General features: G+C 45.7%; 4 protein-coding genes and 2 long non-coding RNA genes across 16 annotated transcripts; 1 reads left to right on the top strand and 5 right to left on the bottom strand.

Annotated features, from left to right (window-relative positions):
- Positions 1 to 3,331: 3,331 nt before the first annotated feature.
- LOC146755558 (rho GTPase-activating protein 32-like) lies at positions 3,332 to 13,091 on the bottom strand. Of its 7 annotated transcripts, none has more exons than XM_085525631.1 (8): positions 12,958 to 13,091; positions 10,226 to 10,364; positions 9,513 to 9,716; positions 8,618 to 9,025; positions 6,892 to 7,374; positions 6,211 to 6,409; positions 5,379 to 5,524; positions 3,332 to 5,168 (listed from the first exon to the last, which is right to left on the bottom strand). In XM_085525631.1, exons 5-8 carry the CDS (start codon positions 7,061 to 7,063, stop codon positions 4,795 to 4,797), a joined length of 891 nt encoding a protein of 296 aa, XP_085381757.1. In that variant the 5' UTR covers positions 7,064 to 7,374; positions 8,618 to 9,025; positions 9,513 to 9,716; positions 10,226 to 10,364; positions 12,958 to 13,091; the 3' UTR covers positions 3,332 to 4,794. The 7 variants fall into 7 exon arrangements, with proteins under 7 accessions (XP_085381757.1, XP_085381759.1, XP_085381755.1 ...); XM_085525633.1 differs by having other exon boundaries at positions 9,513 to 9,728; XM_085525629.1 differs by having other exon boundaries at positions 9,513 to 9,996.
- Positions 13,092 to 13,981: 890 nt separating this feature from the next.
- Positions 13,982 to 17,905, bottom strand: LOC146755559 (rho GTPase-activating protein 33-like). 2 transcript variants are annotated; one of them, XM_085525550.1, is made up of 8 exons: positions 17,501 to 17,905; positions 17,060 to 17,128; positions 16,861 to 16,932; positions 16,392 to 16,514; positions 16,165 to 16,242; positions 15,900 to 15,980; positions 15,503 to 15,629; positions 15,258 to 15,305 (listed from the first exon to the last, which is right to left on the bottom strand). In XM_085525550.1, exons 3-7 carry the CDS (start codon positions 16,912 to 16,914, stop codon positions 15,582 to 15,584), a joined length of 384 nt encoding a protein of 127 aa, XP_085381676.1. In that variant the 5' UTR covers positions 16,915 to 16,932; positions 17,060 to 17,128; positions 17,501 to 17,905; the 3' UTR covers positions 15,258 to 15,305; positions 15,503 to 15,581. The 2 variants fall into 2 exon arrangements, with proteins under 2 accessions (XP_085381675.1, XP_085381676.1); XM_085525549.1 differs by lacking the exons at positions 15,900 to 15,980; positions 16,165 to 16,242; positions 16,392 to 16,514; ... (1 more) ...; positions 17,060 to 17,128; positions 17,501 to 17,905 and adding an exon at positions 13,982 to 14,840 and having other exon boundaries at positions 15,160 to 15,305; positions 15,503 to 15,584.
- A 432-nt stretch (positions 17,906 to 18,337) lies between these two features.
- On the bottom strand, positions 18,338 to 21,490 carry LOC146755560 (uncharacterized). The gene is made up of 3 exons (XR_014938060.1): positions 21,220 to 21,490; positions 19,008 to 19,089; positions 18,338 to 18,411 (listed from the first exon to the last, which is right to left on the bottom strand). It is a non-coding gene; the product is annotated as an uncharacterized LOC146755560 (long non-coding RNA).
- A 626-nt stretch (positions 21,491 to 22,116) lies between these two features.
- LOC146755561 (obscurin-like) lies at positions 22,117 to 25,442 on the bottom strand. Of its 2 annotated transcripts, none has more exons than XM_085525554.1 (4): positions 25,180 to 25,442; positions 23,930 to 24,196; positions 23,017 to 23,286; positions 22,117 to 22,382 (listed from the first exon to the last, which is right to left on the bottom strand). In XM_085525554.1, the coding sequence occupies exons 1-4, from the start codon at positions 25,427 to 25,429 to the stop codon at positions 22,288 to 22,290; spliced, it is 882 nt and encodes a 293-aa protein (XP_085381680.1). In that variant the 5' UTR covers positions 25,430 to 25,442; the 3' UTR covers positions 22,117 to 22,287. The 2 variants fall into 2 exon arrangements, with proteins under 2 accessions (XP_085381680.1, XP_085381682.1); XM_085525556.1 differs by having other exon boundaries at positions 25,187 to 25,274.
- Positions 25,443 to 25,928: 486 nt separating this feature from the next.
- LOC146755562 (obscurin-like) lies at positions 25,929 to 32,052 on the bottom strand. The gene is made up of 4 exons (XM_085525536.1): positions 32,037 to 32,052; positions 27,778 to 28,044; positions 26,885 to 27,154; positions 25,929 to 26,188 (listed from the first exon to the last, which is right to left on the bottom strand). The coding sequence occupies exons 1-4, from the start codon at positions 32,050 to 32,052 to the stop codon at positions 26,088 to 26,090; spliced, it is 654 nt and encodes a 217-aa protein (XP_085381662.1). The 3' UTR covers positions 25,929 to 26,087.
- An 11,109-nt stretch (positions 32,053 to 43,161) lies between these two features.
- On the top strand, positions 43,162 to 50,666 carry LOC146755563 (uncharacterized). 3 transcript variants are annotated; one of them, XR_014938035.1, is made up of 5 exons: positions 43,163 to 43,670; positions 45,076 to 45,163; positions 46,827 to 46,898; positions 47,339 to 47,493; positions 50,330 to 50,666. It is a non-coding gene; the product is annotated as an uncharacterized LOC146755563 (long non-coding RNA). The 3 variants fall into 3 exon arrangements; XR_014938036.1 differs by lacking the exon at positions 45,076 to 45,163 and having other exon boundaries at positions 43,162 to 43,670; XR_014938034.1 differs by lacking the exon at positions 43,163 to 43,670 and having other exon boundaries at positions 44,955 to 45,163.
- Positions 50,667 to 69,334: the final 18,668 nt, after the last annotated feature.

Here is a 69,334-nt window from a genome sequence, read left to right on the forward strand (position 1 = left end):
TCAGCCTACAAGAGGTGATGGCATCCTTTTTGAGAATAGTTTTGTACTAATCTGACTGTGAAGCCCCACGGGAGCTGGTCTTACCCTCCACTATTGGTATGACTGAAGCTTTGCTGAGGAAATTTTAATTTCTCACTTTCCTTTTTACTATACGCTCTGGGTGTCTGGATGAGGAGCTATGAGATGTGGTTGTGGCAGCAACGGCGATGGGAGGGCGGTTGGACTGGATGATCTTGTAGGTCCTTTCCAACCTTGTGATTCTATGATTCTATGAGAAGCAAAATCACAGAAGATAAGCAGGCAGCAGGAGGGTCTCTCAGTGCCGTGAAACATCCCAAGTTTCTAAAGCCATCTTTCTCTAGCAGATGAGAATATTCTCCATTTCCTACAGGCCAAACTTAGTTAGGACTGAATAAAGAAGTTGAACCCACTGAGAGACCAGGCAAAGGCAGAAGAGGCAAAACTTACACGGTGTTCACAGTCCAGAACAGGAAGGCCTGTCTGTTTCAGAAAGACTTTGGCTAAATGACACTCTAAATGGATACATATAATAGTCATTAAGAACCTCACGTTAAATGAAATCCAGTGAACCCTGGCAAAACAGAAAATGGAAGCATTAAATGAAGAGAATCACCCTGCCACAATTAGCTTCTGCTTCTTCCCTCTCATTCAAAGTAGTTTCAGGTTTGCTGTTGTAAACTCAGCATTCACGAGCTGCTTCTGCACATCAAGTTCCTCAAATTTCAGAAGCAAGGTGTGCAATTTAAAGTTTGGTTCCATTGCAGTTCATTCAGTGCTGTTCTGTTCCAACACATACAAACCTTACTCTTATTTTCGGGCAAAAACCAAAATTGGAATAAAAACCCAACCACTAAAATTGGCCTAAGAAATGTACAAAGTAACACAGAGTTCAACTGCAAGAGGGAAAAGTGGCCAGGGACTGTTCTGCTGCTTTGTTCCACCCAGACACATCACCATCTGCCAGGACTCAGCTGGTGCTATTTTCCTCTTAAAGTAAGTTACTTTAAGCTCCGAATATATCCAAATAAAGAAGTACCTCAAGGAGGCTGATTTCTAAACCCACTACAGTATCCAGATTTGATGTCAGAAAACTGAGGAACTCCCCCATCACCTGGTGAGTGCTGCTTGCTGTGGCAGATGGACTTACTGACTTTCTGTCTTTGTTATCTCATGGATTTCACTGTACAATGGAATTTTATCTCTCACTGTCTTGTTTGTAAATAGGTGATAATTCTTCCACAGCTTCCAAGTGAGCTGTTAAAATAAATGGAGAGATTTCTTGTAAAATATTTGGATTATCTTCTAATCTACAGGTCATATGCCTTCCCATTCTTGATTGGATAGAACAGCCAGCTCCTTTCGACTCCATATGAATATTCCCCCAAAACACACTTCTTGTGAGAGGTGGTAGAGGTGGGTGAAGCTCAGAAATAAAGGGAGGAACAGATTCTCCTTCAGGAACAGCAATAGTAGAGGCTACACGGTGCCTGGGTTAGTTCACTCAAGAAACTAACAACTATTCCCTCCATGTTGTTCTTCTGTGTTTGCTCTTATAAATGAAGCTTATCGTTCGTGCTTGCTTGTGGATTTGACCAGCTGCACTCTTAGATAGCTGAGAGAATTTCTATCAAAACACTATTTAAAAGCTCCAGCCATTCAAGGAACTTCAGGCTTAAGGTCTGGGATTTAAAAATACATATATATAAATATATATGTTACATATGTTATAGTTATTTGACTACCTTCTATATTTAGTTTACATACCACCGGGTCAGGGAAAGTATAAAGTCCTCCCAGCTCCCAGTCTTAGTCACAAGTTACCTAGAAAAGACAAAGCTTTCATCCTCTGCCTTGAGGATTAGATATAAAGGATCCTGACACCTTGCGAGGTATATTCTTTTTCTGTCAGCGTTTTCTGCTTGTATGTTTCTTTCTTTGTTTGTTTTGTATATGATTTTATTATTATTGTTCTGTTTTTCCTTGCTTACTATGGGAGTTGGAGAAAAGTACAAGGTATAAAACGTCCCATCAACTCTAAAGCTTAATGCCCTTCTTAAATGGTTTAATATGTTCTGAATTGGTCAACAGGGAGAAGTGTTTGGAGGCTGAATGAATGTCTTGCATGTTGTTGTGTGTGCCCTTTATTGCTGTACACTGTAGTCTGTGTAAGGACTTGTTCTCCAAACCATCTGAATGTTTGTTTGCCATGATGCAGCAGCTGTCTCCTTCGTAAAGAAGGAAGCACGAAAAAGACCACATTAAATTCATTCATTCTTAGCAGAAAGGAAACAAAGAAAAGAATTTTTAACCTGCTGTTAGCCATGTTTGGAAATAAAAAATCACTGTTTAGAAATACCTGGAAAGTAAGTACACCATTCTGGAAAGTCAAATAAATGTGGTGCAAAGCAAACTGTCTCTGGCTTTGCCAAATCAGGCCTTCATTAGCCAAAGGATCCCTCCCTTTTTCTCGTAGTGAGAAAGAAATTCCTTTTATGGTTCTACTATTTTCATTAGTTATTTTGGGAAGATTATCTCCAGTCCAGCAACTCAAAGGTTTTGGGATGTACCTCTGGTCCCAGTTCACCTTGCTGAACCTGTCAACAAAACTAACATCACCTGTCACAGAATGATAGAATCATGAGAGCTGGAAAAGACCACTTAGATCATCCAGCCCAATCATCAGTCCATCACCACCATGTCCACTAAGCCTCCTCTCCTCCTTCTTCACTGACCTTGGTGACTGCAGGGCTGTTTGTCTCACATCATTCTTGCTCACAGCTCTCACATATGCTATGCAGTGGTTTTAACCTTCCTTAACAAAGTTATCACAGAAGTGCCAGCAGCATCACTCCTTGACTCAGCTTTGGCCAGCACTTGAACTGGTTCTGTCTGACATGGGGCAACTACTGGCCTCTTCCTACAGAGAACAACACTGCAGCCTCTTTGCTGCCACAGTCCAGACATTAGACACACATGTGTAACCCCTTCCTTTCACTCCCAAAGTGCACGCACACACCGGTACCACAATGTCCTTGTGCAGCTCCAACACTCTGCACACCCCTGTGCACACACATATATGTGCATGCTCGTCCTTGCACACATACCCACAGACCTATACACACCTGAGCAACCCCACTGGTTTCGGCAAAGGACATCTGAACATCAAGACAGTAGTTTCGGTCTCTGAGTTTACACTTAGAGAAGTCTAATCTGGGACAACACAAGTCAGTGAATATTGGGCCAAATCCTTCTGTACTTAATTTTCTTCATCATCATTGTGAAGACGAATAAAACAACAGCACGTTTCTCATTGTTTTTAATGTTCTTTTATTTCTATTGTACAATAAAATTTACATATAAATATGTTCAATATAAATTTATTTTTCCCATGAAACACCTAGACATTTTATAGTTTGAATAAGAACTGCGTCTGCTTTGTGTTTCTTTCCCATTTACAAAACTCAGTGCTTTTAGGTTTATGCAAAATTGTTGAGGATGAGATCACATTGATCTGCTTGGTTCATGCAATCTAACCTGGATACATATGACATAGGAACGTGGTCATCCAAGAAATTCTCAGGAATCAGTGAAGTAAGATTTAGGGTGATTGGGCCCTGGAACAGCCTCCCCAGATTAAGTAGTCACAGCACTGAGCTTGCCAGATTTCAAGAAGTATTTTGGACAGTGATCTCAGACACAGGGTCTGATTTTTGGGTAGTCCTGTGTGGATCCAGGAGTTGTACTTGATGATCTTTTTGGGTTCCTTCCAAACTGGGATATTCTATGGTTCTAAGGTGCTAAAAGTATGTTTAGTCAACAATGCAAACCATCTCTCATACTCTAATAACAGAGCATAAGATGATTCTGTCTGTATTAGGTGGGATGAACTCAGGATATATTCTGAAGTAGGAGCAGTGTTTGGTCATGTGTTATTTCACTCGGAAAATCTGGTAAGACCATACCATAATTCAGGGCATACAGCAGGCCAAATCTTCACTGAGCTGAGAAGGTAGCAGGATCTTTGGCAGGTACAAGTGGAGTTCAGACACAGTATTCATGTGAATAAATCACCACATCTTTCTGTTTTGCAAAAGGTGATGTTGATCTCTTAAAAGAGGCCTACATATGCCACAAAGACTTCTGACCACATTTCTAGTGCTCCTACCAGGAAGTTTCAGAGAAAATATCAACTCGTTGTTCCTGTAACATTTCCTCTGAATCTTGTTGGATTTGATGAACTTTGCTGAATTCAAATCAGGGTTTCCAGGGGAACTCTGCCAGTTTTTCAGCAGTGCACTGTGACGTTCACAGCTCCGAGGCAAATCAGTTACATGGACTAACTGAGGACCAAGGATTCTTTTACTTCAGGGTCTCCAGCTCAGGAAGATGCCCTCTGTGATGACAGCTCTTGAAATGAAGAAAAGGGTCTGGGGCCATGAGCTGGCACTCAGGGTGGTATTTTTAGTGATTGGGTATATCCATAAACAGTTATTTTCTGCTCTTATCCAAGTTTCCTCAAGATGGACTTTCCCAAAATTTAATGAGGTGCCCTTTATCTGTCAACATCTGCTTATTCTATCTTCTTCTCTTTTTAAAAATGCCATATTTTAAAATGAACACTGGAAATTTTCTCTTCTAAGCATTTCTTCTTCCAACACCCCATCCCGTTGACTGAGCATGAGCGTGCCTTTAGTCACTTGGAAAGACAGGACTCATCCTTTGCTGTTGAGGAGAGAGTGGCTCGGAGCTCGTGCTGCTGCCGGGTGCCTGGGACTAGAGGCCTGACTCCAAGTCCCCCTCCAAGAGGCTCGGCTGCTCCTCAGTGACAGTGACTTCGTCCTGCTTGGAGGTGCCGCTGTTGGGGCACTCGGGTTGTGTTTGGTCTGGGCTGCTCTGCAAAGGCACCAGGCCACAGTCCAGGCTGGTGACTGTGTTTTCTGGCAGGCTCAGATCAGCCCCTTCAGCAGAGCTGGGAGAAATGAGTGCCTGAACAATGACCTCCTGCTCTCCGTCGCTGCTGGCACACGGGAGGCTCTCATTTGAATTGCAGCAACTTGTGCTTCCCATGAGGTCTCTGTTGATGGAAGCACTCTCTGAGCAATCAGCACTTGACCTGGCTCTTCTGGGTTCACAAGAGCTCGATTCACCTAGGAAGGAGTGGATACACAGGGGTTAGCATCCAACTTCCTCTGCCCATGGAGGCAAAGGCTTCAGAGGCTCCTTTGGGAAAACAGGGGTCAGCTGAAGATGTCAGGTATGGGCTTGAACGCCAGAAGGACGTACAAGCCCACTGAAAGCATGAATTCTACCCATGTTGCTGACAAGCAGTGCTTTGAAAGCTGGATTTGCACCCTTACCTGCCAGGACCACGCGTTCTGCTTTGGAAGGCTCCCTGGCACTGCTCTGCAATTGGTGTTTGGCCATATGGGATCGTTTGCGCAGGCAGAAACAGGAACACCAACTGCCAGCAGGTGATTCCTTCCTCTTGCCGGGAGAACATGGTCTGCAGAGAAAAGAGAGCAGTCGTGGTGCAGGGTGAGGGAAGAGCTGCACCGAGCCCTTGCCAGCAGTTCCCTACTCCTGGCACTGCCTGCTTACTGCTGAAACACAGCCTAGAAACGCGCTCTGTTTCAAACAGCAGAGGATGCTTCCATTCCTACAGCTCAGCCCTCAAGTCCTGCTGGCTACATTCCTCTCAACCGTGTCAAGCAAGATGCGAAGCATGTGAGCAAAGGCTCAGCAGCAGGAAAGGAGCTGGCAGGCGTAACTGCTTTCTGAGAAAATGGTGCAGCCATAAGGGAAGCTCAAAAGCATCTCTGACTCTTACGTTAACACCTCCTTGGCCTCAGCTCACTGCCATCTTTAATTTCTAGTGCCAGCAAGTCCGACCAACAGCTCTGCTTACAGGAGAAGCGCAATTGGTTTCAGGTGCGTGGCCCTGAAATCTGGAAAACCCCAGTGTTTCCAGGTACAGGCAGAACAGGCCAGGATAGACACCAGCGTGGCTTTCTGCATCTTGTGACTGCCTGCCCAACCAGGAAGGAAAGGCACCTTGTGTGGCTGAACTGAGCCCATAGTGCAACTGTTTTTTAGTTGAGTGCTTGGAGATATAATGGACAAAAAATAAACCAATAGAAATCACCTGAACAATGATGATAGGGGCTGGAAAGGGAATTCCTCTTTCTTTACCTTTCAGATGGAAAATCAATGATTGCGTTGAAGTTCCTCAGTACAGCTGCAGGCCCTTCCTCCACTTGTATCTTGCTGCTCCGTGTTGCAACAGGAGAGCTGCTCTGGCCTCTCCTCTCAGCCTGTGCCTCCTGCACGGTGAGCAGCTTTGTGGATGGAGACACCCACACAGACTTGGGCCCAGGCAGAGAACTGTGCCCTGCAAGGGAAAACCACAGGTGAGATGGAGGAGGAAGCAGCAGCACAGCCATCCCAGTTCTGCATTTCTCTCAGACTTGCTTATCCGAGACACTGGAAGAAGAGGAGCTCAAAATAACCGTGTGCTCAGAGGTATGCTCGTGGCAAAGGACACAGCCACAATTAAGAGCAGCTCACTGTATCAAAAACAGGCAAACAAAAATCCTAGAAAAACTAGGGGTCTGGGATTTCAGAAAGCTTTGCTGCCACATTTCAATCAAGCTTCAACTGCTTGCAAAAAATCTTAACAGCAGTGATGGTTTTCTCCATGTAAGGTTTGTGTTTGGACACACTAAGGATCCAGGAATGGGGCACCATATTCTAATCTAAGCCCAGAAGCCTGCTGTCTCCTCAACAGTAATAGAATTTTCAAAGGTCTTGGAGAAGCCCTGGATTGGATGAAGCTGTCAGATCAAGATCAAGCTAATGGAGGAAGATGCTCACCTACTCCCTCTCCCATGGCAGGTGTGGATTTGGAGCAGAAGATGACATCTGTGTGGCTGATGAGTAATTCCACAACAGCTGACTGTATCTGCAGCTCCACGCAAGCAGCTTTGCTGGCGCAGGAAGATTGGCTCTGCTGGGATCTGAAGAAAAGGCAGATCTTACAAGTCATTTCCCCGAGGTCACTTCCCCAAGTCTGAATTTCTGTAGCCAAAAACTGTCAAGCTGGGCTCTGGAGACTTCCGCAGTGGGCAAACAGCGATGCCACTGATGTGATGCCACTAATTCTCCTGGATGATCAGAGACACAGCAGTCCCAGCTAAACAAGTGAGTAGAAACTGTCATCTAGAAATTGTGCACCTGGGTTGGGGGACAGCAGAACTAAGCATCGTGTTGAAATGGAAGAAGAAGTTTACCTTAAGAGGTTTGGAACCCACACTATCGCTAAGTTCTTAGCATGCATGTTTATCACCGAGCAGATCCCTGCCAGAGAAATCAAGTGTCTTATTAAGTCCCATGGGGACAGTGCACTGGTGGTCAGCACTGAGGCAGACTTGATGCCTTCCAAGAGGCATCTGGGGAACACAGAAACACAGAATGACCCGGGTTGGAAGGGACCTCAAGGATAATGAAGCTCCACTCCCCCTGCCTGGCAGGGCCACCTATCTTCCACATTTACTAGACCAGGCTGTCCAGGGCCACATCTAACCTGGCCTTGGACACCTCTACGGATGGGGGATCCACAACGTCCCTGGGCAGCCTGTTCCAGGACCTCAGCACTCTCCTAGTAAAGAACTTTCCCCTAACATCCAACGTTAATCTTCCCTCTTTCAACATAAAACCATTTCCTCTTGAACTGATATTATCGGCCCTTTCAAAGAGTTAACACCCCTCCTGATTATACACACAGCCCGTGCCATCAAGGCCAAGCGGTGCAAGCACTGGGCAGCTTTACAGCCTGATTGCACAGTGCAGCTCCTCGCAGCAGGCATTCGTCTCCAAGTCCACTTTGCTATTAACCCCATTCTACCAATAGCAGGAGAACAGCAAAGGAAAAGGAATTCTCACAACCATTGTGAATAGCTTAAATAAGCACCTCCTGGCACCACCACAAGTGCCATCAGTGAGAGGCAGGATGTGGCAAAGACGTGACTCATGGGGCTAACAGAAAGAAGACCTCAGAGTTGGGGCACTGCTACAACCACTAACCAGGATGGCCAGGGAACTGGTACGTGTCATTTCCAAGACATTGCCCTGAGCTTATAGAGATCCTGGCATACAGCTGCTCGGTCAGCAGAGGGTTCAGGAGCTCCCTGAAATACATCTTACACAGGGAGCTCACGCTGTGAATGTCTTGGACGCTGAGCTCAGGAACCTGCTCCATATTGAATTCATGGCTGCAGAGAAGGACACAGAATTGGGCAGAGGGCTTTGAGGAAGATGAAAACAAGTCCAAAGCCACACAAAATACAGTCAAGAAAAGGAAGGACTTCTGCAGAGCCTTCCATACGGTCTCACATCACAGTTAGAAGCAGGAGAGCTCTTGTGGCACAAAGCTTGGAGCTGGAGAAATCAAGGCTGCCTCTAAGATAGTGCTTGCTAAAAGACTTGTGCTCTAGACACCTCACACCTTCAGTGTTCTTCTTTGGACATATCCCAGGATTTCGGTGTCCTTCTTGCAGTGAGGGGCCAAGAACTGAACACAGAACTCAAGGTGAGGACTCACCAGTGCCAAGTACAGGGGGATGATCGATTCCCTGCTCCTGCTGACTCCAACCTTCTGCATTCCAGTTCCAATCTAAACCATTCCTGCTGTGGTAGTACTTGAATCCTCATTTGGGGCTGGACCTCAACAGGTCAACACATCAGAAATAACACAATGTGCATCTTGAAGACGTGTCTCAAAGCCCAGAAAATCCAACTCTCTGACCTTGGCACAACTCACCAACCAAGAGCCAGGCCTTGACAACTTGGCTGATCTGAGCACATAGGAGGGGGCCAGACAGTGGACCAGAAGTGTCCATTTCCACTGAAGCTCCTTGTAGAGAACAGCACCAATCAGCAGGCGTGAATCAATTCATTCACAGGCTTCACAATGAGTCTGTTTCTTTATAAAAGAAACCCACATCGATTCCTAATCAAAAAAGGGAGGAGTTAATATGGACCGAAGAAGTTTCTGTTCCTACGCTTCATCCCTCACCCCAACTTCCCTTGCCCCATCCCCAACTCCTGGATGATGCCCACAAGCTTAAAGGCAGGTCTCAAACCCACAGGGCTCCGTTCACAATACTCCATCAGAATGGATGTTACACTTCTTCTATACACTCAAACAGACTGAGCAGTGGTATCTCAGTCACTTAAAACACACAGAAGCATCCAAACCCAGAGCACACACATCCCTTCCTGTGGTACTGCAGCCCACAGCTCACCTTCACACCTCTGTTGATTCCTGGTGTTTTACACACATGCAGCCTCGCTACGGTTCCATGGGTGTCACACAAGACTTGCAGGACCTCTTTCTCCGCAAACCCCACCTGTTGGGTGTTTCCTGTTGGCACTGAACATGAACAAATCTACCGCTGAGCAAGAGGACGTGAGACAAACAGCAGAAAACAACCAACCTGCAGAACTAACTCGTTTGGGTTGGCCCAGATGTTAGCATGCTCCCTTTCCATGGCCCAGACCAAGCTTGATGAGCTGCTCCTCGTTTGCAGAGGGGGAGAACGCTGCAGATGGGATGTGGTGGCTATGCACACATCATGCCTTTCTCTTGCTTTTCCTCTCTCCATCTTCCATTAGCAAACAGCATCTAAAAGCTTTCCTTCCTGAAAAAATCACTGGTTAAAAACGAATTGGTAAGCTTGCTTTTAAAACTGCCTTCTTTATGCAGCTTGATGCTTTAAAGCAGAAGCTCACCTAGCAATGGTGGGTCAAGTACAATTTGCCCTTGGTCAATCCATGCTGACTATTCCTGAAGATTCTTCCTCTTTAAAGCTCTGTGTACATCCAACCTAACTCCAAAATCTTATCAACTGTGCCTTATCACTTTCCATTGCGTTTTAAAATCCTCACTGACTCCTTTACTTGTTCCCTTGCTTGCTATTTCTGTGCAAACCAAACACTGGAGTTAGGGTTCTTGTAAAATGAACCATGGCCTACAGGTAGAAGGCACCAAAATTTATGCTTAACATACTTTGCTCAATCTGTATCTTACTTCGGTCAAGGTTTACTAGATACTGAAGTATGGAGTAAGCACTATATACAATGAGAAGTAAATTTCTGGATTAAGTGCTATATTTTTTCTGTAAGAAACTAGCACTACATCTTTACACACCTGCTTTGTTCTCTGAGTATTTAGATCAAGCGGAGATTCTTCAAACACTGAAGCTACATCAGAAAATTCCATGGATCCAAACACATCTGGCACATGGCTGCAGTCTGGCACATCTTCATTATGTCAGAGCCTTTTCAGACTGAAAAGAAATGTGCCATTGAGATTCTTTTGCAGAATTAAAAGGAAGATTTCATTAGAAGATTTCATCACTAAAATCTAAATATGATTGCTTTGCAAGTTCCAAACTATGGCTAACAGCTAATGCAGGTCCACAAGCCAGCAGCAAAAACTTTTATATTATGTTCTTAATACTGTAATTTTGGATTTGACGTTCATATCAAGAGCAGAAGGGAAATTACTCTTAGAGCTCAAGTCATCTTTCACAGCCTGTGTCAACAAGAGCAGCACCTCATAGCCTTTGGTTTGAAGACCCGGACCACAAGCTAGCTAATGATTTTACACAGAATTCCAGAGTTCAAGTCATTGTTTCTATTAGGGCTGCAATTCTACTGAAAGCCTTCAAGTTCATCACACTGAATTATCACTGGCACCACACATAACTCCACGTTACATATGTGATCACAAGCAACCTGGCAACTTCAGACAATTCCAAAGCACTCCACGTGCACTTTGCTACTAAAGTACAGAAAAAGGAATTAACATCAGAAATAGCTGCAGTCAAAACCATCTAAGAATCCAAGTCTCCAGGAAACAAGGAAAGCAAATCCTCTCCAGGACTGTCTTCTAAAAGGAAACAGATCAGAAAGGTGAGATCTTTCCCCCTTTGATCACCCACTCATGTAACGTCCATGTCATTTCTAAGTATGCTGCCCAGACCAAGACTGAGGATGCTTCAGAAGAAGACCTTCCCTGCTAAGCCAAACAGAACAAGTAAGGTACCAAAATATGTAGAGCCAAACATGGAAAGGTGCTCTAAGAAGGTAAGCATCACAAGAGACCAACAGGAATGCTTACACAATCCAAACAATGCACAATGTCTGTTCCACAAGCTGCCAAGAGGAATGTGTGCAGTACTCACAGCGCACCATGTACACTGCTTACTGCAGTCATACTGCTTCGTAGGACCAGACCAACTTACTGAAACATTTTAATGAACAGACCGAACTGTATGGAACTAGGAGGACAAGTGGTGAGAGACCACAGGCTGAATGCAAGCCAGCAGTGTGCTCTGACAGAAAAGAAGTACAACAAGATCATCAGCTGCATTAAAAAGCAGCACAACCAGACCACGACAAGTCATTCCTGCTTCAACACTCACTGGACCACATCTACAATACTGTATCTGGTTTTTGGCCAGGAAGGATAACAACCTGAAGCAAGTTCTGGGGATGACCTCCAGCCTGTGCAGGGGGCTGAAGCTCCCACTCAGAGAAGAGAAGCTGGGGAGAATGATTTTTGTTCAGAGTGCCTTCCAGTAGCCTTAGATAGAGGGATTTCATAAGATGCCTAGGAAAATGCTCGTGCTGTAATGATTTGCTTTACTGAGAGATACCAGCAGCTTACAAAATGCCAAGCTCTAACCTATTGGTGAGGAAATATTCAAGCCTTCCAGTACCTAACCTGTGCTTCATGTCTTCAGTGACAGAAAATCCATTGGATGGGGCCAGAGGAATGCATCTCACCCCATACCCTCTGTACAGCCACCATTTGTTTAAAGGATCACTCTTCCTTGAGGCACAAAACTAGAGCAGGTTACACAACAGACTGACACCACAAGGGCTTCTCTCGAGATACAAACTGCAGCAAAGAGCATCACAAAAATGGGAAACCAACACTCAGATCAGATCTGTGTCTCTGCTCCGCTCATTAGGAGCATCATGTTTTACTCCCCTTTCAGAGGAAGATACTTCTTCAAGGATAACAAAATCCAGCTCAGCTACAGAACACAGTACCAAATAGCAATAATTATCTAACATTTCCTGTAGGGAAAGAATCCTAAGCACAAGTTATTCTCTGAGTTTCAGCTGGAACTGAATTATTTTCTTCAGTGTCTGATTTAATACTACGTTTTCATTCTAGAGAAACAATGGAGATAGCGCAGTGATGCTTACAGTTGCTGCCAGGCAGCGTTGTACAGAGCCACAGTCAATCTCAGCTGAGAGCCCAAGGAAGTGAGAAGGAACAGAACTAGGACAGCTGACTTAAACTGGCCAAAGGATATTCCATACTATATGACATATTGTGGAAGGAGTTTTGAAGGGGGTAGAACTTCATGTAAATCTCTTCCACTACTAGGAGGCTAACTGGACACTGATTGGTAGGTGGTGAGCAATTGCTTTTGCATTCATCATAACTATTATCCTTTATCTCAGTAAATAATTCTATCAATTCAATCAACCCATGAGTTCTACTTTGTGTTACTTCTCCCGCCTTAAGTTCTCTCCTGCAATCCACTGGAATGGAGTGGAGTACTGTAACTTTCTCTCCCAACAGAAAAATAAAAACACATTCATTATTATTTATGGAAGACTGACTGCAGTTCAGGCTCACTGGTTTGAGGTCTCTGGGCATAACCCTGACTGTGAACAGAAGCAATTGCTGAAACAATATGTCAAAAAAAGACTGGAGCTTCCTCTTCCAAAAGGTGGTCCTTAGAAACAATGCAATCAAACAGCTTCCCTGTAAGATAAGGTTATCTGAAAATGCATTTAGAGAGTATCAGAGAAAGGTAAGTAACAATGACAGCACAGAAAGCAGAAACTATTTCTTACCTCTACGACTATAAATATTTCTTTGGTGTCTCTCTTACGTGATCCAATGGGCAAACACGTTGATGACTTCAGTTCTTCATGGCATCAATTTCTGTTTTAGCATGAGGCAAGTCATCCTTAAGAGACCATAAAAGCAAGCGATGAAATCGCTAACTACTGTGACATACCAGGTACCACATCTGACTGCTGTGGAACAGAACAAGCACATATGGGACAGTACACAATTCAACATCAACTCAGCAATGACTGACATCACTCCCATAGAAATTCTGAAACAGAGCTGTGAAAACTGAAAAACAAAACATTCAGCATTTTCATTGGTATTTTGGTAAAGTTGCTGTAATAATGTAACAAAAATGTAATGTAATGTAATAACGTAATAACTTCCTCCATTTTACAGCCAGAGAATTCTGCCCTCTGAACAACGAGGAAGAAGATTTGTGGTGCTCTGTTAAACTTTTTCCAGCTCTACAGCATCTTTCAAAAGGCAATGGGACCAGTAGGCTGCATTCGTATGTACCATCCCACCTGCCCCCGTGTTCTTGAGAACTCCACAACTCCAACAGAAGATATTCTCATATTTAAATGCCTTTTGGCTTACCCCTACAGTAACTTTCTCCATGATTTTTAGTGCAACTTTTTCACCAGTAAGAAGATGCCGCATAAGATTTACGTTTGCAAAACCACCTACAAATCAAAACACAGATGCTTAAAGTTGAGTGTGAATTCTTCTCTAATATAATATTACAATTTCCAACTGGTTTAAAAAACGAATTCCAAATTTATACAAATGAAACCTGACTTAGAGAACTGACAAGAGCTGTTAATCTATTCTCAGATTAATTCTAGAGTGGTGAGACAGACTGTTAGGCGTGCTGTTTCTGTACAAAGATGACACTTACCCGTTCCAACTGTTTCATGGAATTCCTAGTACTTGAGAATTTCCTCGTAGTCACTGACAGACATCCTGAATGTGCAAGAACTGAAGATCCTCCAAGCACGTGCAATGAGGAAGTGCCAGCAGTGTTCACATCCTACTTAGGACATATTCTTAGAGGCAGAAGGGACACTCGTGGCAGATCCAGCAATGCTCATCTTCTCACCAACGTGCATCCCCCTCTCACCCAGCAACAACAAAACACAGTGCATGAAGCTGGCTTCACTTAGGTTAACAATATGGAACATCCCTCAGGGCTTTGTGCCACAGAGCAGTAGCAGGGCTGGACTACAGCTTGAGGAAGCAGTGGAAGCCTTTCCCTGTATGGTTACAGTGTCCCTGCACGCACCCCACAGCCAGAGCGTTGCAAGCTGAGCTGTCTTGCTGTTTCTTGTACTCATCCCAATCTCTGCGAATGAAAACTCAGAATTCAGTCAAGGCGTTGATTGAGCACGAGCGTGCCTTTATTCAATAGGAAAAAGGAGGGGGTGTGAGGTCTGGAGGAAAGATGGGACTCATTCTCTGTTGTCTGACGAGAGTGTCTCAGAAGTCGTGCTGTTGCCCGGAGCCTGGGACTCTTGGCCTGATTCTACCTCCCCCTCCAACATGTTTGGCTTCTCCTCTGTAATGCTGACCTGAGCCTGCATGGTTGTGCTGCTGTCGGGGCACTCGTGCTGTGCTTGGGCTGGGCTGTCCTCGAAAGGCACTCGGTTCAGGCTGGTGCCTGAGGAGTCTGGCAGGCTCAGGTCAGCAGCTTCAGCAGGTATGGGATGAACGAGAGCTTCAACGATGATGGCATTCTTCTCTTTATAACTGATGTTATACGGAAGGCTTTCATCTGAACTGCAGCATCCTGTGCTTAGTAACAGTTCTTCATTGATGGAATCACAGGAAGCTGCATCGTAACATGCCCGGCGTCTTGGAGATATACAAGGGCTCGGGTCACCTAGGAAGGAGTAGACGCACAGCAGTTAGTGTCAAAGTTTCACAAGATGAATCATGAAACAGGTTCTTGACATTTGGCTATGCAGTGATGGTGAGCAGAAGCAAATAGGCTTCTAGCAACAGTGTCACTGCCTTGAAAGTGATCCTCGTGCAGGTCCAGCTCTTGTGTTGACAAGAGACTCATTTGGGAAAGACAGGAGTCAACTGAAGATGTCAGGCACAGGCTTGAATGCCAGAAGGATGTACAAGCCCACTGAAAGCATGAATTCTACCTGTGTTGCTGACAAGCAGTGTTTTGAAAGCTGGATTTGCATGCTTACCTGCCAGGACGAAGACTTCAGCTTCAGAGGGCTCCCTGGCACTGCTCTGCAGTTGGCGTTTGGCCACAGGGGAAGGTTTGCCCAGGCAGAAGCAGGAACGCCAACTGCAAGCTGCTGACTCTGCCCTCTTACTGGGAGAACTCATTCTGCAGAGAAAACAGAGCATGCTGTCAGTCCTGGTGCAGGGTGAGGGAAGAGCTGCACCGAACCCTTGCCAATAGTTGCCTGTTCCTGTCAATGCCTGGTTTCTGCTGAAACACAGCTTAGAAAAGCCCTCTGTTTCAAACAGCAAAGGATGCTTCCATTCCTACAGCTCAGCCCTCAAGTCCTGTTGGCTAAATACCTCTCAACGATGTCAAGCAGGGACATGGATCCCGAGAATGTTGGAGGCTCTGGCTGCTTCGCTCTCCTGGGGCGGGCCTTCAACGGGCAACGAAGGCAGGAGATGAACTTGCCCCGTTTCTTTGGCTCTGTGCAACAAAACAAAGAAACAAGTTCATTTCAGGCTTGGCTCGGTTGGACGAGGCCAAGTGCAACGCATTCAACAGAACACGTAACAACAGAAAGCATGTTCCCAACAAGGACACACAAGAACGGATTTTCCCCATCCCTGGAGGTGCCCAAGGAGCTTAATGCAGTTCTCTTTCTAAGCTTGCTCAACTCGGGCATTAATGAACCCCCTGAAAGCCACGTTCAGACCCCATTTTACTAACCCGCATTGTCAAATCTAAAATACGCACCTGGCTTTGGCAATGAATGTAGGATGGACTCGGGCAGTTTTCCCCTGATGAGTTCCACGCACTCACCAGGGAAAAACCAACCTGTAATAAGAACAAAAAGACAGGTGGGCATTAGCCCAAGCCCAGAGCCAAAGGGAAGGTCCTCTGACACCGACACAGGGCAACTGTTTGCATCCAGAAGCCATCCTGTGCAGGCAGAGCAGCTCCAACCGGAGATTCCCGACTCTACTGAAGCTGTGCTCTCTAGTCAAAAATGTGTGCCTACCTCAAAGCCACGCTTGCCTCTCCACCAGGGGCTCATCTCCTTTGGTGGCATATCAACAATGCACACAATGTCTCCAACCTGCAAAAGATTGAAACATCAATCCCAGCTTCAGCACAGCTAAAACAAAAGCCTTCTTCTACGACACAAAATATGAGAGTATTCCCGAGGCGTTCACACTCTATACTACTCTCTGTGCACAACAACAAGGAACGCCTGGAACTGCTTACCTCCAGAGAGAGCTCATCCGGCCCCTGGGCGACGTGGCTCCTAATAACATGGGCTGCCGCAATTGCTGGTACGTTTAAAGATGACATAGCACGCACCAGCTGCGGCTTCCGCATGTTATCAGCCTGCAAAACAGAGCACAGGCCGTGGTCAGGAGCTGAGGACAAATCAGGAGGATTTCAAGGTGAGGAGCACATCTGCAAAGAAAGCTGCAGCAAATGCGCTCCGTCCTTATCAGGAGCACTTCAGAAGGAGCTGCACGTCTCATCACAGTTATTTCCCTTCCTGGTGTGCATTGCCAGGCCATGCAAAGATGCATCTCTCTCTACCCAGACTCATCAGCAATGGCACTGGCGCAGACAGCTGGCCAGGCCCTTTTTGGCCCATTCTTTCCTGCAGGAGAGTACATCTGCAGCTCCTTCTAATGGTTCAACACAGGGAACAAACCCAGGCCAGAGCTTCATACTGTACCTCCGTCGCCGCCACCTCAGGCTCACGGCTGATCTCACTGCACGCAGCACCCATCACAGCAAGTGTGAAGAGCTGGAACAGAGCAGAAACACACTTCTGTTTTCTCTATTCACACAGCACAGTATGGACAGACTTCTTCAGAACTACATTCACATACCATGCGGCAAAACCATGCGGGGGGACAAATCATGGCACGTACCTGGCAGTGAGATCACCTCAAGCTATCTGCAGCAGTTGTCGCTTTGCTCGGATGGAATGAGAGCAAAAGCTGCACCGAGGCAGTGGGCGGAGGGTGAGGAGAGGAGAGAGAAAGAGTAGGTCAGTGAGCAGGGCTAAGACAGTCATGGAATAACACACACAGCACAACCGTCCCATCCACTTGCTGCAAGACATGCTGAGTCTCAGGCTACGTGATGCCTGTCCGCCCAGCAACTTTACAATGCTTCCACTACTGAGCAAAGACAATGGAAGAAGCACGGGACAGGTGCCAACTTTACGGATACCCCCTTTGGAACGTGTGTACCAGGGGAAAATTATGTCTGATGGTCAAGAGTAAGCAATACGGTGCTGTGAGCTCCGACAGCCAGCAGTTCTCAACACCTCACTGCCCACCCATCCATCCCACGCCAGCTCAGCTTACCTACAAGCTGCTGCGCACGACGGTGAGAAGAAAAAGGCAATAAAGGCACTAACTAAAGGAACTAACTAAAGGCACTAACTAACGGCACTAACTAAAGGCACTAACTAAAGGCACTAACTAAAGGCACTAACTAACAACACTAACAACACTAACTAACAACACTAACTAACAACACTAACTAACAACACTAACTAACAACACTAACTAACAACACTAACTAACAACACTAACTAACAACACTAACTAACAACACTAACTAACAAAACTAACTAACAACACTAACTAACAACACTAACTAACGGCACTAACGACACTAAACGCACAAGAACAACAAATCAAGCAACCACTCCGACCACTAGCTCACCCACAAAGGAACACAGAACGCACCGCTCCTCCCCTCATTCCAGCCGCTTATGACATCACCAACGGCCAACAGCCTGGTCCACCATGACCCCCCACAAGGCGGGGAGCCAAGACCACGTGGTCACATCTGATTCCAACACGGCACCACAACATTCCAGGACTCAGTGTGGGCTTGGAATTCTATCCTGGTGTGGCAGCGCAATGGGAGGTGTTAGGGCACAGCTGAAGAGCTGACAGACAACGGACGTTTCCAAAGGAGGGTGCCAGATTAACTCTCAGCATTCTCTTGCGGGGCTCTTAGGAATGCTTCAAACCCATTTTCACTGCCTAGCTCATTTCTAGAAAGTCCAGTTGAGAAATGCTCACTTTGTCTGGGGAACGCCTCTATGCATCATGAATGAAAAAAAAAATAAAATGGGCACGCGACCCTATGAAACTTACCTCTCTGCTCTTGCTGTCAGCCAGACACCTCAGATGAGCATGACGTGTCCCTGCTCCTGAATGAAGATTCACCCAAGTCTGTGTTCCTCTCTGCTCCATCTCTGGGTCTAAAAGAAACACAGACAGAGATGATTACAAGATCCTTTGTGCAGATGAAAGCACAGAGTGCACACGAATTCTCTTTAGCAAGAACTACTACTTGAGAATGCATAGAATCCACACATAAATTTACTTTCTCTTTAACCCTTTTTCCTTTGTACATGATTCCACTATTTATACCCTCAATTAATGATTCATACTGCACATGATGTTATGATGTAGAATATTGACAGCAACAGCACAAAACTATGACAGAATCCACAGACAGTTTTTTGAGAGGTAGTATGAAAGATGAACAGAAAGGAAATAGATTCATTAAAATAACCTTGTTAATCCTCTCCCCGTCAAAAAAGGAAGACTTCTGGGCACTGTTACCAGCAGCTCCTAGAACACCTTGCACCACAAACTGCGGCACATACATTTTCTTCCCACAGGTCCCTCACCTCCCTCATTAGTGTCAGATTCACTCAGGTTAAAATACATGGATCAGAACAGCCATTCAGTTCTGCTTAGGCAGGATCCCACCGCCGGGATGTCTCCCAGTCCCATTCCCTGCTTTTCCCAGCACCAGTTGGGGAAAGGAACAGCAACTGACATCACCTACCCAGACTTCTGCAGGGCCTTCCATTTGGTCTCACATCACAGCGAGAAGCAGGAGAGCTCTCGTGGTACAAGAGAGTGGTGGGCTGGAGAAATAAAGGCTGCCTCTAAGATGGTGCTTCAAACAACATGTGGAACTGGACATGAGACATGAAAGACAGGGCTACATGCCCCAAAAGGGGGGAAGTTCCAGTTGCTGCAAGCCATCGAGGTAACCAATAGAGGGGCCCTGACTACAGCCTGGGCGGGGAAAGGGACAATAGAGTATACTGGGCTGTGTGGATTAGGTGGCCTGGCACATCTCAACCACAGAAATATAAAGCCTTGGTGGACACTGGCGCACAATGCACCCTAATGCCCTCAAGTCACCAAGGGACACAACCAATATAGATCCATGGAGTGACTGGGGGTTCCCAAGAATTGACTATGTTGGAGGCTGAAATAGGCCTCAATGGTAAAAACTGGCAAAAACACCCTACTGTGACTGGTCCAGAGGCTCCATGTATTTTGGGTATTGATGACCTTAGGATGAGATATTTTAAGGATCCCAAGGGCTATCGATGGGCCTTTGGGATAGCTGCTGTTAACACAAACTGTGTTAAGCAGCTGTCAGCTTTACCTGGTCTGTCAGATGATCCTTCTGCTGTGGGGTTGCTCCAGGTAAAAGACCAAGTGGTACCAATTGCCACCAAAGTGGTACAAGACAGCAGTTCCGCACCAATAGGGACTCATTGCTCCTCATTCACAAGCTAATTCGCCAATTAGAGAATCAGGGATTGATTAGCAAAACTCACTCGCCTTTTAACAGCCCCATATGGCCAGTGCGTAAAGCCAATGGAGAATGGAGGCTGACGCTGGATTACCGTGGCCTGAATGAATTCACACCTCCATTGAGTGCTGCTGTACCAGACATGATAGAACTCCAGTATGAACTGGAGTCAAAAGAAGCAAGGTGGTTTGCCATCATTGACATTGCTAATGCCTTCTTTTCCATCCCATTGGCTGCAAAATGTAGGTCACAGTTTGCTTTTACCTGGAGAGCTGTTCAGTATACCTGGAACTGTTTACCTCAAGGGTGGAAGCACAGCCCAACCATTTCCATTGGTTGATCCAAGCTGTCTTGGAACAGGGTGATGCTCCCGAACACTTGCAGTATATTGATGATATTGTCGTGTGGGGCCATACAGCAGCAGAGGTTTTCAAGAAAGGAAAACAGATAATCCAAATTCTTTTGCAAGCTGGTTTTCCCATTAAGCGCAGCAAGGTGAAGGGGCCTGCCCAGGAAATCCAGTTTTTAGGTGTAAAACGGCAAGATGGGCATCGACACATCCCAGCAGATGTGACTGACAAAATCACTGCTATGTCTCCGCCCACCAACAAGACAGAGACCCAATCTTTTCTGGGAGTAGTGGGCTTTTGGAGAATGCATGTCCCAAACTACAGCCACATAGTGAGCCCCCTCTATCAGGTAACGTGGAAGAAGAATAATTTCTCATGGGGTCCTAAGCAGCAGCAGGCTTTTGAGCAGATAAAACAAGAGATAGCCCATGCCGTGGCCTTGGGGCCAGTACGGACGGGACAGGATGTGAAAAACATAATCTACACTGCTGCTGGAGAAAAAGGTCCCACTTGGAGTTTGTGGCAAAGAGCTTCAGGAGAGACCCAAGGCCGACCCCTGGGATTTTGGAGTTGAGCATATAAAGGGTCTGAGGAGCGCTATGCTTAAACTGAGAAGGAGATCTTAGCCGTGTATGAGGGGGTTCGGGCTGCTTCTGAAGTAGCTGGGACTGAGGTTCAGCTCCTTCTAGCACCTCGCTTGCCTGTGGCCCCCCTGTCACGAACACAGGTAAATTTTTGTTTAAACCGTGACAACTACCCAGAATGCTGCATCAGGGAATTTTTGCCTAGAACTTTAGAGAACTATTTTTAACTCAGAAAGGTCAGAGATAGAAAGTTCACACTGATTTCTGGGTCACCAGCCTCACCGTACATCAGCATTTTTGGTTTTTAAATGATACATAAAGTTCTCAATGGCACTGCTCTAGTCGGTAGTTCTTTCCATTTCCGTGCAGCTTACTCTGTGCATGGCTTGTGAACCGCTATTCAGGCCAGACAGCTGCAGCCCCAAAGACCTGCCATAAATGTACAAATTCTACCAGGATAATGTCTTGGGAGTGGAGAAACAGGATGCGCAGTCATATGGCTCTCACACATACCTTGTACAACCAGCTTGGCTCTGGACTGGGCATCACCAATGTCACAGGTGTACACGTCACTGTCACTTTTCTCCAGATTTTTTATGCTCAGCTGCAGGTCTCGTCCTTTCTGTGCCATCTCGTATTTCCTGCCAGGCCTGAGCTCAGCAATGCCTTTCTTCCATATGACGGTGTATGAGCATTTCTCGCACTGAAATGAAAAAATTGTAGTTCCACTTTCTTCAGTTTTCAGATCTGAAAGTTCCTTGATAAAGTAATTAGGTTTTTCTGGAAGGAAAAAAAAAAGGATGAGGGTGTGGGACAAAGGGATTTGTTACCCGAACAAGTCTCAAGCATACAGAGGTGTCCTGAATCTCCTTTGCCCTCACTTCTAGAACATCACATAGAGATGCAAAGAATCTAAGAAGTCCACAGAGTCCACCCATTTACATAGGCTTGATCATTCCAGAAGATATCTGGAAAGTTTAATACCATTATACATGCGCTGGTAGGATCTCATCTGATCAACTGCATATAGTTTAGATTACACATATTCAATATAGACTAATTCAGATTGCCATATTTTCTTAGCTCACTAACACCCAAGATCATAGAATCATAGAATGATCACAGAATCATAGAATGGCCTGGGTTGAAAAGGACCTCAAAGATCATCTAGTTTTAAAGCCCCTGCCAAGGGGTCACCAACCACCAGACCAGGCTGCCCAGATCCACATCACACTGGAGAATCATTCAGTTTCCAGATTATTTTAAGGAAAAGACTTTAATCCATCATATTTTCTGAAAACTAAGAACTGATCCCGCTCAAGGAAACAGAAGAGAAAAACATCACCCACAGGCTGCAGATATTTACCTCGACTTCTCTACATGCCATCCCCAGTGTGCTTTTCAACTCACCTTGCACAGTGACCCTGGCTTTTGTTTCAGAGTCCTCTGTCTCACAGGTGTACTCCCTGCTGTCCTTGGCAGTAGAATCATGGATGATCAGAATGGCCCCAGTTCCCTCCTGCTGCAAGTCGTACTTCTGGCTTTTTCTGATTGCTTTGCCATCCTTGTACCAACTGATGTTCACATCTGTTTCGACAGCTCACAGCTTAGGCTGATGTCCTGCCCTGCTGCTGCTGTCGTATCCTCCAGCTGCTTTGTAACCTCAGTAGCTTTTTCTGGAAGAAAACATGCTTTTTAAGTAACACACACACGGTAGGATGCCTCTCTCAAAATACACGCATCTACATGCTGGAGATAAGTTAGAGAGGCATTTGCAACAGAGGCCATCCTACAGCCAGCAGTAATCTGCAAAGTACAGACAATAGAATTCAAGGCACCATTTATTCTCTCTTAAATCTACCCAATTGAGGATGATGAACCATGACTGAAAACTGCCTCTTTCTTCTCTCCACTCATCACATTGGGAGCCTCGGATGATGCTCTCAGATGCACATGTTCTAGATAGGAATTTGTTGTACAGCTAGATGATGTGAAGGCCATCCCTTCAGCTTATACTTAGAGGATATTTGCTCCCACAGTTCCCTCAACAGATCATTCCTGATTTACTGGTAATGGAACAAGCTGGAGTGAGATGCCCATTTCCAACACTACCCCAGTGCTTTGGGTAGTTCTCACATTTGTGTCAAATGGTTCCTCCTTTTACTTATTTTTAAGAGAAATTCTCAGTGCTTCAAGGTTCAAGTAGAAGGTTGCTATTCACTTTAACCATATTATGAGTTAGCTCTCATGACAATCTTATCAGAAGACAGTTGAAGGAATCAGACCCCAGAATCTCTCCCATCTCATTACCTTTCACAGACTGAGAGGCTTTGGAGGTTAGACCACGGGCAGTAAAAATGACTTCCCCAGCGTCAGTAGGAGTCACACTTTTGATAAGGAGAGTATATTTCCAACCCAAGTTAGAAGCTTTAAATCGCCCACCACTTTCCACTCTGCTTCCATTCAGTGTCCACTTGAACTCATCAATGCTTTCATGGGACAGAATGCATTCAAAAGTACAATCTTCTCCCTCCTGGATTTCAGTGTTTTTCAGCCGTTTGCTAATGCCAATATTCAGCTCTGGAAGATAAGAGATAGGTTAGTATGAGGTTTATATGGAGAAAAGGCATTTGTGACTGACGTGAGTAGCAGGACTGGTGTTTTAACTCAGGATTTGCAGAACATGGCTGCGTTCCTCACTGATGTATTCTCTAAGACATTCTCCACTCAGAATTACCAGAAAGCTATAAAAAAAAGAGACGTGAATCTCTTGGCTTTGCTCTGGAAGAACTACAAGGAGAGCAGCTCAGTCCATGGAGCACAATGAAGATTCAATGAGCTACAGAGGGAAAAACCTAACAGAGAGGACAACTCTAGGAAGCTGGGTGAGAAAAAGGGTTTTGCCTATGACAAGAAATTAACTGTTTCTATTAGCTCTTTTGTTACCATCCTACCCCTACTGGTGTTCAAACCATTTCTCCATTTTAGGGATGTTTAGAAAGGAAACATTTCCAGGACATTCTTGACATGTTTGGTGATTTTCATGGCAAAAGGAGATACATTTACATCAAAAGCAATGGGAATTTTCCAGACATCACTGCGCTACATTGCAGTAATACACTTCTATTGTAGAAACTATTAAGGCTCGTGGGGGAATAGGTGTAAGACATAGTGACCACACTGAATGTGCTTTTAGCACTCCTTTACTTTCCACAGTACTTACCCTGAACGCTGACCTTTGACTTGGCAACATCAGTGCCAATATCACAGGTATAGAAACCTGCATCTGACTTCTCGAGGTCATGGAGAAGGAGACATAGGGTCTTCCCAGACTGTACCAGCTCATACCTGTTGCCAGAAGTGAGCACATCACCGTCCTTTTTCCTCACTGGTTTGACCTTCTCTTTAGAGACTTCACATTCCAATTTAATCACACCCCGCTCCTCACCAAAAACATCATCCAAGGACTTCATGAAGACAGCAGGCTTCTCTGCAATTAAACAGCCAAAACAGAACAACGTGATACAGAAGTTGAGACATTTCCAGTTGCTTTCAGCTTTTTAAGGAGAGATCAATAAATCTTTACCAGTACTGACAACACCAATATAGAACCTAAAGCGGTTTCATGTCTCTTGACAGAATGCGCTTTAAGGAATTCTGAACTAATCAGTAGGAGAATACAGGGAACAGGAGGGACAGCCTGCATTGCTGTGGGTGGGACTGATATCATATGAAGTTATTGGGATGCAGCTCTTCTAAAGCTGGAGAGCTGGCATTGCCCTCACATGGAGCAGAGCTCATACAGCAGGCCACAGGATTAAGAGGATAAGCTGCTGAACACTTTTGATTTTCCTCTTTTATTGACTCCTTTTATCTATCTTCTATTTCACACATCAAATGTTTATACTGGGGAAAAAACATCCACCAAATGCAAAGGAAAGGAGAAAGAGGAAAACCTTCAAACTCTGAGCGCATAGAATAAAAGAGCTTAATTGCTGGGGAGAGCAGATTAGAATCACAGTATCCTTAGAATTGGAAGAGACCCTTAAAGGCCATCTAGCCCAGCTCCCCTGCAATAAACAGGGACATTCACAGCTAGATCAGGTTGTTCACAGCCTGGTCATTAGTCATTCCAGAGGCAAAACACACACTGAATGATCTCTCCCTGCAGTCATAAATCCTTGGGGCAACAGCATTGACACTGCATGTTACTGAAGCAGTAAAAGAAATTGCTCTTGTAACTCTCCTTGTGTTAAGTAAAACGATGATAAAAAGCAATGGAATGCTTTGGCAGGACACCAAAACCATCCTCCTTCGTTGATATCTGCTGCAATGGAACCTTCCACTGGAAGAAAGCCCCTGATGACTTGTCACCCCAGAGAGGTGAGCTTTAGAAGCAGGACTGCTGCACAACAGAATGAACTGGAGCTCCTTAGCATCTCTTGCATCCAGGAGGGCTGTGATCAGACCCACCTCTCACCTTCAGGCGCGCGCCTTCTGACACCTTGTCTGACTTCACTGTCACTGTGCCAGCATCCTCAGGCTTAACCTGCTTCATTGTCAGTGTGCAGCAATTGCCAGCGTTCTTGATTTCATTGTAATTGTTGGTGTAAAGGTGGTTGCCATTCAGGAACCATTCCACGTCCTCGTCATCATGGGACAGCTCGCAGGAGAAGACAGCAGAGCTCTCTTCTTCAATTTCCACATCCTGCAGGTGCTTCATTACTTCTACATTGCGGGCTGTGGGGAAACAAGGTGAACTGTTACCACTAGTCTATCAGCGTCAGTTCCATGAGGTATTTTGCTAGTGTATGTTGCTCAGCATCCGCCTCCCCAGCTTTTGATGCTCTTCTTAAGAAGTGAAGTGGAAGAGGCCGTCCCAAATCAAAGTTCAGTTCTTTCAGAATCGTGATCTCCATTTCTCTAACATCAGCACTGCTGTAGGTATTATCAGTAATATAAACAAAGTCTGCTACATCAGGAGAGTACATCTCTTCGTATTTTGAGGCTAGAAGCAGCGCTGTCACTATGTATGTGACACTACTAACGCATACTGGGATGTGGTAGAATGGTTAGACTAGATGATCTTTGTGTAATCTTCTCAGTGAAGATTATACATTTATAAAGTTAGCAGGAGAGAACGGCAGAAATCAACCAAGAGAAGAGAAATCTGAGGTGAAATAGGACATGGAAGAGGCCACCCTCCCTGCTCATACCTTCAGCTGTCAGCGTGGCCTCAGTCTCTGCAATTCCCGCCTTGCACTTGTACACACCAGCATCATCGGGCTTCAGCTTCAGAATCTTGAGCTCTGCTGAATGCTTATCCCTCTTGATCTTGTATTTCTCAGAGGGCTCGATGGGTGTGTGGCCCTTGAAACATTTCACAACCTTTGAGAAGGCCTGAAGTCACAGGACAGGATGACAGAATGATGTTCCAAAGCTGTCTTGTCCTCCAACTTCCTGGTGATTTCTATATGGTAATCTGCAAAACGGGGGTGGAAGAGAAGAAAGGATGAGGACAATTGGAAGAAGAGGAAAGTCTCTTGTGTGTATTCCATCCCAATTAATTTCATCTTCACAATGGTTGTTTGAACCACTCTAAAGATAAAACAAACGATTGCCTATAGGGAATGCCATTGACTACATTTCTATAAAGTAATACTGTATATTATCTACCAAATGCAAGGTCCAGCTCTTGTTCTGTGCTTATTAAACTGCTCCCAGTTAAGGCTTTTATTCAAATAAGAGTGAGTTGAAAATATAACAAGTACTTTAGGATGTGAATGGAGACTCTTACGCTGCAACGGGAAAACAGCTGATAAAAAGCCTGGAAGTTTCTTTCAGATGAAATCAATGACAAACTGCATCAAATTTAGGTGCTACCAAACTTAAACTTGTCTACTTCAGAAATACAATTAATTTCACCTGATTTGACTTCTTTGGAATAGCCAAGGACAAAACCACAGCTCTTTAGATCTGAATAGTAAGCACATCACAACTATTCAAACACATATTTTACTGAGATGCAGCTGTCTCATTTAGTGTCCAACGACTTTGAACTGGAAATGGAGCAGACCCTCCAGACACACACACAATATTTCAACGACCCCAGTGAAGGAAGACTGTATGTTAATTAATTCTTCATCTTCATGATGTAAACCAAGCCAGGATATGTTACCTCTGACGAGCAGATTGGCTGTGGATTTGGATTTGCCAATTGAGAACTGAATGGTGCCTGTCATATCAGTGGTGGTTTTCGGTATGGTCAGCTGGTGGATGGTGCCTTCTTGCTGCATAATAAAGGTTATGCCAGCCTGTAAGACTTCCCCACGTAGATACCACTTGGGAAGTTTCACAGAAGGAATGGATATCTCGCATTCAAATTTGGCTTCTTCAGGCTCAGTCACATCCTCATCACACAGCTCCTTTACTAGATTAATGGATTGCTCTTTAAGAAGGATGGAACAAGAGAAAGCAGAGATTTAGAAGGAATGTAAAAAACCCTTACATTATCACCCTACTTACTCACGTCAGCATTACTGCACATGAACACTACACCTATCAGCTCAAAATGCCTTAAAACATCATTAAAAAAATAGTAGAAACAAAGGAATGTTGTTATGAAGTCAGACAATAAGACTGACAACCTGAAGAGAGCCCAGATCTTCTGATTCCCAGTCCAACATCCAAATCAAACCATGACCTTCCCATCCCGATATCAAACTCCTCGCATTACTAAGTGGAATAGAGGTTCAATGAAACACGGACATTGATAATTACTTTGGTTAAATACAGCAACTTAGCTCTGAACAACAAGTTTTCTCCTAGTAAAGGTCCCTGTAGCTCAAATGTAATGGCTCTACTTAGGATAAATTCATTTTCCAGGATGTTCTTGCCCTTATAATTGTAACAAGAAAAATATCGGTGGACTTTGGGAAAACAAAAAACCCTCTGAATTTAAATATACATTTAATTTGCATTTTGTTTTCAAAGTAAGCGAGAATGGCTTTTGTATAAATCTATCTGCATTCCACTGCCTTTATTTTATTTTATTATTATTACTATTTTTACCTTCAACAAAGAAATGAGCACTGCTTTTATCATCAAAAACATCACAAGTGTATGTATCCTCATCTTCATATTTCGCATCGTTGATGACGAGTTTCTGATACACGCCATCGCTCAAAATTTCATATTTGTCACTGGGATGAATTTCAAGATCCTTTTTGTACCACTTCCCTTTAGCATTGGCACGAGACACCTGGCACTCCAGGAATCCCCGATGCTTTTCAAGTGCAATCTTATCTTGCAGAGGCTTCACAGTTCTCTCAGGCAGCTCTAAAAAGAGGAAAACAAACAAACAAATATATGTGTGTATGTATGTATGTATGTATGTATATACACACATTATATATATACATATGTATATATACACATTATATATATACATATGTATATATATACATATGTATATTATCTATATATGTATTGATCAATATATTTTATATATATATATATGTTATATATATATATAATGATCAGCACAGTTTCTGTGAGAGAGGCTAACTCAGTAGTGATAGTTCTTCTATGAATGATTACTTAGATGGTGACGCTTTGTTAAGCACTTGATCTAACGCACAGCAAATAAAGAGCTAATTAAAAGAAGACCTGTTATCCCTATTTTACCACTTGGATGGCTAAATTTCAGAGGTAAGGAGTAATTTTCTCAGCACTGTACAGCAGTGAAGTGGCAAAGCTGGGGACTGAACTCTTGAGTAGTGTGCTAACTCAAATGTCTCCCTTTTCTTCATCACACTTAACATCATATATATACCCTAACATTGTATATATTAAAAAAAAACAACCCTGTGCTCTTTTCCTGTGCCTAATACAACTCCTCCAATCTCTGTGCTCTGCCAGGAGGGATATGTCTAAATAGGGTGGCAGATACACGCAGGAGATAAATATTTCCACTTCCCTCAGCCAACACTGCTCTGAATTTCTATGGGACACGTCGTTGGATGAAAAGGCATTTGACAAAGAAGGAAAAGAAAAAGTTTAGTCTGCTGTGTCATTCTCTTGGTAGCCAGAATAACTAACCCTCGCCAGTGTTAGTTCAAAGAATAGGCAGATTTTATCTCCTGACGTGAGCAGTAATTCAAAGAAGCTCGTATATGATCCTGTATCCTGCATATTCACTGCAGGCAGGCAAAGACATTATGAGATAAGGGAGATCTACACATCACTCGTTATGAACACCTCATAAAGATAAAACCACACACAAGGGGAGAGTTTATGGACTACTCTTGGACTGCTTTCCAAGAGGCATCAATTAGTAACTCCCTTCGCTCATTTTTCACACTACTCTACAGTGTCCTCCTGAGCCCCCTTACTCCTGTTGCCAACTGCTGATGCAGGGAATCCTGAGGAACCAAGGATTCATAGTTGTTCCATCAGTAGTCCTTGGTCAGCTCTCCCTCCCTGCCCCTTCTGTTTTGATCCCACTAACCAAATTTTAGTTAGTCTGAAAAGAGGATGGAAACCTCCGCAGCAATTAGTTTCTAAATATCTTGCAATGGGCAGCTTGTAGGAGCCCCATCTCAATGCCCACAGCACAGGAGGCAGGACTGCTTAGCCCATGCACTAGTGCATTTACCAGCACAGATGTAAGCCCAGATCTATGCACACCAAATCCAGGCTCTCAGTTTGCACAAGGAGGCATCCATGGAGCTGAAGTATTAGGCAGATATTGTGGTGGGGCAGCAGTTATTGAGACGCCAGACAGAAAGGACACAGATAACGTGGCAACTCAGCTTTACCATTATGACTGCTGATGGAACATCTAATTTCACTGCTCAAAAGAGAACTTCCATATAACTGGAAAGGATGAAATTCACAGGGGAAACCACACACAGACACACACAAAAGCAATACAAAGGAGATGAAGGATGGTTCACATACTGGTGATTCACTCTGAGACGCAAGCAAATGAAAGAGTATCCCCAACCATTTGCCTCCCCAAATGCTAAATACATAAACACTCCTTGCAGTGATAGCTCTGCCAGACGTGAGTCATACACTGTAAAACCTTACAGGGTCTATCAGTTTAACTTCAGAAATTCATTACACCACCAAAAACAGACCATCGTGTCCAGGCTGGTCCATTTCAGCTCTTCAAACCTGTCGGTAAAACTGCCCGAGAGCTGAAATGCTTACCAGCAAAAGCTAAAAACTGTAAATCAAATGTAATAAGCTGGCTTTGTCTACTGTATAGAAATGATGCCTGAAAAAAGAAAAGGAAAAAAAAAAAAAAAGAACCTAAACCAGAACAAATGGAATGGCTGCATAAAACAGCCAGTACTGAAACTGCAATGCAACCTGGTTGCAGACTGAGAGAGAAAATGAGAGTTCACCAAAGTCATGGGACAGGACACATGTTCATGTTCATGCTAACACTGAACCCAAGTGGCCACATGAGGACAGCATCTAGTAGGAAATCAGAAAAAAGCATCCTTTCATACGTCCCTTTGGCAGGTGGCATTTACCAGGGCACAGCAGACCCGTGTGTTCAGTAACCAGTCTGATGCTTCAGAGCCTGGTGATGAGCTACAAACTGGGGTTTAACCAGTGCAACACAAGGAGGGAAAATCTGTCTTGAGCATAAAGAAGAAAGAGAAAGGTATCCAAAAGGACTAACGAAGAAATGCTCAAACTGCCCAGGAAGCATTTTTTCCTGTGGTGCAAAACACAGTTTATTTGCTCATTCAGGTAAACATACCACGAACCTTTAGGGTAGCTGATGTCTTGTCTTCAGCTGCTTGGCACGTGCATGTTCCTCCCTGATCTTCATATTCACACTTGTGAAAAATGAGACTTCTCTTATTTCCCTGGGAAGTAATGCCCACTTTTTTACTTTGATGGAGCTCCTTCCCATCCTACAAGGGAAAATATCAAGTCAGATCTCCATGAGTCCTTCCATCTCTGCACTGAGCAAAGGGAGCCTTCAGATCTATGCTTAATTCACCCACTCCCCTAGAATTAATGGAACTGTGCTTACTGGAACATATGCTGAAGCTTAAGCACAGTGCAGTGTTTTCAACATGTAGGAATGGCTATAGAACATGCAGAAATTCTGGCTGACCTATGACAGCTTAAAGCACTGTGGAGGACTGTTAACAAGCTCGTTTGGACATCACCTTGAATAAATGACATTATCCCCAAGTAAGGGAAGGAACAGCTGAGCACCGGGGAGGTACACAAAGTGCCAGAGCAAATTCTCACACTGTCAGGTGCAAAGAAAACTGAAATTTCACCCTAAAACCAAGTTCACAACAAGGCTACAAAATCCTGGCTGAGAATTTCTGTGTTAGAGTTGAAGCTCAAGACTGTGCTCCAACCAACAATATTTTGTGCAGCAAGACCTCAGGAGTTCACATGAAACCCAAAACAAACTTCCATTTCAACTTGATAAATGAACTCAGGACATAATATCAAAGAGGGCTGATCTGGGCAAGTAAAAGAGCATAAAGAAAAGAGAGCAGTGCAAAAGCTATCAAGCAAAAGCTCAGACTTGCATCCCTTGGAAGTGAAATTAAAGGCTCTCATTCATTTCCAGAGAAGTCAGAAAGGAAAATACCATTACATGCCATACCTTGAACCACTTGACGTCTACCTTGGGCCTGGACAGCTCACACTCAAATGTGACCTTGTCCTTCTGAGTGATGCTAATGTCTGCCAATGGTTTGCTGATTTTCACAGGCAGTTCTGAGAAGGAGAAAGAAGGATGTGGATTTAGTTGGGAATTAGGTCTCTAGGAGCATCTGGCATAAGGAATAATGAAAGGCAGTGCCTACTCTCCATGCTTACTAGAACATGTCATTAACAACAAAAAAACCTATTGTTTTGAGCACATTATCATTACTTGTGCTAGGGACAATCATGTTACAACAATCCTCTTGATATCTGAGGGATACTCTGGTGGCAATGGCCCAGTGCATAACATTCTTTGCAGCTGGAAGGAAAGCTGGTTCTGCTGTTCAAGTCATCTGGGACAGGAGCAGATAATCACACCTTGCACCAACCAATACCTGTCACAGTGAGCCTCCCCGATGAATTAATGCCTTCTGCTTTAAAGGAAATGAGTCCTGCATCTTCAAGGGTCACAGAAGAAAGTGTCAAGGAATGTTTCTTCCCCTGGACACCCATCGTGATATTTGGTGCAGGCTTCAGCCGCACGCCGTCCTTCTGCCAAGTCCCTTCCACATCCTCATGGGACACCTCCACCGAAAAGGTGACAGTTCCCTTCTCAGGGAATTCCAGGGGCTGCAGACCTTTCACCAGCTTCATCTGCCGCACTGAAAGACAATGGGGAGAGGTTGGAGATTTCACACCAGCATCTGAGAAATAGAATCATCAAAGGAATCAGAGAAAGGTTTAGGTTGGAAGGGACCTTTGAGATCACCCAGTTCCAAACCCCCTGCTGTAGGCAGGGATGCTTCCCTCTACACCAGATTGCACAAAGCCCCATCCAGCCTGGCCTTGAATGCTTGAATAGCATCAGGACTTCCAAAACAAGTTACTTCCCTCTTCCTCTCCCAGGTACACTATCTGCCAATTAAGCAACAGCCTTTGCAAAGAAGAAATCTTGTTCATAACCAGGTCCATGGGTGCTCTTAAATCGATCCTTCCAGATGGAAAAAAGATTTCAGGTGGTCTCCTAGATTTTACCCCTTTTTGTGTTGCACACAAGACTGAAAAAAAAATTACTTTTGCAAAGTTCTTCTTGTCATAAGGAAACAAACATTTGGGGAATGGCAGAACGAGGTAAAATTTACCTTCACATCATTTGAAATTTCACTCTCATGTTCTTGGTGTGGTTTCTCCTATAATTATTTGGACTAATTAAGCTTTTCCCTGATGAAAGCCTAGAAGTATATCACAAGAAGGACCAACTTACCCATGACCTTTTATTTGTCTTACTCAAGCATCTCCTCCTGACCAGAACTGACAATAAAATATTCAGCCAGACTACAGGTTTGAGCATCTGAGTTGTTTCTAGGATCTCCTGCAAACTTAAGCTTGGAACACACACTTGTCTTTTGAATAAGTGTATTTTATAGTGCAATAAAACAACAGGTTTTCACATGGCTATTCCTCATTTACCTTGCTCTGAAATCATTCTCAAACCATGAGGGATCAGTCCAGGAAGAAGGAGAGGAGAGGGGAAGTGAAAGGGGAAGTCCACGGTTCTCTAATATCAGGCTTCTTAGCCTAAAGCTCAACAGCAAATAGCAGTCCACTTCCCCACATTGCTAGACTCCGAGCATTTAAAGAACATCAGCTTACCTCATTATGAGCTCTAACACAGCCAAAGAAATTAATATATTCAAATATTCTCTTGAGTGATGAGAAATATGGAGCATAACTTCAGACTTCTGCTGTTAAACTCTCACTTCTATCATAAACCAGGGCAAGAGTTCAATGCTGTTTTAGATGGAGGACACATATTTTAAATAACTCGTCTCATTAAGGCTTGGATTCCCTACTACAATTAGCTAAATTCCAGTTTGGATCATGCTTCACCTTGGATCACTTAGGGCTTCAGCCACTTAATGGAACTAACTCAGTTAAAGGTCAGGGGTAAAATAAAATCTCTCTTGGACTAGCAGAGAGATTTGCAATGGAGTAACTGAAGTAAGGATGGGAGACTGAAGGTGTTGGGGAAGACATCCAGGCTTTAGCTACAGGGCATGCATGCAGAATCACAAAACAAAGGCCAGTCAGAGAAATCAGAGCTTCGTGAGAATTAAGGTGAGGTTGTTTCTACATGCCCACCCTATCTGCCAGTGTAAAACCTGCCAGTGAAAAAAAGGAAAGCTACATATAGGTGGGGAGAATTGTTGGTGAAATTATTTGTGATATTTTTGCTAATAATATGCTCAAAATCCTGGAGCAAGACTTCAAGTTAAGCAACTCAGTCTGTGTAAGTAGACTTACAGAAGGGAACCATAAAGCTTATGGAAGGGAACTGTCAAGCTAATCCACAGCTAAAACAGAGTAGAGACGAATTGCAGGAGCTTGTTTACTTTGCAGAAGTGTGAGCTTTAACCACTGCTGAGCTCCTAGTACAAAAGTCTGAACCAATGCAACAAACCAACCCGTCCATGTTGTATGACAGAATGTACTGACACCACCAGAACACAAAATTCTACGGCTGAAAATACCCGCAAAAATCATCCAGCCCTTCTCCATTGCTCCAGGACATGGCTCAGCTCTTTGTGCCCCAGATATTTCACTAACCTTTCCTGAAACCCACAGTGAAGGCTTCAAAGCCCCTCCAAATGACTTATCCAGTCATCCAACCATTAAAAAGCTTTTTTGTTGTAGAACTTGCATCTTTGTTATTGCAATTGAAGTCCATTATTTCTGCACAGAGAACAGATTGTTTGCTTCCACTTTCTAAGAGCCTTTTATGTACTCAAAGCCTGCTATCAAGCCTTTCAGTACCTGTTGATGACCTACACAGCAGCAATTGGTGGCAGGGGCTTTGTAGACAAAAATCAGATAGACCTTCAATTCTGTCCTTGTCCATTCCGTAGCAAACATGACAAAAGGATGCAGGAAATAGGACAGAAGTACAGGGCTACAGCTGAGACACTGTTAGCTTACTTGAAAGGAAAGCATCCATAGATAGATGCACTGTTGTTTTTATTTTTATTTTTTCATTTAACTCTGACTGCTTATAAAGAGATGCTTTGAAAGACATGTTTTGTAGAGAAGAACAGATGGATAAGCAGGGAATAGGTTGCTAATAGCCTTACAGATGAAGAAAAACAGACTGCACCAGAGTGAGAAATTCCAGAGGAGAATCAGCTAAGAGCTTATGTCAATGACATGGCTGAGGGCTGCTGGGAAGACCGCCCTCTCTTTCACCTTATTTCAAGCATTACAATGGTGTCCAAGCCCAGGGCTGTGTCTCCCTGCCCCCATGGCATGTAGGGCTGGAACCCTACTTAAGGAAGCAAAATTCCATATCGTCACCATAACCAGAGGAAAGGCAATATGAAACCCACAAACCACAGCACCAGTGACAGCCTATCAATGGGGCATTACAGCCCCTTACCTCAGACTCTGAGATTGGCTGTGCTTTCTACGCCCTCAGCACTGGCAGAGATTTCAGCTGCATCTTCCAGTGTCAGATCGGTGATGGTGAGGCTGTGGTTGGTGTCCTTCTGTGAGATCACGAGTTTCTTACTGGCTTCAATCTTGACACCATTCCTGAACCAGGTGACCACAGCATCACTGGGAGAAACAGTGCACTTGAACACAGCCTCTTTGCCTTCTTCAGAAGCCACGTGGTTGAGGCTTGTAACAAATTTCACCACCCTGGGAGCTGATGGAGAAGAAGAAACCACTTAGGAGCACATAAAAGATGTGTCCCTAAGTGTATGAGCTCGTTTATGTTTGAGCACCTTCAAAGAGCCAACAGAGTCAATGATTTTATTGGAAGCATCAGATTTTATGACTCGCAGGAAGTGATCACCATAACTCACACTCACATCCCCTGTCTGTAGAGGAGATCCTCCTTGCATCTACAAAGATGCAAGAAGAAAAGAGGCAAAGAAGGGGTAAAAAAAATCCCATCTTACATTTGGGATGCTTAATTCCAGCCTTGAAGGCTGATTTGCCCACTTAACTGCTGTGCTCTTCAGAAGCAGTTGTTCCACAGTTATTTTGAGAGAAAGAAATTTTGTACTTGGCTCTTAACACAGAGAACAGCATAAGCACACAAATGAACTCAGCTTTGCAGTGTTGTAATGGCTGATGAGGGAAGCCAAGGATCCTTCCACACTGTCAGCCTTCATTTCCAGAGACATACCTTTGGGGGTGATGCTAATGCTGCTCTTGTCATCTCTGGACTCACAGAAGTACTCTCCCTCGTCCTCAGCCTGGATCCCTCTTATTGTCAGGGTTCTTCTGACCCCTTCCTCATCAATCTGGAAACGTTTGCTGGGTTTGATCTCAACTGCATTCCTGCACCACACCACCTTCCCTTTGGCATGGCTCACTTCCTCTTCCTCTAAGCCACATAAACAGCTGCTTAGTGCTCCCAAAGCGAATGCTCACCAGTTGTTTCCAACTTGAAGGTCATCTTCTGGCCAGCAGCCTTGCAGATGTATTCTCCAGCATCTTTCTTCTCCAGCTGCTCCACAACCAGATGCCGTGTTTTGCCCACAGATTCCATTCTGAACTTTCTGGAGGAGGCAAGCAGTCTTCCATCCTTGTACCATTTTACTTCGCATGGATCCTGTGCTACTTCACAGCTGAGGGAGGCACTTGCTGTCAGGGCAGCACTCACCTCTTTCTGCACCTTCTCCTGGTTTATAAACACAGGTTTTGGCTCTGAGGGAAGAAAAGAAGAAGTATTGACTGAGGGACTGAAATGAGACCATCTTGCAGGTTTGTATGTACAGGTTGGAACAGGTTTAGGTTACCACTTGTGCCCAAACTAATAGCCTTCACTAGAGAATATCAGCTCTTCTGTTGAAACTAAGTGTCAAATCTAGGCAAGAAAGAACCTAGGAACTGAAGGAACCAAGAGGGTCCTTGAACACCAGTCCCATGGTTGCAAGTCACTATGCAAACATATTGAACCCAAAAGAACATCTGTCCTGCAGGCAACCAAAACCTGAGTTCCTTTTACTTAAGACCCACTGTGAAACATCAAAACATATAAACATGTGATAGTCAAATCACTGGCTGCCTTTTCATGACCCAGAACAGTACTCCTGGCTTCCTGAACAGACTCCTCATGGCCTCTACCATTGCCACAACTGTGACTGTCAAAGGCACAAAGGAAATATGCTCACCAACGCAGTCCTTTGTTCTTTGTGTGTGATTTCCAGATATCTATTTTACTTTGAGCTCTGGGAATAGTCAGCTCTACCAGGTCTCTTACTGGGAGTAGCAGACTCACCTATCCAGATGCAGCCTCCAACATAAAGGCATAGTAAAAAGGCAGTGTACTACTAGGAGAAGTTCCTGCTTCTCCTGCCATGAAAGGCTGCACGTACAACATGCACTCCAGCCTCACTGCAAATACTTAGCTTAGTCAAATGTTTCGGTGAACAGGAATTACAGTTTGGGATCTCAGGCACAGGAGAGATTTGAATAATATCTTGAATATTGCTTCCATTGTACATATATCAGTAATTATTATTCTACAGACAGACTGAAACAGGTCGTTGTGCCATACTAAAACCAAATACTTTCTACAAACCCAGGCAATCAAGTATAGGGAAAAATCCTCAGCACAGACTACTGCAACTGGATCACTGTATAATAGAAACTAGATTTTACTTGACTGTTCTCTGCTGTATTTCACACAACACCTGTCTTACCTGTGACATGAATCTTGAAGGTGAGTCAAGCAGCAGCCTCGCAGCAGCCTCGCAGCTGTACTCCCCTGCATCTTTCTTCTCCACCTGGCTCAGCACCAGCCGACGCTGTTTGCCCTGACTCCACCTTGAACATCTTGCTCCAGGTGATCAGTTTCCCCTCCTTGTACCACTTCACCTCCATCTTCTCCTGGGCCACCTCACAGCTCAGCGTGGCATTTTCTGTTGGTGCAGCCTTCACCTCCTTCTGCACCTTCTGCTTGTTGATAAAGGCATCCTCTGCTTCTGGAACTGGAAAACATTGGGTAAAATAGACATTAGATATGAACAGCTTGTGACTGGAAGATATTTAAAGTTGCTTCTGTGCCGTATTGGGCCATTTCCTGGAGCAACACTGCTTCACAGTGTTTATCACACATTATAAAGCATCCTCAGCACAGTCCATATGGTCATCCCATCCCTCTGGGTAGTCTTTACTATCAGCTGGGACTCTTTATTTTCAGATTTCTTCGAATGAAGACAATGACAGATCTATATATATAGATATATATATACCACACCTACACCCCCACAATCTGTTACAACTCCATATTCCTCCCCATATTTGCCCCCGACAGCCCCCAGTAGCCCCATATCACCCTAAGGCCCCCACAACCCTCTATCTCTCCATACACCACCCCTTAAAGCCCCATACCTGCCCATATCCTCCAATAGCTCCCCACAACCCCTACACACCCTCAGAGCCCCCTAGAGCCCCTAGTCCTCCTATGGCCCACCACAGCCCCATATCCCCCCTACAGTCCCCCTCAGCTCCCTTTACAGCCCCTGCACAGCTCTATAGAACAGTCTGATAGAACTACCTCTAGTAGAAGCAATCTCCACACAGAGATCCTTTCCCAGTGGCACTCAGCCCTTCAGTGGGGTCTAAGAGAGCTGCAGCCAGACTCAAACACAACTGCTCACACAGCTCAGCTGCCTTCACCTGTGCTCCTGACGCTGACACATTGCAGCCCCACATCCCCCTCTGCCCCCCCACAGCCCCACACCCCCCTGTCCTCCCCGCACTCCCCATCAGCCCATCCCACCTCAGTGCTGCCTCTGTCTCTTCTCTCCTCTCCCCGTCCCAGCGCCGGCCTCCCCCGGCCTCCCATTGGGCAGCGGCAGCTCCGCCGGCTCCGATTGGCTGAGCTGCAGTGTGCGGGAGTGGCCATTGTGGGGGGGGGCAGAGGGGGATGTGGGGACTGCTTCCCAGTTGAGACTACCTCAGCTTTCTGGTCAAGGCATCGACATTGGTGAGTTTTCCTTTGCTAATAACTTTTGACTAAAAAATAACAAAATAAATAAATAAATAAATGCCACAACACAAAGCAGAACACACACACAAAAACCCACAAAAACAAGGAACTTGGATTTAATGGATGCTGAAGATTCAACACCTGTGCATTTGTCATGTGAGTTACTTATTTCTTTTGCCCTTAGTTTGGACACAAATGGCATTATTTTCTTCACAGTAACAGAAATGGGAAAAGGAACTGAACTTCTGAAGTTCAAACTTCTGGGTTGTTTTTTTTTCTTTTTCTTTTTTTTTTTTTTGCCTCTTGGAGACACCTGTATTTGGTGGTGGAATGGAATTCCCCCATCCCATTTTAGTGCAGATTTTGTTGTGCTCGATGTGGAATAAACCCTACCCAGCCTGTTCCGCACCGTTCCCTCTGTTTGCAGTACGTAGCCTTTCAGGAGTGTTTATTTGTCATTTCTTGTTCTATGTGACCCTCTGTTTGGCTGACTTTCTTTTTAATTCCGTGCTTTAATCAAGCATGTTGTGAGCTTGTTAGTGCACCAATTATTCTGGAGGGCCAGACTCAATAAAATGTCAGGCTGAGAAGTTGTTTGGCTGTGTTATGTGGGACAAGACCAAATTCATATAGAATCCAGCCCCAGAGAAAAGCAAATGTAGCCAGCAGGACTTGAGGGCTGAGCTGTAGGAATGGAAGCGTCCTCTGCTGTTTGAAACAGAGGGCTTTTCTAAGCTGTGTTTCAGCAGAAACCAGGTAGTGCTGGGAACAGGCAACTATTGGCAAGGGCTCGGTGCAGCTCTTCCCTCACCCTGCACCACGACTGACAGCATGCTCTGTTTTCTCTCCAGACTGAGTTCTCCCAGTAAGAGGGCAGAGTCAGCAGCTGGCAGTTGGCGTTCCTGCTTCTGCCTGGGCAAACCATCCCCTGTGGCCGAGAACCAACTGCAGAGCAGTGCCAGGGAGCCCTCTGAAGCTGAAGTCTTGGTCCTGGCAGGTAAGGGTGCAAATCCAGCTTTCAAAACACTGCTTGTCAGCAACACAGGTAGAATTCATGCTTTCAGTGGGCTTGTACCTCTTTCTGTATTCCTGCGTTCGAGTCGTGCCTGACATCTTTGGTTGACACTTGTCTTTCCCAAATGAGTCTCGCAAGCTGCTTGAAACCTGCTTGACAGGCAGCACCAAGCCTTTGCCTCCTTGGATAGTGAAAGTTTACACTAACTGCTGTGTATCTACTCTTTCCAGGTGAATCCATCCCTTGCCAGTGCAGGAACACCCCGGCAAGTAGCGATCATGCACGGTGTGCTTCCATCAATGGAGTGCAGTTAGGATGCATGAGTCACTGCAGTTCCAAGGACAGCCTTTCACGTGACAGCAATGATGGAGAGGAGGAGGTCTGACCTATTCAGTTTTGAGCCTCTCCATGCAGGAAAACCTTGCGGTTCTGGAATGTCTTCACCTACGAAGGTAGTGAGGGATTTGGAGCACAGGCCTTACAAGGAGCAGCTGACGGTGTTGGGATTGTTCAGCCTGTAGAAGAGGAGGCTCAGGGGAGACCTTATAACTCTCTATAACTTCCTGAAGGTAGGTTGTAGTGAGCTGGGGGTTGGCCTCTTCTCTCGAGTAATCAGTGATAGAACTAGAGGGAATGGTTTTAAGCTGCGCCAGGGAAGATTCAGGCTGGACATTAGGAAATATTACTTCTCAGAAAGGGTAGTCAGGCACTGGAATGAACTGCCCAGAGAGGTGGTCGAGTCACCGACCATGGGAGTGTTCAAGAAACGTTTGGATGTGATGTATGGAATATGATTTATCCGGGAAGTATTGGCAATGGTTGGACCAGATGATCTTCTAGGTCTTTTCCAACCTTGATAATTCTGTGATTCTGAGCTGAGAAGCTTTTCTTGCTCAAGTCCTGCTTCCAAGTTTAACCACCTATGGGGAAGTAGATGTCACTTTTCTAGTGTCCTTCAATTCCGTGTCCGCATTTTCCTAAAAGTAAAAGAATTTGGAGGTAACCAGCTGCAGTGAAGTGAGCGATTTCAGTGCCTGTTTCTGATGGTGGCAATGAGTTCAGAGGTCATACTTAATTGACGATTCCTGTTTCCATTCTGACAAAGGCTGTAGTTGCAGCTGACTTCCCGAGTCTGCCATACGTGGTGGTGATGCAGCCTTGGGCTTCTTGGGGATTTGCATGACTCCCACCTTTCCTTTCTGTGTCTTGCAGGTCAGCTGGTGCTGGAAGCAGACGGTATCTGAGCAGGAATGAAGGTGAGTGCAGGAGCAGCTGCTGAGGGGAGGAAGGAAGTCCATGCTAATGAGCTCTGAAGCATCTGCAGGTACGGTACCAAAGGAGGCAGCAGTGATGCAGGGGGCTCCCCAGCAGAAAGCTGGCTGATCCAAATGCTTGCTGAGAGTTTGGAAGCCCAAACCCTTATGGTCTCTGTAAGGGTGGCTAATAAAAAGATGTTAACCAAGATGGTGGTAAATAGTCAAAGGTTGTTAGCAAAGGAAAACTCACCAATGTTGATGTTTTGACCAGAAAGCTGAGGCAGTCTCAACTGGGGAGCAATCTCCAAGAGATGCTGCCTCAGTGGTGGTCAGCCTTTAAATGAGGTCTCAGAGGAGGTGGAGTCGAGGTCCACCCCTTCTGGGAGCACAGCTCCATTACTCTCACCTGTGCTCCCGCAGCTGACCCAACACTTGCCTCAGCTGATTAATCAGAGGTTCAAGGTGTGATTTCCCATACAATCTCTAAGCTGAAGGCAGCATCTCCTTGATCTGATGGTGGTGTGCCTGAGTGAGGGAGTGATCCAAGCTGGATGCAGAAGAGTCATCTTGATTTCTCTCCTATTTTACTTCAGATGACACCTATTGGGTGTTGGTTTCTTAAAATTTGGATCTAGGAGGTGGCCTCTCCCTTTGCTTCTGGTGAAAGCTGCAGCAGGAGTAGAAGACAAAGAGGTTTTCTTGGTGACAGGAACACCAATTATTTGATTCAAATGTAGAACTGTGATGAAAATGCTGAAGAACAGATCTGCCTCAAAGACATGCTTGATCATATAAGGAATGAGCATGTGATCCAAGACAGCCAGCGTGGCTTTAGCAGGGGAGGGCCATGCCTAACCAATCTGGTGCTCTTCTATGATGGAGTGACGGCATTTGTGGACAAAAGGAAGGTAACAGATTTCATTGACCTGGACTTGAGCGAGATCTTTTACATGGCCCTCCACCACATCCTTATCTCTAAACTGGAGGGATGTGGATTTGACAGGTGGACCACCTGGTGGATAAGGGATTGGTTGAAAGGCCACAGACAGAGGGTGGTGATTCATGGTTCGATGTCCAGGTGAAGGCTGATAACAAGTGGTGTCATCCAGGAGTCTGTCTTGGGACCAGTGCTTTTTAACATGGTTATCAGTGACACCAATGATGCAATGGAGTGCACCCTCTGCTGTTTGCTGAGTGGTGCGGCTGATGCAGTGGAAGGAAGGGATGCCATTCAGAGGGAGCTCAACCGAGAGGTTGGCCTAGGTGAATCTAATGAGGTTCAAGACAGCAAAGTGCAAGGTTTTGCACTTGGGCTGGAGGAATCCCAGGCATCTGTACAGCCTGGGAGGAGCAGTCCTTAAGAGAAGCCCCGCAGAGAAGGACCTGGGGGTCCTGGTGGATGAAAAACAGAACGTGAGCCATCAGCGTGCTCTTGCAGCTCAGAGAGCAAATGGTCCCCTGGGCTCCATCAGAAGAGGGGATGGCCAGCAGGGACAGGGAGGCGATTGATCTTCATGATCCTTGAGGTCCCTTCCAGCCCGGGCCATTCTATGATTCTGTGATTACACTCACTGACAGAAATAACGGCAGCTGTACAGAAGCTGGATATATTTTGGGACAGTTCTTGTAACCAGCTGATTTTAAGACCTTGCCCAAGTCGTGAGTCTTAATTGCATGTCAGAAGAAAGCTGGGAAAGTGGTTATTGCTCATTCTTTCTCATTTGCTGATTCTTTCTTTAGTGTTCCTTTTCCAAAGGAGATTCTGGTGATGGAAGCAGTTGAAGAAAGAACCAAAGCAGCTCTTGCCAAGAGTGCTTGAAGTCCCTGTGGAGAGAAGCAAAGAACTTGGGCTTCCTCTGGGATGCTCCCCACCATGTCTCAGGAAGGAGACCAACTGCTGTTCCACTTTCTGCTCTGTGTGTGGAAAGGTACGTCTGGGTTTCTTCTGCTTGTTTTTTCTTTCTTTTTCTGGCTTTGAAGGAGAAGGGGTGGAGCAAGGGGAGACCCACTGGTCATTTGTCACCTCATGAACAGGATGGATTCTGCATTGACTGTGAAAAACCTGGGCTAGTAGCATGGGCATGTTTCAGGCTGGACTCTTCTTTTGCTGCTTGGTTTCCTTTTGGCTACAGGGAGACAGCTGTCTAAAGGTGTGTTTTCAAACCCACTCTCCAAAACCATGTTTCATTGTTGCAGGTGGTTCAGTGTGCTCTTGCAGTGCAGATGCTGTAGTTTGCTGTAGAATCTGAATGGTTTCTGTTCCTAGGGGAGGACTGGGAGGAGGTAGTGAGAAGAGAATTCAATGCCTGAGGTGTATCTTAGTGAGAAATGTTGGCATGAGGTGCTGAAAGTCTTGAGCTGTCAAAGGCCAGTGAGGCTCAGACTCCTTAACCTGCTGGAGCAGGGTGGAAGCAAGGAGTGGGCACTGCCGTCCAACAGGCTGCACTTGGTTCTGGTCTTCCAGGTCTGTGCTGGCCTGGATTTCTTCTGAGAAGTTTGTTGGAGCTGCTTGGAGTAGTGAAGGGTGGGGAAGAAGTGCTGCTCAAGAGCTAAGGCTCGGCTTGATCATTTTGGATGGATTTAACCATGGTATCTGAAGACATAGTTTCCATCAGAATGATCCCAGCATTGTGCAAGTGTCTCAGCTGAAGCCCCTGAGCAGATGTGTGAGACCACCCGCCTCCTCCAGATGAGCCATAGGAAAGCTGACTGTGCCCAGTAATTACAGCTTCTGCAGATTGAATGTGCTTCCAAGTGTTTTCCTTAGTGATCAATCATGTCCCAGCACTCTGATATTCCATCTCTGGCACAATCTGGAGCATCTCTGCAAACCTTGGGTGCTCATTCCCACCAGAGTTTCTTCCTTTCTCTCTTTAGAATCAGTGTGGTGCAGTTCCCTGTGTTTGTGAGCAGCAGCCAGCAGGCTGCAAGAGATCCAATGGCAGCTTTCAGCACACAGAGTGATGTGATGGGGACAGACTGTCCTTACCGCCATGCATAAGTGAGTTTTTACCGTCCTCTCTCAAGAAGTATGAAAGAATAGAGTTTGAATGATAGTTGTGAGCAGGTGCTGTGCTGTAGGGGATGTCAGGTAACCATTCCTATGGGGGTGCGGGAAGGAGCAGTGAAAGTGATGTATTAGTTTGTGTTTTGGCTGTTAAAGAGGAGTTCCATTTCTGGAAGCAAAACTATGGGCTAAGATGGAAAACAGAAGGGAGAAGGCTGATACCTGGATAGTGGGCTGAGCTTTGGTGACTGCAGCCATTTGCAGTAGAAGTTTTGCTGTTTTGCACAGTGGGGTTCAGAATGGGAGCTGATGATGAGTGGGAGCTGCTCGAGGGACAGACTTCCATGTACAAGTTCCAGTGCCTCAATGACTTTCTTGTAGTGAGGAACCCCAAACTGAACATAAGACTTGAGGCGCAGCCTCCCCAGTGTTGAGTCCAAGGGGATGATTACCTCTCTGCTCCTGCTGGCCACACTATTTCTTAGACAGGCCAGGATGCCGTGGGCCTTCTTGGCCACCTGGGCAAACTGTTGGCTCATGTTCAGCTGAGCATCGACCAACAGCCCCAGGTCCATTTCCTCTGCACAGTCCTGCAGCCACTCAGCCCCAGGCCTATAGCGCTGCATGGGGTTATTGTGGCCAAAGTGCAGGACCTGGCACTTGGCCTGGGTGTACCACATCCCATTCACCTCAGCCCAGTGAGGTTGATCCAGCTTATCTAGATCCCTCTGAAGGGGCCTCCCTTCCCTCAGGCAGATCAACACCACCTCCCAGTCAAAAGACAAAAAGAGAAGAAAGCAGAAATGAAGAAGGCTTCTCTGAGAGCTGCCCCTGCACCTGCAGAGGTGAGTCCTTGTTATGGACAGACACAGCTCTTGTTGTCAGGGCCTCCATCTGTGAGACATGAATGAGACTGTAAAATCCTGAGGGAAGTGGTGTCCTGGTTCTGTACTTGCTTTTTTCCTTTGCAGTTTTTGAAGTGTTGCACAAAATGAAGGAGAAATCTCTAAAGCAGGTGGTCGGGATGCTGGCATGGTGATGTTACTTAGTAATTAGTGCTATTATTTTGTAGTATGTTAGCAGTTTGCTAATAAACAAAAAACAAGGGGGGGAGGAAGGCGTTCTGATAACAGAGGATGCTGAGAAGGCAGAAACACTGAATGCCTTCTTTGCTTCTGTCTTTAGTAAAAAGGCTCTCCCTCAGAAATCCCAGACCCTGGAGGTTAATGAGAGAGTCTGGACAATAGGAGATTTCTCTTTAGTCAGGGAAGAGGTGGTCTGTGATTTCCTAGGAAACATTAATGTCCATAAATACATGGGATGGGTGCATGGGGTGCATCCACGGGTGCTGAGAGAACTGGTGGAGGTCATTGCTGAGCTGCTCTCTGTAATCTTTCAGAGGTCTTGGAGAACTGGGGAGGTGCCTGAAGACTGGAGGATGACCAATGTCACTGCAGTCTTCAAAAAGGGCAAGAAGGAAGAGCCAGGTAATTATAGGCCAGTCAGCCTCACCTCTGTCCCAGGGAAGGTGATGGAACAGCTTGTGCTGGATGCCATCTCCAGAGAACTGGGTGATAAGGAGGTTATCAGGAGTACTCAGCATGGGTTCACCAAGGGGAGGTCGTGCTTGACCAACCTGGTGGCCTTTTATGAAGATGTCACTAGCTGGGTGGACGGGGCTAGAGTGGTAGATGTAGTCTACCTTGATTTCAGAAAGGTTTTTAATACTGTCCCCCACGACATCCTTATAACAAAGCTGAGGAAGTATGGGATAGATGAGTGGACAGTGAATTGGGTCAAGAACTGTCTGACTGGCAGAGTGCAGAGGGTTGTCGTTGGCGGAGCTGAGAGGGGATTTGATCCAGGTTTATAAATACCTGAGGTGTGGGGGCCATAGTGGCACGGCTGGTCTCTTTTCAGTAGTGCGTGGGGACAGGACTAGGGGTAATGGGTTGAAACTTCTGCATAGGAAGTTCCGCACAAATGTGTGCAAGAACCTCTTTACGGTGAGGCTGACGGAGCACTGGAACAGGCTTCCCAGGGAGGTGGTGGAGTCTCCTTCTCTGGAGATATTCAAGACCCGCCTGAACACCTACCTGTGCGACGTGGTGTAGGGAACCTGCCATGGCAGGGGGGTTGGACTCGATGATCACTAGAGGTCCCTTCCAACCCCTACAATTCTGTGATTCTGTTGGAAGGTGGGAATGCAAGAGAGAATATTGCGAGCAAAAGCTGTGGAGCGAGATAAATGGCATGAGAAAGCAAAGCTGAGAACTAAGGAAAGCTCCAGAAGAGAAAACAAAGTCCAGTAGGGCATATTTAGAGACAGGTGAAGCATCCATGAGTGCACTGAGGAGTACTAGGGTGCTCTGGAATGTCTCTTGGGCTCCCTACAGCACACATACTTGCTCTGGGGCATGTCTGGATGTCTGTAGAGCTAATTGTGGGGCCCTGAGAAACGTCTGGGGCACATTAGGGGGCACTGGCTTCCATGTGAGTGTTCCCAGGTTCCCAGAAGTCAACAGGGAAGCCTTTGGAGACCCCTTGGGAAGACTCAGTGGGGCCCTAGAGTGATGTAGCAGCTTGTGTTGGTTGCATCTGCTTGGCAGGGAAGCGATTTCCCTGGTGAGAGCTGAGTGACTGGAAGGTGATTTCCTTGGTTTAATTAATTTAATTACCTGGATTATAATTAAATAACACTGTTCAGCGTTCATTAAAGATTTCTTTTTTTTCCAAAGTACTTCAGTTGTGCAGCTGTAGCAGCTTTGCTAAGATATATCGAGTTTATTCAAAATTCCAGTGATGCTCCTAAAGCACTTGAAGTGCATTTGAGGGGGGGAGTGACAAAACAGCTCTGAGAGACACATCATCAGATCAGAACATTGGAACGGTAACTAATAGCAGAGATTCTGATAAGAATATTGAAGTTTTCAAATTACCTTTTCTTAAAGTTGTATTTCACCAAGTTTCATCAATGTGCACACTGAAGAGCTGACTTGTTATCTTTCTTTTTATAAAAAATCATGTGTTACAATTGAGAGCAGAAGTTATAGGATGGAACATTCTCCAAGTAAAGTGCAAAAGACATTTCTTCATAGTTCCAATTAATGTCTTATGTTTTGTTCAGACTCACTAAATGATGTATTTCAGGGTACATCATGTGGGAATATAAGAAGACTATTCAGAGCAGGAGCTGCAGAGCAAGATGAACGACATGAGAAGGTAAGGCTGGGAACCAAGGACACAGCTTTTGTGTCACTCAGCCACCTGTGGCAGAGGTCAGGATTTCTGCAGGGATGGGAAATCATCCCATCACTTAGTGCCTTACAAGGAGCTGAGAAGCTTTTCTTGCTCAAGTCCTGCTTCCAAGCTTAACCACCTACAATGAAGTAGATGTCACTTTGCTGGTGTCCTTCAATTCCGTGTCTGCATTTTCCCAAAATCAGGAGGTAACCAGCTGCAGTGAAGTGAGCGATTTCAGTGCCTGTTTCTGATGGTGGCAATGAGTTCAGAGGTCACAATTAACTGACGATTCCTGTTTCCATTCTGACAAAGTCTGTAGTTGCAGCTGACTTCCTGAGGCTGCCATACGTGGTGGTGATGCAGCCTTGGGCTTCTTGGGGATTTGCATGACTCCCACCTTTCCTTTCTGTGTCTTGCAGGTCAGCTGGTGCTGGAAGCAGCCGGTATCTGAGTAGGAATGAAGGTGAGTGCAGGAGCAGCTGCTGAGGGGAGGAAGGAAGTCCATGCTAATGAGCTCTGGAGCATCTGCGGGTCTGGTACCAGAGGAGGCAGCAGTGATGCTGGAGGGCACGTGGTGAGTGCGTGGACAGGGTGGCACAAACGTGTGCGTGTGCTGAGGAGTTGGGTTGCACACAGGTGCACACAAAGGGGTGTTTGTGGAAGGTGTAGGCACGTACGTGTTCCCAGGGGTGGTTTGCACACGTCTGTGAATACAAAGGAGGGCACACGATGCGGTGTGTGCATGGAGGTGTGCAAAGCAGGCAGGGTGGCACACGGGTGTGCATGTGCACATGGATAGGGGAAGGCTGGGGTTACAGGTTGACCTGTGCTGAGGTGAGTGGGGGCTCACGGTGTTGCTCAGTGGTAGATTTGTTTACACTGAGTGCTAACAGGAAACTCGCACACCCTTTTTGTTTCAGCTGTGCCAGCGCTGTGATCCCTTGCTGCTGGGATGTGCTGTTGGAAGGATGGTGTGCATGCCGAGCTCCCATCACTTCCAAGCCCTACAATTCTGTGATTCTGTGAATCAAGTGTAGAGCAAAAGGGATGTTTGGGCCAGGTGACTGTAAGAAGGCTGGCTGCTTTGGATGGTGGCAGCTGATGGAAACAGGTGCTCTGGGGACCGTTCAGCTTTTAACAGAAGACAGGGGTCCTGCAGGAAGAACGACTAGGTTCTCAAAAGGCTTCAGACGTGCACACAGAGTACATCTGTCCTGCCGTGCCGTCTCTGCTTCTTTTTGATGAAAGCATTTTCATGACCACTTGTTGTGGCTGTTGCTTGTAGAAGGAGGAATGTTAGGTGCAGTTCTCACTGAGAACTTCTGCTAGGATTTCTGTGTAATTTGAATCATGAGTGTTAGCACAGTGAGTTGAAGGAGGGCCCCGGAAGCAAATTTGTTGCTGTTGAAGCACTGTGTGATGAGCAGGTGCGTGGTAAGACGTGCTGGCAGATGTTGAAGCCACTTTAAGATTGAGGTGAGAAGGAAAGGCGATGAAGGAGCTGATGGCAAAGAGCTTCCTTAGGAGGCTTGGTGCTTGCATGGGATTGTATCCGATCAACTTCTTGTGTGCTGGTGTCCATCTGTGGTTTGTGGAGCAGTTTTCATTCCAGGGTCTGTCTGGTAGGACTGTGGCTTGGGCCAGGCCAGGGCGAATCCAGTGTGCTTTACTCTCGTTCTTAGTGCTTGTTTTTGCTCAGGTGTCAATCCTCACAGAGCAAGGCCTGAGGGTGGGGTTTGCGGAGAAAGAGGACATGCAGGCCTTGTGTGACACCCACGGAGCTGCAGCGAGGCTGCATTGGTGTAAAACAAGGGAAATGCACAGAGATCTGAAGGTGGGTTTTGGGCTCGACTTATGCCAGAGGGGATGTGCGTGCTCCTTTACAATGTGTGTTTTCTGCCTACTGTATGGCAGGTGGGCTTGGAAAGTTGTTTCCGTGTTTCTGTTGTTGGGAGAAGCAGATATCAACTCTTCTCTCTATTGAAAGATTTAACAAAAGAGCCTCTCCTTGCTTCTTAGTGTATGAATCACAGAATCATAGAAACACCAGGGTTGGGAAAGACCTAAAAGAACAGTCCAACCGTTCTCTTATTACCAATAGCTCCCAATAAACCACGTCCTTCAACACAACATCCAGTCATTCCTTGAACACCCCCAGGTGGGATGGCTCCACCACCTCCCTGGGCAGTCCATTCCAGTGCCTGGCCACCCTTTCTGAGAAGTAATATTTCCTAATGTCCAGCCTGAACCTCTCCTGCCGCAGCTTGAAACCATTCCCTCTAGTTCTATCAGTAATGACATGAGAGAAGAGGCCGACCCCCAGCTCACTGCAACCTCCCTTCAGGAAGTTTTAGAGAGCAATGAGGTCTCCCCTGAGCCACCTCTTCTCCAGGCTGGACATTCCCAGCTCCCGCAGCCTCTTCTCATATGGCTCCATTGTGCTCCAGACCCCTCACCAGCTTTGTTGCCCTTCTTTGAACACGTTCCAATGCCTCAGTGTCTTTTTTGCAGTGAGGGGCCACAAACTGGAAACAGAATTCGAGTTGTGGCATCACCAGTGCTGAGTACAGGGGGACAATCGCCTCTCTGCTCCTGCTGGCATCAGTGTTTCTGATACATACATTCTCATGTATGTAAGTGTCACATGTGTGACATCCTTTTTGATGGAGTTCCGTGACGAGAGTTCAGTGGATTTGAGAGCTGACTTGAAGCCTGTGGGCATCACCCAGGAGTTGGGGTGAGAGGATGAGGCGTAGGAACAGGAACCTCTTTGGTCGTTATTAACTCCCAACTTTTTGGTCAGGAATCTCTGTGTGTTTTTTTATCACGTAAAGAACAGAGTCATTGTGCAGCTTGTGAATGAATTGATTCACGCCTGCTGATTGGTGCTGTTCTCTACAGGGAGCTGCAGTGGAAATGGACACTTGTGGTCCACTGTCTGCCCCCCTCCCGCATGCCCAGATCAGCCAAGTTGTCAAGGCCTGGCTCTTGGTTGGTGAATTGTGCCAAGGTCAGAGAGTTGGATTTTCTGGGCTTTGAGACACGTCTTCCAGATGCACGTTGTGTTATTTCTGATGTGTTGACCTGTTGAGGTCCAGCCCCAAATGAGGATTCAAGTACTACCACCGCAGGAATGGTTTAGATTGGAATTGGAATGCAGAAGGCTGAAGCCAGCAGGAGCAGGGAATCCATCATCCAAGGGCTTGGTGCAGCTCTTCTTTGCTCAGTTGTGGAAGCATCGTAAAGTTGCTGGGCGGACAGGCATCACGTAGCCTGAGACTCAGCATGTCTTGCAGCAAGTGGATGGGACGGTTGTGCTGTGTGTGTTATTCCATGACTGTCTTAGCCCTGCTCACTGACCTGCTCTTTCTCTCTCCTCTCCTCGCCCTCCACCCACTGCCTCGGTGCAGCTTTTGCTCTCATTTCATCCGAGCAAAGCGACAAGGAACTGCTGCAGATAGCTTGAGGTGATCTCACTGCCAGGTATGTGCCATGTTTTGTCCCCCCCGCATGGTTTTGCAGGCCGTGTGGCACCGTGTTTAGTAACACAGCCTCATGCAGCTTTGATGTGACCCTGGTCACGGGTGGGTTTCTCCACTGCCCTGCAGCTCAGCCCTCAGAAGGGCTGTCTCTCAGAATGGCCGCCCTAGACCCCGTCCCCATCTCTGCTGCCCTCCCCGTCCCTTCAGCCGTTCCCGGTTCGGGCCGGGCGACACCGGGCAGGTGGGTGAGCGGAGCGGGGCAAGATGGCGGCAGGGAGTGGGGTGTGAGGGGCAGGGCGGGGCCTAACAGGGGCAGGGGGCGGGGCTAAGGGGAGGGGAGAGCGGGGATTGGTGGGAGAGGGAGCCAATAGGAGGTAGAGAGGAGTTGGGCACAGGGTGATGATAACACCCCTTTGTGACGTCATAATGCCCCTTTGTGACATCATAATGTCCCTTTGTGACTTCATAATGCCCCTTTGTGACGTCATAATGTCCTTTTCTGATGTCATAATGCCGCTTTGTGATGTCATAATGCTCCTTTGTGACGTCATAAAGCTCCTTTGTGATGTCGTAATGCCCCTTTGTGACATCATATAGCTCCTTTGTGATGTCATAAAGCTCCTTTGTGACGTCATAATGCCCCTTTGTGACATCATAATGTCCTTTTGTGACGTCATGAAGCTCCTTCGTGATGTCATAATGCTTCTTCGTGACGTCATCATGTCCCTTTGTGACGTCATAATGCCCTCTGTGACGTCATAATGCGCCTTTTGACGTCATGATGCCCTTTGTGACATCATGAAGCTCCTTTGTGATATCATAATGCCCCTTTGTGACGTCATAATGTCAGTTTCGGATGTCATAATGCCCCTTTGTGATGTCATAATACCCCTTTGTGACGTCGCAGTGCTCCTTTGTGACGTCATAAAGCTCCTTTGTGACGTCGTAAAGCCCCTTTGTGACGTCATAAAGCTCTTTTGTGATGTCATAAAGCTCCTTTGTGACATCATAATGCCCCTTTGTGACATCATAATGCCTTTTGTGACATCATAAAGCTCCTTTGTGACGTCATAATGCCCCTTTGTGACATCATAATGTTCTTTTCTGATATCATAATGCCCCTTTGTGATGTCATAATACCCCTTTGTGACGTCATAATGCTCTTTGTGATGTCATAAAGCTCCTTTGTGATGTCATAATGCCCCTTTGTGACATCATAATGTTCTTTTGTATTGTTATAATGCCCCTTTGTGATGTCATAATGCTTCTTTGTTACATCATAATGCCCCTTTGTGACGTCATAATGTCCTTTTCTGATATCATAATGCCCCTTTGTGACGTCATAATGCCCCTTTTTAAAGTCATAATGCCCCTTTGTGACGTCATAATGCTTATTTGTGACGTCATAATGCCCCTTTGTGACATCATATCACCCCTTTGTGATGTCATACTGCCCCATATGAAGTCCAGACAGAGTCAAAACTTATGGACCTGCACGAGGATCACTTTCAAGACAGTGGCTCTGTTGCTTCAAGCCTATTTGCTTCGTCCTGCCGCCACTCTACTACCAAATATCAACAACCTCTTTCATGATTGAACTTGCAAACATTTCACACTAACCCTTGTGTTTCTATGCCTTCCTAGGTGATTTGAGCCCTTGTCAACCCCAATGATCCAAACCAAGTAGTGATGTGCAGTGTGTTTCCATCAATGGAGAGTTCTTATTAAGCACAAATCGCTGCAATTCGGATGACAGCCTTCCACATGGTAACAGTGATGGACACAAGGTGCTCATCCACGTTCATGCTCTCATATCTCCTGGCTCTGCTGAAGCTCCTGACCTGAGCCTGCCAGACACCACAGTCACCTGCCTGGATTGTGACCCAGCGCCTTTGCAGTGCTGCCCATCCCAAGCACAGCCCGAGTGCCCCAGCAGCAGCACCACCATGCAGGAGCAGGGCAGCATCAGTGAGGTGAAGCTGAGCATCTTAGATGGGGACTTAGAGTCAGGCTGCCAGTCCCAGGCACCAGGCAGCAGCACCAGCTCTGAGCCACTCACATCTTGACAAGAGGAGTCCCATCTTCACCCTTGACCTCTCAAGTCCTCCTGTCTTTTATTGAATAAAGTCACTCTCATGCTCAATCATCGCCTTGGCTGCATTCCGAGTCTTCATTCACAGGGATTGGGATGAATGCAACAAACAGCAAGGCAGCTCAGCTTGCAATGCTATGGCTGTGGGGTTCGTGCAGGCAGAGCTCTGGGTTCCCATTTTGCCTGGCTTTAGGATGTCTGCAGCATTTTGTATGGGAGCAAATAATCTCTAGCATCCAGGTTGCTGCTCATGATAATCCCAGCCTTCCTGGCTGTCGCTTTGTGATACCTTTCAAAGCCTTTTGATACTCTTTGATGCCTTGGCTGCTCCCTAACACCTCTGTCCTCCTGCCATGTTGACTCATGTCTCCCACTTTGAAGCTGGCTTTGCAGATCATCTCCAGCCCTGTCATCATCACGCTGCAGCAGGAGGTGCTCACCTGGCCCAATGTCTGGCAGTACTGCTTGTTCTGCAGATGAGCAGCTGCCTCCTCATCTCTTCAGCTACAGTAGTTTTTCTCAGGGCAGTTAGATGCAGTCACGCTCCTCTGGATTTGGTGTGTTAAATCCATGCTGCATGGCAGCAGTCAGTGCAATACAAAGGTGTTCTGTGTGCCGCAGCATTTCTCCAGGGGCTGCCAAAGGTAGAAGCACAACACAGCACCATCCTTCTGACAGTAATGTCTGTGAGTGTTAGACATGTGAGCACTGCATCATCCCCAGCGTGTCAGTGCTTTTCCACACCAACCTGACTCTCACACTCTGCACTGAATGTAACTCTGCTCTTGTGGAGACAAATGCTTTCTGTCACATCCTCCATCCCTGCAACCATTTGCCGGTAGGCAGCTCTTGCAGAAGAATCAAGCAGCAGAACCTTTTGCTCACCCTACAGCATGCAAATGCTATGAAAGCAGAAATAACCTGGCGTGCTCTGGGTCTGCAAGGCTGCACAGATGGGAGAGGTAGATTGTGTTTTTGCAGTGGAAGTTTCCAGTATTTTCAGTACATAGTGTAGGCCCTAACTGAATGTATAACCCTCTTGTAAAACAGCTGTATAAGTAGTTTTTCCACCAAGAAAGTTGCTGAACAGAGTTAAGTTCAGACTGGGGGCATTCTGACATGGGGAGAATTGAGACAAGCACAAGATAAATACAGAGGGTGGGTAGAGCCCAGCACAGGACAGAATGAATGTACTGACTTTTGGATACATTGCCCTTCTCTCTCCGCAGAAAAGTACAAGGCAAACCTAAAAACAAGAGGTTGGTAATTGACCTTATATGGAAATGAATCCTAGCAACAGTCTGGAGGAGTGTGTGAGCCTGAGATGCTCAACCAATGAGAGCCATGAGAGCATCACCTGCATTGGGTTTAGGGCATAGAACAGAATTGATTTCACTGACTGGTGTGCAGTTTCTCCCTTGCCAATAGGGGATGTGCGCGCAGTATTGCAATAATGAATAAGCACTGCTGCTATCGCTGCCATCTTTGCCTAACTAGAAATCTTTGACTTTGAGAGTTTCTCACAAGAATTTCTCATGTTGAAAAGGGTTAACACATTTTCATTGATTTCTATCTTTGTCTTCAATTCTTTGTTTCAGTTTTATTGACATATATGTTCATCTTTTAAGCTTACAGCCTCAAAATAAATAAATAAATAAATAAATAAATAAAAATAAATAAAAAGAGAACCATTTGTCTTTTGCACGTGGCCTGATGCCCCTTTCACCCTCACAATTCCCACCAGACCTTCCATGCTGGAGAGTATGAGATCCAGCAGAGCACCTCTCCTCTTTGGTTCCTCCATGGCTTGGTCAAGAAGCTGCCATCTGTGCTCTCCATGGATCTGCTGGATGGCACATGCCCTGCTGTGCTGTCCCTGCAGCACATACTGGAGTGAAAAAGGCTCCCAAAGGGGACAATGGCCAGACAACATGAGACTCCCATCTGTCTGCAGAGGGCACCTTCCACTTGCTCTCCCTGATCAGGGAAGACAGGTACAGACACTGTTGGTCTCCTCTGTTGGCCATTTCCATTAGCTCTGACCTGGCTGCTCTGCCATCCCCAGGCAGAGCTCAGTGCACTCTCACAGAGGGCATTCACCCTTCTTTATCTCCTCGCCCATCCATCCTAAAGTCTCTGTGTCCCCTTTGTGCTACAGTGCAGTTGTGGAAGCCATTCAACTGTGTCCCAAACAGGAGCTCAGGACTGCAGCTCTACCAAGATTTCTAGCTTCTTGTGTGTTGGTGTTTGCATTAGTGCAAAAATACAGGAGTAAACATCCTCACTGGAAAGCATCACTGGACATAGCCGGACTGGATAGCTCGTCTATGGTATCAGTGTGCAGAAGGTGGCACACAAACATTAGACCTATCGTGGATCTTGGAGGTGACGTAGCAGCACGGTCACACCATGGGCATGGCTTTCCTGAAGGCCCTGTGCTGCTCTTGTAGCTGTGAGTGAATTCACCAGACAGCCGGTGCTATCCCCTCTCTGGCCCTCAGCTGATGCCCAGGAAGGAGCTGTCTATCTCAGGGATTTCCCACACGGTTTATAAGCACTGGCACACATCAGGAGCAGCCCAGCAACAGTCTTGAGGAGTCTGTGAGCCTGAGATGCTCAACCCATGAGAGCCATGAGAGCATTACCTGCATTGGGTTTAGGGCATAGAAGAGAATTGATTTCACTGACTGGTGTGCAATTTCTCCCTGGCCAACAGGGGATGTGCGCGCAGTATTGCAGTAATGAATAAGCACTGCTGCTATCGCTGCCATCTTTGCCTAACTAGAAATCTTTGACTTTGAGAGTTTCTCACACAAGGGGAGAGGGTAAGAAAGTAAAGAGGCACAGAAAACTAAGGGAAACTGCTCTTCTTTATCTTATCTATAAAAATTGATACAATTGATGCTGTCGTGATTTTTTTAAATTATTTTTAATTTTTACCCAATGTCGATTAGATTGTTTTAAAATATCCACACACCAAAATCTGACTACCAAGCAAATTTAATGAAAATGAAATGAAGGTGAGTTAGCGGAAAGCACAAGGCCATATTATATCAGGCTCTAGCAAATTTACAGGCAGTCACTGCACGAAGAGATAGATCTGAGTTGTACATTATATGATTTCCACAAAGATTAAGGAAATCTGAAGCTTTCAATATATTTTTTTTATGCTTTTTTCATTTCATTTTTTAAACACCTGACCCAGACCCCAACCCTCACAGGAGCTGTAAAGATAACAGCAATAACCCGCAATGTAACTCTAATCCTAACCCTTACCCTGATTCTAAAATCGTCCCTAACTCCAAATGTAACAACAAAAATGATGCTAGAAGTTTGTAGCAAAAGGAACCTTAACCCTGATCATAATCCAAAAACAATCATTAAGGTAACAGTAATCTTTACCTTAAAAGTAATATTAATCAGAGCCCAGATGATACCTGCATCCAATCAGAAGCATGCTTTGTATTATTTAAGAGTTGTATTTTTTCCAATGAACTCTCTCTATTATCACTTTTATAAAGTAACAGAGTCTGTTCTTTTTCTCCTGACACTGTGCCTTACTCCTGACATCCCTAGGAAATGACCCAGATAGGGCACCATCAAAGTAATGCTAATAGTAATGTCAATCCTAAGGGTATCTCTAGCCTCAGAGTTAATGGGACGCTAACAACAATCCCAACAGCCTTAAACATTCTGGTGGTGTGAAAGAGGTGCTGCCTTGCACATGCTGGGCAGTCCCATTGCCTGTTAAATGCAGGCGGCAGCGTAGAAACATGATGCCCGTGGTCAGAATGCCCTGTGGCAGATCCTGGCACTGGAGAACTGACCGGAGAACCATGAGAGAACTGACAACAAATCACTCGACATCAGAACCGACCCAGTGGTTATTTACAAGCCTTGGGTGACCCAGACAGGATCTCAGAGTGGTGAATGTAGGTACAGAAGTTGTTACTACTCTGTTTTCTTCTAAAAGCTGCTCAGCTGCTTTGCGTTTCAGACCATCCCTGGCTTCACTGTGTGCATCTGTCCAATTGATACCAGGTGGTTTTTTTTCATCTCAGAAGTTGGGGGGGGGGGGGGGGGGGGGGGGGGGCGGGGAAGGGACATCAATTCAATTACTCATTTATTTATTGACAGAGATTCACGTTTGCTACGTTTGGAGAAGTTTTTATTTGTTTGCTGTGGTTTGGTTTTTTCTTTTTTTCTTTTTTTTTTTCCCCCCTTCTTTTTTCTTCCATCTTTGTGTTCTTCTCCTATAACCAAAAGACAACGGATCCCCAGGGTCTGTCCCGCAGACGTTCTTTCCGTGGTCTCTGCTGCCACCTGCTGGCCAATGCACGGAACTGCCACTGTTGGGCGTTTGGTGCCGCAGGAAGCACAACGCAGATCTGAGTTCTGACCGGTCTACGCAGCAAATCCGCCAATCTTTATTGTGATAAGCCCTCCACATGGCATTGCACACGCACTCGAACACGCAACAGGCATAGATTTCTCCTAACTCCTCGAGGAGCAGGCAAGCAGAACAACTGAGCGCACCACTGCTTGTGATTGGGCCACCCCCATCATAGAGATGTGTGTTAGATCTTTTACCCACCCCTGGACTGGCCTAGTTGTTTAACGATAACCTCTGAAATCTGAGCTACTGGTTCTACCACCTGTAGTGTAGAATAGGTAGCCAATAAATGCTTTTCAACTGTGATGTATCTTTATTCTGCTCCATGCCAAACCTGTGACCAAAACCTCATAGGGGTTCACAAAGAACTCTGGCTCTGCCAGAGCCCCCATCCAGACCCTTCTTGAGTTACATTCACATCTAGTTTGGCTGAAAAGGTTGGACTGAAAATACTCAGTGCTTGGGCCTGTTTAACAGATATTTTTTCCTGATTATGCTGTCCATCGATCTTTTTAAACTGAACTCCTGCTCTAATCTGGTCTTTAAACATTTGTTGTCTCAAGACACTAATGGGTCCAGACTGGATTACCTTAGGGGCTGGACGCCTAAGTCATGGCAGCAGATGGTTCTCTGACCTTTCCACCACCATTCAGAGCCTGCATCTGGCCATAGGCACTCTTGTCTCCCCATCAATTGGGCAGCCTGTTGTATTACAGTACCTGAGGGCCACTGGGGGGTTCAGTATGGATAACATAGACCCATCCTGATGTAAAGGTGATGGCTGTAGGATGAGATCCCTCGTTCCTGATAAAAAATTTATTGACTGGGCTCTTAAATCATCTTCATAGATTGCCTCTTTCATGCCTAATTCTCTAATATAATTTTGTTAGTCCTCCATAGAGGACCACAGGCTGATATTTAATGGTATGTCATTCTTATTCGGCCATGTTATATGACACACAGCCATAAATCATTCACTGATCAAATGGCTATCCTCATTATGTTGGACAGAGCATACAGTCTTTGCCTGAGGGCAGGGTGAGTAGTAATGGATGTCAGTTTTGAAATTTCTAGTCCGTTCACCACAGCGCTTTCTGCCTCCATGTCCCATAACCAGAGCAGCTATGCTGGCATGCTCTCTTGGTTTCTGTCTAAATCACTGTACTATATCCATCAGTTCAGCTGCTGTATAATGGGCAGCAGGGTTTGGGGGGTTGGACACTGGTCAGGGCACTCCCACCAGCCTATCCTGCATTTTTTTTTCATTTTTGGGTTACAATCAGTCAGATCTCAAATAGATCTAGTCCAAATGGAACCTCAAAATCTGATCTTTTAGTGCCTTCATTTACAGAGTCCATTTTATACAGATTCCCTGTACAGGGTCCCCATGGTCTTCCAGAGAGTTGTTACTGATCTTCCATAGGAGAATGATTGAATTAGGTTTTTTTCCCATCAAAACTGCCACCTGTCTTTCCAGTTTTTCAACACTGTCATTCAATAGCTGATTTGCATCAGCCTGAGCCTCTTCAGTTATGTTCAGACAGTTCAAGGCCATCAGCAGTGGCCATGCCACCATGAACGCAGCTAACTGTCATTCTCAAGTTGTAAGTATGTCTTTGCTAAGACCATGGAAATACTCTGTCAGGTGGGCCAGGGACTCATGGACCCTCCCTCCGTCCCACACAGGGCCCCATTTTTCAGTGACAGAAGCAGTGCTGCATTTTTAGGATCCTAGGAATCCCAGGACATGCCCTGACAAAAGGTCATTCAAAGGGGTAGTCTTTCCCCATCCAAACCACCCCATTGATATTCACAGAATCACAGAATTGTAGGGGTTGGAAGGGACCTCCAGAGACCATTGAGTCCAACCCCCCTGCCAAAGCAGGTTCCCTATACCACGTCGCACAGCTCGGCATCCAGGCAGGTCTTGAATATCTCCAGAGAAGGAGATTCCACAACCACCCTGGGCAGCCTGTTCCAGTGCTCTGTCACTCTCACCATAAAGAAGTTATTGCACACATTAGTGCAGAACTTACTATGGTCCAGTTTCTGTCTGTTTCCCCTTGTCCCGTCTCCACACACTGCTGAAAAGAGTCTCGCCTCACCACTATGACCCCCACACCTCAGGTATTTATAAACCTGGATCCTGTCCCCTCTCAGCCTTCTTTTCTCAAGGCTAAACAGACCCAGTTCCCTAAGTCTCTCCTCATAGGGGAGATGCTCCAGGCCCTTCACCATCTTTGTGGCCCTCCGCTGGACTCTTTCCAAGAGATCCCTGTCTTTTTTGTACTGGGGAGCCCAGATGAGGCCTCACCAGGGCAGAGTAGAGGGGGAGGATCACCTCCTTCGACCTGCTGGACACACTCTTTTTAATGCACCCCAGTATGCCATTGGCTTTTTTGGCTACAAGGGCACACTGCTGGCTCATGGTCAATCTGTCGTCCACCAGGACGCCCAGGTCCCTCTCAGCAGAGCTCCTCTCCATCAGCTCATTCCCCAAACTGTCCTGGTGTGTACAATCCTGGTGTGTGGTCTCGCTGAATGGCAGCACAGCCTTCAGGCGTGTCAGCCAATCCTACCAACTTTGTATAATCAGCAAACTTGCTGAGGGTGGCCACTATCCCCTTGTCAAGGTCACTGATGAAGAAGCTGAACAAGACCAGACTCAGCACCAACCCCTGGGGAACACAGCTACTTACAGGTCTCCAACTGGACTCTGCTTTGACATCGACAACCCTCTGTGCTCTGTCAGTCAGACAGTTCTCAACCCACCTCACTGTTCACTCATCTTTCCCACATTTCCTTATCTTTGTTATAAGGATATTGTGGGAGACAGTATCAAATGCCTTCCTGAAATCAAGGTAGACAAAATCTACCGCTCTCCCCCCATCCACCCAGCCAGTGACAGTGTTATAGAAGTGACCTCCACTTGGTAAACCCATGCTGACAACTCCTGATAACTTCCTTTTCTTCCAACTGTCTGAAGATGGCATTCAGCACAAGCTGTTCCATCTCCTTTCCAGGGACAGAGCTGAGGCTCCCTGGCCTGTAATTACCCGGATCTTCCTTCATGCACTTTTTTGAAGACAGGATTGACACTGGCTATCCCCCAGTCTTCAGGCACCTCCCCCACTCTCCAAGACCTCTCAAAGATGATAGAGAGTGGTTCTGCAGTCAACTCTGCCAGCTCCCTCAGCACGCATGGATGCACCCCATCAGGTCCCATGGATTTCTGAAAATTGTTGTGGCCTAGGCGCTCATGGACCAACTCTACCTTGACTAAAGGCAAGTCCTCCATTCCCCAGATGCTCTCACTAAGCTCCAGGGTCTGGGATTCCTGAGGGAGAGCTTTTACACTGAAGACAGAAGCAAAGTAGGCCTTCAATATCTCCACCGTTTCAACATCCCCCATTACCAGAACACCCCCCTCACTTAGTAGGGACCCACAGTCTCACTAGTCTTCATTTTATTCTTAACATAATTTCAAAAGCCTTTTTTATTATCCTATTTAATGAGTGTCAACCTATTTATGTAATACTATGTTCTACCTGTGAGGAAGTGTGAGAGTGAGGGGGGGCAATCAGTGCTGGTTCTGTGGCAAGGTGTTTATCACTGAAGAATACAAACTCTTAATGGAAAGATATATGGTATTAAGGGTGTTTGTGGGAACTGAAGCACTGTATTGTTTGACAGACTGTTTTGATGGTATAAGAAAGCGTAACTGTTAATGGCATATGGAAGTGTAGTTGAGGGAACGTGGAAGTGTGTCTTTGAGTACAAATAGTGGAATCTTTTATAGAGGAAAAAGGATTAAAGAGAAAGTGAGTTTATCTGCACTGACATAAGAGCAACCCCCCACTCCAATCCCCTGCAAGCAGAGCAGAGCAGAGTAGAGCAGAGCAGAGCAGAGACACTGTCCCGATGTAGCATGTAGTGTTATTCTGCTTACGAAATGGATGAGATCACCACAGAAGAGGCAAATCTTCTGCTCTGCTCCATCTCTGGCATACTCTGGAGTTCAAGGCATTTCAAAGCTATGGCACACCTACGTTCTTTCAATGATGACATATTAGTATGCTCTTGGCTCTCATTTCAATTGCATCTAAGTACGTTAAGGGTCATGACAGTTGACAGGAAGGCCAACGGTCCCTTGGAGTGCATCAAGCACTTTATTGCCTTCTGGGTGAGGGAAAGGGTCATCCCTGTCTGCTCTGCATTGCTACAGCCTCACCTGGAGCACTGGGTGCACTTCTGGGCACCACAGAAGATAAAATGCATTAAACTATGGGAGAGTGTGCACAGGAGGGCACTGGAACTGAGAGATCTGAAGTTCAGAGTTTCATTGGGATTGACTGCTTGTTCACACTAGGCCCTTCTCACATCCCACATCCTGCAACGAGACACAGGGCACATATGGGAGATGATCTTCACACTGTCCTTGCACCCCATGCACAGCCTGGGATCTTCTGTCCCCATGTCTTTCATTAAACATCATACAGGCTTCCAACTCACTGTTCCAGTAAGGATCCTTAGTCAGCATGAGGTCCTCCCTGCCAAGGGTCTGGGGATCAGGGCTTGGCCTTTCTGCTTCATAAAACAAAGGAGGGGTTTCTCAGCATCACAGCCACCATGCCAGTTCGTTTGCCTGCCTGTAGTCTTGGCTTCCAATTATCTGCTCTAACAAGTCCCTTGGTAAGCTTTCTTGTTAATGTTCCTGAGTGGGCCCATTAATACTCCAAGAAACTTCACTGTTACTTATGACTTTGTCTTGATGAGCACTCTGTGCAAACTTCTCTCTACACTGGAGGTTGATGGACTCAGCATCAAATGTGCCCTGGGGCCCATTATAACTTAAAGAGCCACCAGTGACTTGTGCCTTCCTGTTACCTTATTCACGTTTTCAGAACTTACTCAACAAAATGGAGAGAGCTTAAAGAGCAAGAATCCAAAATGCATTTATTGTCTATTTATTTATATTTGGGTTTATATAAGAAGTTAAAGAAGCACTTTGCAACTGATGTCAATCCAGGATGTCCCAATGAGTTCTGTACTGTTACTGTGTAGACAAAGTTCCTCCTCAACCTCCCCATCCCACTCCTACTCACACTGGCCCCATGGGACTTGCATCACTTTTCCTCACATCACTCTTCTCCTCTACCATCACCAGCTCAGTGTTAAACCTCCTTTGTACCAACTCCCACTGGCTTTCCACAGAGAACCAGCTGCACACAGAAAAAGAAAGAATTCTCTTTATTTATGGCCAACAAACAGAAGGAAAGGTGATGCAATTGAATGAACAGTAAAACACAGTGATCAACTGCATGCCATGTCCAAGCAGCTTCTATTGAGGTTTATTTTTCATAGGGAATATTTGCACAAGAAATGAGTTAGAAACAGATAGGATGGGATAGATAGAATCACGGTGAAGGATTTGTCAACAGACTTTGGAGGAATGGAGCAAATTTCAGTAATCTCCCTTGGATAGATCAGCCAGGGAGTTGGGAGGTATCAACTTAGAATTGAACAGGACTCGTGAGTATTTCACACACTGAGACGGGTTAACACTTTCTTCTTGATTTCTATCTTTGTCTTCAACTCTTTTTTTCACTTTTACTGACATTAATGAACATCTTTCAGAATTCATGCTTTCTTTAAAGCATGAAAAAATGAAAGAGAGAAAGAGAAAAAAAAAAGAAATAGAAATAGAAAAAGGAAAAAAAAAGGATACGGAAAGGGAAAAGGAAAAAGAAAAGGAAAAGAAAAAGGAAAAAGAAAAGGAAAAGGATAAGGAAAAGGATAAGGAAAAGGAAAAGGAAAAGGAAAAGGAAAAGGAAAAGGAAAAGGAAAAGGAAAAGGAAAAGGAAAAGGAAAAGGAAAAGGAAAGGAAAAGGAGAAGGAAAAGGAGAAGAAAACGACATAGAAAAAGAAAAAGTAAGAGAAAAAGAAAAGATAGGAAGGGATAGATAGAATCACAGTGAAGGAGTTGACAACACAGTCCATCAGTCTTTGGCAAGATGGAGCAAATTTTAGTCATCCCCCTTAAAGTCAGAAATCAGACAGATAATTGGGAGGTATCTGACTGAACAATAAGAAAGGGATGGGGAAATCTGGCAGGCTGTGGCAGGAGCATGTGTCTAAATGGCCTGCTGAAAACATGCCTTTAACCACAACCATTTATTTAGGAGAGCTGGAGACACCTGGAGGATGAGGGATCAAATAGGCAGCAGGGAAGAGCAGCGGTGGGCGCCGGGATTTAGTCACAGGGCAATGATGGCACTGGCATCGCTGTCTGTGTCTCTGTACCTGAAAGAATCTGAATTAAAGGAAAAAAAAAAAAAAAAAAAAAAAAAAAGACACAAAATCCCTACAAAGACTCATATTTACAACTAAAAATGGAACAAGACTCATGAGAATTTCTCATGTTGAAAAGGGTTAACACATTTTCATTGATTTCTATCTTTGTCTTCAATTCTTTGTTTCAGTTTTATTGACATATATGTTCATCTTTTAAGCTTACAGCCTCAAAATAAATAAATAAATAAATAAATAAATAAATAAATAAATAAAAATAAATAAAAAGAGAACCATTTGTCTTTTGCACGTGGCCTGATGCCCCTTTCACCCTCACAATTCCCACCAGACCTTCCATGCTGGAGAGTATGAGATCCAGCAGAGCACCTCTCCTCTTTGGTTCCTCCATGGCTTGGTCAAGAAGCTGCCATCTGTGCTCTCCATGGATCTGCTGGATGGCACATGCCCTGCTGTGCTGTCCCTGCAGCACATACTGGAGTGAAAAAGGCTCCCAAAGGGGACAATGGCCAGACAACATGAGACTCCCATCTGTCTGCAGAGGGCACCTTCCACTTGCTCTCCCTGATCAGGGAAGACAGGTACAGACACTGTTGGTCTCCTCTGTTGGCCATTTCCATTAGCTCTGACCTGGCTGCTCTGCCATCCCCAGGCAGAGCTCAGTGCACTCTCACAGAGGGCATTCACCCTTCTTTATCTCCTCGCCCATCCATCCTAAAGTCTCTGTGTCCCCTTTGTGCTACAGTGCAGTTGTGGAAGCCATTCAACTGTGTCCCAAACAGGAGCTCAGGACTGCAGCTCTACCAAGATTTCTAGCTTCTTGTGTGTTGGTGTTTGCATTAGTGCAAAAATACAGGAGTAAACATCCTCACTGGAAAGCATCACTGGACATAGCCGGACTGGATAGCTCGTCTATGGTATCAGTGTGCAGAAGGTGGCACACAAACATTAGACCTATCATGGATCTTGGAGGTGACGTAGCAGCACGGTCACACCATGGGCATGGCTTTCCTGAAGGCCCTGTGCTGCTCTTGTAGCTGTGAGTGAATTCACCAGACAGCCGGTGCTATCCCCTCTCTGGCCCTCAGCTGATGCCCAGGAAGGAGCTGTCTATCTCAGGGATTTCCCACACGGTTTATAAGCACTGGCACACATCAGGAGCAGCCCAGCAACAGTCTTGAGGAGTCTGTGAGCCTGAGATGCTCAACCCATGAGAGCCATGAGAGCATTACCTGCATTGGGTTTAGGGCATAGAAGAGAATTGATTTCACTGACTGGTGTGCAATTTCTCCCTGGCCAACAGGGGATGTGCGCGCAGTATTGCAGTAATGAATAAGCACTGCTGCTATCGCTGCCAGCTTTGCCTAACTAGAAATCTTTGACTTTGAGAGTTTCTCACACAAGGGGAGAGGGTAAGAAAGTAAAGAGGCACAGAAAACTAAGGGAAACTGCTCTTCTTTATCTTATCTATAAAAATTGATACAATTGATGCTGTCGTGATTTTTTTAAATTATTTTTAATTTTTACCCAATGTCGGTTAGATTGTTTTAAAATATCCACACACCAAAATCTGACTACCAAGCAAATTTAATGAAAATGAAATGAAGGTGAGTTAGCGGAAAGCACAAGGCCATATTATATTAGGCTCTAGCAAATTTACAGGCAGTCACTGCACGAAGAGATAGATCTGAGTTGTACATTATATGATTTCCACAAAGATTAAGGAAATCTGAAGCTTTCAATATATTTTTTTTATGCTTTTTTCATTTCATTTTTTAAACACCTGACCCAGACCCCAACCCTCACAGGAGCTGTAAAGATAACAGCAATAACCCGCAATGTAACTCTAATCCTAACCCTTACCCTGATTCTAAAATCGTCCCTAACTCCAAATGTAACAACAAAAATGATGCTAGAAGTTTGTAGCAAAAGGAACCTTAACCCTGATCATAATCCAAAAACAATCATTAAGGTAACAGTAATCTTTACCTTAAAAGTAATATTAATCAGAGCCCAGATGATACCTGCATCCAATCAGAAGCATGCTTTGTATTATTTAAGAGTTGTATTTTTTCCAATGAACTCTCTCTATTATCACTTTTATAAAGTAACAGAGTCTGTTCTTTTTCTCCTGACACTGTGCCTTACTCCTGACATCCCTAGGAAATGACCCAGATAGGGCACCATCAAAGTAATGCTAATAGTAATGTCAATCCTAAGGGTATCTCTAGCCTCAGAGTTAATGGGACGCTAACAACAATCCCAACAGCCTTAAACATTCTGGTGGTGTGAAAGAGGTGCTGCCTTGCACATGCTGGGCAGTCCCATTGCCTGTTAAATGCAGGCGGCAGCGTAGAAACATGATGCCCGTGGTCAGAATGCCCTGTGGCAGATCCTGGCACCGGAGAACTGACCGGAGAACCATGAGAGAACTGACAACAAATCACTCGACATCAGAACCGACCCAGTGGTTATTTACAAGCCTTGGGTGACCCAGACAGGATCTCAGAGTGGTGAATGTAGGTACAGAAGTTGTTACTACTCTGTTTTCTTCTAAAAGCTGCTCAGCTGCTTTGCGTTTCAGACCATCCCTGGCTTCACTGTGTGCATCTGTCCAATTGATACCAGGTGGTTTTTTTTCATCTCAGAAGTTGGGGGGGGGGGGGGGGGGGGGGGGGGGCGGGGAAGGGACATCAATTCAATTACTCATTTATTTATTGACAGAGATTCACGTTTGCTACGTTTGGAGAAGTTTTTATTTGTTTGCTGTGGTTTGGTTTTTTCTTTTTTTCTTTTTTTTTTTCCCCCCTTCTTTTTTCTTCCATCTTTGTGTTCTTCTCCTATAACCAAAAGACAACGGATCCCCAGGGTCTGTCCCGCAGACGTTCTTTCCGTGGTCTCTGCTGCCACCTGCTGGCCAATGCACGGAACTGCCACTGTTGGGCGTTTGGTGCCGCAGGAAGCACAACGCAGATCTGAGTTCTGACCGGTCTACGCAGCAAATCCGCCAATCTTTATTGTGATAAGCCCTCCACATGGCATTGCACACGCACTCGAACACGCAACAGGCATAGATTTCTCCTAACTCCTCGAGGAGCAGGCAAGCAGAACAACTGAGCGCACCACTGCTTGTGATTGGGCCACCCCCATCATAGAGATGTGTGTTAGATCTTTTACCCACCCCTGGACTGGCCTAGTTGTTTAACGATAACCTCTGAAATCTGAGCTACTGGTTCTACCACCTGTAGTGTAGAATAGGTAGCCAATAAATGCTTTTCAACTGTGATGTATCTTTATTCTGCTCCATGCCAAACCTGTGACCAAAACCTCATAGGGGTTCACAAAGAACTCTGGCTCTGCCAGAGCCCCCATCCAGACCCTTCTTGAGTTACATTCACATCTAGTTTGGCTGAAAAGGTTGGACTGAAAATACTCAGTGCTTGGGCCTGTTTAACAGATATTTTTTCCTGATTATGCTGTCCATCGATCTTTTTAAACTGAACTCCTGCTCTAATCTGGTCTTTAAACATTTGTTGTCTCAAGACACTAATGGGTCCAGACTGGATTACCTTAGGGGCTGGACGCCTAAGTCATGGCAGCAGATGGTTCTCTGACCTTTCCACCACCATTCAGAGCCTGCATCTGGCCATAGGCACTCTTGTCTCCCCATCAATTGGGCAGCCTGTTGTATTACAGCACCTGAGGGCCACTGGGGGGTTCAGTATGGATAACATAGACCCATCCTGATGTAAAGGTGATGGCTGTAGGATGAGATCCCTCGTTCCTGATAAAAAATTTATTGACTGGGCTCTTAAATCATCTTCATAGATTGCCTCTTTCATGCCTAATTCTCTAATATAATTTTGTTAGTCCTCCATAGAGGACCACAGGCTGATATTTAATGGTATGTCATTCTTATTCGGCCATGTTATATGACACACAGCCATAAATCATTCACTGATCAAATGGCTATCCTCATTATGTTGGACAGAGCATACAGTCTTTGCCTGAGGGCAGGGTGAGTAGTAATGGATGTCAGTTTTGAAATTTCTAGTCCGTTCACCACAGCGCTTTCTGCCTCCATGTCCCATAACCAGAGCAGCTATGCTGGCATGCTCTCTTGGTTTCTGTCTAAATCACTGTACTATATCCATCAGTTCAGCTGCTGTATAATGGGCAGCAGGGTTTGGGGGGTTGGACACTGGTCAGGGCACTCCCACCAGCCTATCCTGCATTTTTTTTTCATTTTTGGGTTACAATCAGTCAGATCTCAAATAGATCTAGTCCAAATGGAACCTCAAAATCTGATCTTTTAGTGCCTTCATTTACAGAGTCCATTTTATACAGATTCCCTGTACAGGGTCCCCATGGTCTTCCAGAGAGTTGTTACTGATCTTCCATAGGAGAATGATTGAATTAGGTTTTTTTCCCATCAAAACTGCCACCTGTCTTTCCAGTTTTTCAACACTGTCATTCAATAGCTGATTTGCATCAGCCTGAGCCTCTTCAGTTATGTTCAGACAGTTCAAGGCCATCAGCAGTGGCCATGCCACCATGAACGCAGCTAACTGTCATTCTCAAGTTGTAAGTATGTCTTTGCTAAGACCATGGAAATACTCTGTCAGGTGGGCCAGGGACTCATGGACCCTCCCTCCGTCCCACACAGGGCCCCATTTTTCAGTGACAGAAGCAGTGCTGCATTTTTAGGATCCTAGGAATCCCAGGACATGCCCTGACAAAAGGTCATTCAAAGGGGTAGTCTTTCCCCATCCAAACCACCCCATTGATATTCACAGAATCACAGAATTGTAGGGGTTGGAAGGGACCTCCAGAGACCATTGAGTCCAACCCCCCTGCTAAAGCAGGTTCCCTACACCACGTCGCACAGCTCGGCATCCAGGCAGGTCTTGAATATCTCCAGAGAAGGAGATTCCACAACCACCCTGGGCAGCCTGTTCCAGTGCTCTGTCACTCTCACCATAAAGAAGTTATTGCACACATTAGTGCCGAACTTACTATGGTCCAGTTTCTGTCTGTTTCCCCTTGTCCCGTCTCCACACACTGCTGAAAAGAGTCTCGCCTCACCACTATGACCCCCACACCTCAGGTATTTATAAACCTGGATCTTGTCCCCTCTCAGCCTTCTTTTCTCAAGGCTAAACAGACCCAGTTCCCTAAGTCTCTCCTCATAGGTGAGATGCTCCAGGCCCTTCACCATCTTTGTGGCCCTCCGCTGGACTCTTTCCAAGAGATCCCTGTCTTTTTTGTACTGGGGAGCCCAGAACTGGACACAATATTCCAGATGAGGCCTCACCAGGGCAGAGTAGAGGGGGAGGATCACCTCCTTCGACCTGCTGGACACACTCTTTTTAATGCACCCCAGTATGCCATTGGCTTTTTTGGCTACAAGGGCACACTGCTGGCTCATGGTCAATCTGTCGTCCACCAGGACGCCCAGGTCCCTCTCAGCAGAGCTCCTCTCCATCAGCTCATTCCCCAAACTGTCCTGGTGTGTACAATCCTGGTGTGTGGTCTCGCTGAATGGCAGCACAGCCTTCAGGCGTGTCAGCCAATCCTACCAACTTTGTATAATCAGCAAACTTGCTGAGGGTGGCCACTATCCCCTTGTCAAGGTCACTGATGAAGAAGCTGAACAAGACCAGACTCAGCACCAACCCCTGGGGAACACAGCTACTTACAGGTCTCCAACTGGACTCTGCTTTGACATCGACAACCCTCTGTGCTCTGTCAGTCAGACAGTTCTCAACCCACCTCACTGTTCACTCATCTTTCCCACATTTCCTTATCTTTGTTATAAGGATATTGTGGGAGACAGTATCAAATGCCTTCCTGAAATCAAGGTAGACAAAATCTACCGCTCTCCCCCCATCCACCCAGCCAGTGACAGTGTTATAGAAGTGACCTCCACTTGGTAAACCCATGCTGACAACTCCTGATAACTTCCTTTTCTTCCAACTGTCTGAAGATGGCATTCAGCACAAGCTGTTCCATCTCCTTTCCAGGGACAGAGCTGAGGCTCCCTGGCCTGTAATTACCCGGATCTTCCTTCATGCACTTTTTTGAAGACAGGATTGACACTGGCTATCCCCCAGTCTTCAGGCACCTCCCCCACTCTCCA

This window comes from Coturnix japonica, chromosome 32, assembly GCF_054131305.1.
Source record: "Coturnix japonica strain WE chromosome 32, WE-NBRP24, whole genome shotgun sequence".
NCBI classification, from domain to species: domain Eukaryota; kingdom Metazoa; phylum Chordata; class Aves; order Galliformes; family Phasianidae; genus Coturnix; species Coturnix japonica.

Excerpts from the sequence above, each read along its gene's own strand:
- LOC146755558 (XM_085525631.1), bottom strand. The coding sequence starts at position 7,063 with ATGACTTGTAAGATCTGCCTTTTCTTCAGATCCCAGCAGAGCCAATCT. Across the intron at positions 6,410-6,891 it reads TGCCATGGGAGAGGGAGTAG|GGCACAGTTCTCTGCCTGGG; the intron begins GTGAGCATCTTC and ends TTTCCCTTGCAG. Across the intron at positions 5,525-6,210 it reads ATTGATTTTCCATCTGAAAG|ACCATGTTCTCCCGGCAAGA; the intron begins GTAAAGAAAGAG and ends TTTTCTCTGCAG.
- LOC146755559 (XM_085525549.1), bottom strand. The coding sequence starts at position 15,528 with ATGTCCCTGCTTGACATCGTTGAGAG. Across the intron at positions 15,306-15,502 it reads CTGCTTGACATCGTTGAGAG|AATGAGTTCTCCCAGTAAGA; the intron begins GTATTTAGCCAA and ends TTTTCTCTGCAG. Across the intron at positions 14,841-15,159 it reads TGAAGTCTTCGTCCTGGCAG|GTGACCCGAGCCCTTGTATA; the intron begins GTAAGCATGCAA and ends ACTCCTTCCTAG.
- LOC146755561 (XM_085525554.1), bottom strand. The coding sequence starts at position 25,429 with ATGAAGCACCTGCAGGATGTGGAAATTGAAGAAGAGAGCTCTGCTGTC. Across the intron at positions 23,287-23,929 it reads GTCAAAGGTCAGCGTTCAGG|AGCTGAATATTGGCATTAGC; the intron begins GTAAGTACTGTG and ends CTTATCTTCCAG. Across the intron at positions 22,383-23,016 it reads AGCCTCTCAGTCTGTGAAAG|AAAAAGCTACTGAGGTTACA; the intron begins GTAATGAGATGG and ends GTTTTCTTCCAG.
- LOC146755562 (XM_085525536.1), bottom strand. Across the intron at positions 27,155-27,777 it reads TGCTCATTTCTTTGTTGAAG|AGCAATCCATTAATCTAGTA; the intron begins GTAAAAATAGTA and ends TCCTTCTTAAAG. Across the intron at positions 26,189-26,884 it reads AGCCAATCTGCTCGTCAGAG|ATTACCATATAGAAATCACC; the intron begins GTAACATATCCT and ends CCCGTTTTGCAG.